This window comes from Bos indicus x Bos taurus, chromosome 27 (assembly GCF_003369695.1).
Source record: "Bos indicus x Bos taurus breed Angus x Brahman F1 hybrid chromosome 27, Bos_hybrid_MaternalHap_v2.0, whole genome shotgun sequence".
Lineage (NCBI taxonomy): Eukaryota > Metazoa > Chordata > Mammalia > Artiodactyla > Bovidae > Bos > Bos indicus x Bos taurus.
Window position 1 is genome coordinate 34,958,552 of NC_040102.1, and position 72,089 is coordinate 35,030,640.

The following is a 72,089-nucleotide window of genomic DNA, read 5'->3' on the forward strand; positions in this document are numbered from 1 at the left end:
CGTGAAAGCCGAGACTCGTCCTGCTGACATGGGACCTCCCAGAGTCCATTCTTAGCCAGCTGTTGTTGGGGGACCGGCATCTGCTGAATAGTTATCCCTAATCAGAGGTATGTGATAGAAAAATGAAACCTAGCCTTGGCGAGCCTCCACTTCTTGCACTGGGAGAGCCGGGAGGGACTTGGAGATTATTCGGTCTGACACATTCATTTCAGAGACAAGTAAATAGAGGTTCCAAGACTGACAGCTGGCTAACGGGAGAGCCAGGCTGGACTGCACGTTTTCTGGCTACACTGTCTCAGGACCTCACTGTGTTTGATCCTGTGGCAGCTGCCAAAGTAAACCTACTATAAAGAAACAGAGTCTGTTTCTATTTTGTCTTGTTTGGGGCAGGGGCAGTGGCAGTGTGGTAGTGGCATTTGGGGCCAGTCTTAGGGGGTGGGGGGCACAGGGATTAAGCTCTTAACTACTAGAGTGTTCCTAAGGCATCAAATCCTAAGCTCTGATAAGTGAATAGTGTAGCAAAACTGCAGAATCCCCCATCCCTGGCCCAGCTGTGATTTCCCCAAGTTCTAGAAAAGATGTTGTCAAAATATGGATCAATATAATGATCCTACCACATGAGACCTCTTCTGTTTGGTGTGGAAAGTCAAGACAGGCATCAGGAAAAAAAAGATACACTGGAAAGATATCAAGGGTTGCACTCAATTTGGCCAGCCACAGCTCCTCAAATGGCCTGTAATCTTGTTATGACTGTTGTTTTGAACACATGGGACAAAATAGAAAATGATTTAGAACAGGCTAGGGTTGGGTGGTGTAATGATGCCGAGTAAAACACTGGAAACGCCCTGGGAGTGGGAATTATGGCTGCGTTGCTCACGGTTTTATTTCTGTGTGCAGCACAGCTCCTGGCATATGGTAAGCCCTTATTAAATAACTACTCAATCTAATATACGGTAGCATTAGTGTAAGATATGACATGTATTTTGTACTCTTGAAAAACAAAAACCGTGCCAATTAAACACCATATACCAGTGTTGGAAATGTTAAAATGTAAACAGTAACCCAAAAACACACCTTAGAAATCACTGAAATACAGAATTTCACACTGAATATATATTCAGTATGAATGTATTCTGAATTCAGTATGAACTGTATGTTCAGAGTGAATGAATAAATAAACGAAAAACTCAGGTTAGAATCCTGGGGCAGTTGCTCACTGCATTTGTGAGCTTGAGGAAATCATTTCAAGTGCCATGATCTTGAAATAATAATAAACGCTGCCTCAAAGTTTTCTCATCATGATTAATATACGGAGTTGATGATGAGCACTTGGTAAACTCAGAGTTTTAGTAGCAAATGTTAATGTGTGGTTTCAAAGTTAACACCTAAGCCAGAGTTGCAATACCTTGATAGGAAAAGATAGTGTGAATTACAGCACTGTGAAAGGCTTATTGGAATTCACAGGATGGGCACCGTGTGTTAAAGGATGGAGAAGATTTGGACAAGGAGGGCATTTTTCACAGGCTTTACTTTGTAGGTAAGTGCGAGTCTTTGGTGAAAGCAGACAGAGATCTTAGACCCAGACCCAGAATGAGGGGCAGAAGGAAAGGCTGTTGCCCCAGCTGTTTGTCTATAAAAACAAAAGGGCAAAAGGTAGCCTCACTTTACTCATTTCCAGGCACAACCTCTCACGTAACTGGTCAATGACAAATCACTTCTAAAGCAGCAGAAGGAGACAAATGTGGAACTAACATTTTAAAACACTCCCTTTCAGTGCTGACCTTGCCTGTTGAGTATTTTTTTGTGTCACTCACATGGCAATCGAGGAGAGCCAGAGTTCTAAACAACAACGCAGGCTGTAATAGAGCTTACGAAAATTTAATGATTTTTAAAATTACATGCCTTTTAAGCCATTTATGTGTGTCCCAAGAACTTGTCCACTCCTTGGAAATAATGAAAGCAGAGTGGAGAACAATTATGGAGAAATAGAAAACACTTTACCAAGTTTCCTGGTTTTTCCATGCATATTGATTCTGTTTTAGCAAATGGAAGTAAATTAGTAAGCAGAAGAGTTTCCTTAAAACATTTGAAATCAACAAACGAACCTACCTGCAAAACAGAAAGAGAATCATGTACAGAGAGAACAGACTGCTGTTTGCCAAGGAGGAGGGGCTGGGAGAGGGATGCAGTGGGAAGTTAGGGCCAGCAAATATAAGCTTCTATATGCAGAATGGATAAGAAACAAGGTCCTACTGCAGAGCACAGAGAACTATGCTCAACATCCTATGATAAATCATCATGATGGAAAAGAATATATTAAAAAAAGAATATATACACACATATAACTGAATCATTTTGCTGTACAGCAGCATTTAACACAACACTGTCAATCAAATACACTTCAATGAAAAACTGAGTATCCAATTCTGTTTAATACAGTTGTTAACAGAAATCCCATGTCCTCTCCTCTACTAAATAAACAGTAAAGCAAATTTAAGAAATATGACCTTGAAGACAATTCTCCTGTCTAGGTTTCTTTCCTATGTTTATCTGGCTTTGATGAGACCCAAGCCTTAATCTTTCTGAGGTGCCTGTTTGGAGAAATGTTCCCTCCGGCCGTTCAACAAAGGAAAATGTTGAATAAACACGCCCAAATGTAGATTTCTTCCAAGCCTCTTTTTCTTTCCTGGCAATTATCCCTTCTGGAAGCATTTCAATTTTGCCTGACACAGTGATATATTGGACAGATATTTTGGTAAAAACTGACACCTAATGTTTAATGAATAAGCATTGAGTATATAACTGGATGCTGTGACCCTTCCACTCACCTGCTTTTTAAGATAAAGGTGCAGTCATAGTCCTCTCTAACACATGGTTCCCATTAGAAGGGTCATGGGAGCTTTATATCCCTATGAAACTTCCCTTCCCAAGGAATAAATCCAGGACAGATTCGGTCATTGGATTGGCCACTGAAATTCTCTAAAGCTCTACTTCCTCCACCGCTTCTTTTCTGCCATTTCCTCTGTGTTTGGCTACGTGACTAGTGAGTCCACCTCACTAACAGCATCTCATCTCCTCCCACGGCCCTCAGGAGGCACACCTCCCAATTCACGGGAACTTGACGTTCCCAGTAATTAGAGACCTTTGCTTATATCCTCATGGGCTTTATCTCTCTTTCTTTCTCCATCATACATGTTGCAGGAGACAGTAGTGAGCCAAAACCACGTCCAAACTCTTATGATAGAAGCATGCATATTCCTGTGCATACTACAGACTGGCGTGCTATACTCCATGGGGTTACAAAGAGATGCACATGACTCAGCAACTGACTTGCCTTGTGGCTCAGACGGTAAAGCGTCTGCCTACGCTTTATGCAGGAGACCTGGGTTCGATCCCTGGGTCAGGAAGATCCTCTGGAGAAGGCAATGGCACCCCACTCCAGTACTCTTGCCTGGAAAATCCCATGGATGGAGGAGCCCAGTAGGCTACAGTCCATGGGGTCGCAAAGAGTCAGACACGACTGAGCAACTTCACTTCACTTAGCAGATGAGCAGTAAGAACATGCATAGTTTCCCACAGCTGCTGTGACAAATGACCACAAACTGAGTGGCTTAAAGCAACTGAAATTGATGCTCTCCCAGTTTTGGAGGTGAGAAGTTCACATCCAAAATATTGATGGGGTCATGCTCACTCTGGAGGCTCTAGATGAGAAATCTTGTCTCCTGCATCTTCTGATGCAACAGGTGTTCCTCGGCCTGGGGCTGACTGGCTCCAACTCTGGCTTGTCTTCATGTTGCCTTCTTCCCTGGCCTCTCCTCGGTGTTTCTCTCACAGAGATGCCAGCTGTCAGATAATCCAGGGTGATCCCATCCCAAGATCCTTAGCTCAACTATATGCAAAGACCCCTCTTCCAAAAAGGTCAAATGTACAGATTCCAGGACATGGACTGGGATTAGATCAGATCAGATCAGATCAGTCACTCAGTCGTGTCCGACTCTGTGCGAACCCATGAATCACAGCACGCCAGGCCTCCCTGTCCATCACCAACTCCCAGAGTTCACTCAGACTCACATCCATCGAGTCAGTGATGCCATCCAGCCATCTCATCCTATGTCGTCCCCTTCTCCTCCTGCCCCCAATCCCTCCCAGCATCAGAGTCTTTTCCAATGAGTCAACACTTCGCATGAGGTGGCCAAAGTACTGGAGTTTCAGCTTTAGCATCATTCCTTCCAAAGAAATCCCAGGGCTGATCTCCTTCAGACTGGACTGGTTGGATCTCCTTGCAGTCCAAGGGACTCCCAAGAGTCTTCTCCAACACCACAGTTCAAAAGCATCAATTCTTCAGCGCTCAGCCTTCTTCACAGTCCAACTCTCACATCTATACATGACCACAGGAAAAACAATAGCCTTGACTAGACAAACCTTTGTTGGCAAAGTAATGTCTCTGTTTTTGAATATGCTGTCTAGGTTGGTCATAACTTTCCTTCCAAGGAGTAAGCATCTTTTAATTTCATGGCTGTAGTCACCATCTGCAGTGATTTTGGAGCCCCAAAAATAAAGTCTGACACTGTTTCCACTGTTTCCCCATCTATTTCCCATGAAGTGATGGGACCAGATGCCATGATCTTGTTTTCTGAATGTTCAGCTTTAAGCCAACTTTTTCACTCTCCTCTTTCACCTTCATCAAGAGGCTTTTTAGTTCCTCTTCACTTTCTGCCATAAGGGTGGTGTCATCTGCATATCTGAGGTTATTGGTATTTCTCCCGGGAATCTGGATTCCAGTTTGTGTTTCTTCCAGTCCAGCGTTTCTCATGATGTACTCTGCGTATACGTTAAATAAACAGGGTGACAATATACAGCCTTGATGAACTCCTTTCCTATTTGGAACCAGTCTGTTGTTCCATGTCCAGTTCTAACTGTTGCTTCCTGACCTGCATACAAATTTCTCAAGAGGCAGGTCAGGTGGTCTGGTATTCCCATCTATTCCAGAATTTTCCACAGTTTATTGTGATCCACACAGTCAAAGGCTTTGGCATAGTCAATAAATAGATGCTTTTCTGGAACTCTCATGCTTTTTCCATGATCCAGCGGATGTTGGCAATTTGATCTCTGGTTCCTCTGCCTTTTCTAAAACCAGCTTGAACATCTGGAAGTTCACGATTCACGTATTGCTGAAGCCTGGCTTGGAGAATTTTGAGCATTACTTTACTACCGTGTGAGATGAGTGCAATTGTGTGGTAGTTTGAGCATTCTTTGGCATTGCCTTTCTTTGGGATTGGAATGAAAACTGACCTTTTCCAGTCCTGTGGCCACTGCTGAGTTTTCCAAATTTGCTGGCATATTGAGTGTAGCACTTTCACAGCATCATCTTTCAGGATTTGGAATAGCTCAACTGGAATTTCATCACCTCCACTAGCTTTGTTTGTAGTGATGCTTTCTAAGGCCCACTTGACTTCACATTCCAGGATGTCTGGCTCTAGGTCAGTGATCACACCATTGTGATTATCTGGTTCATGAAGATCTTTTTTGTACAGTTCTTCTGTGTATTCTTGCCATCTCTTCTTAATATCTTCTGCTTCTGTTAGGTCCATACCATTTCTGTCCTTTATCGAGCTCATCTTTGCATGAAATGTTCCTTTGGTATCTCTGATTTTCTTGAAGAGATCCCTAGTCTTTCCCATTCTGTTGTTTTCCTCTATTTCTTTGCATTGATCACTGAAGAAGGCTTTCTTATCTCTTCTTGCTATTCTTTGGAACTCTGCATTCAGATGTTTATATCTTTCCTTTTCTCCTTTGCTTTTCACTTCTCTTCTTTTCACAGCTATTTGTAAGGCCTCCCCAGACAGCCATTTTGCTTTTTTGCATTTCTTTTCCATGGGATGGTCTTGATCCCTGTCTCCTGTACAGTGTCACGAACCTCATTCCATAGTTCATCAGGCACTCTATCAGATCTAGGCCCTTAAATCTATTTCTCACTTCCACTGTATAATCATAAGGGATTTGATTTAGGTCATACCTGAATGGTCTAGTGGTTTTCCCTACTTTCTTCAATTTAAGTCTGAATTTGGCAATAAGGAGTTCATGGTCTGAGCCACAGTCAGCTCCTGGTCTTGTGTTTGCTGACTGTATAGAGCTTCTCCATCTTTGGCTGCAAAGAATATAGTCAATCTGATTTTGGTGTTGACCATCTGATGATGTCCATGTATAGAGTCTTCTCTTGTGTTGTTGGAAGAGGGTTTTTGTTATGACCAGTGCATTTTCTTGGTAAAACTCTATCAGTCTTCGCGCTGCTTCATTCTGTATTCCAAGGCCAAATTTGCCTGTTACTCCAGGTGTTTCTTGAGTTCCTACTTTTACATTCCAGTAAGGACATGGACAAATCTTTTCGTGGGGAGGAACAAGATTCAAGCCACTACAAGGCATCAAAAGGTCTAATTTTCTTAGTTAACGAGCACATGCCCGCTCTAGTGATCTTACTTGACTTGCTTGTCAGTTTCTCACATGTTCTTACCAAGAAAATTCAATTAAGGTACATCAAGTATTGAGTTATAAGATGATACCAAAAAAAAAAATGTGCTTTACCTATTTTTTCCCCCCAAACTTGAGCTTTTTTTCAGGAAGGTACTATATGCAAGTGGGAAAGAATGCTTGTCAGATATCATTTGGTATCTGACCATGATCCGATGGCCAGGGAATATTCACCACAGTGGGTATGTGTACAGTGTACCTGATGCACTTCTTCCTGAGGAGGAGAAGGAAATTTCAGAGTCATCACCACATCCAGTTTGTCTTACCAGGCTGCAGCTCTGTAGCAAGAGCTTGATCTTGATTATCTCAAGGCTAACTGAAAAATCTCTATGCTATCTTCATTATAGCCCAAACTATAATCCCTCAGATCTTTTTTCCCCAAATTTCTCTACATGCATCATCAAATTTACCATCCTTCCCCTCTCTTGATCTAATTTCCTCCTGCTCTCCTGTCTCTAAAACTCATCTCTGCAATCCTCTGGAAGACATACTCCACGACAAGCAGACTAATATATATCCTCAGTTCTGTTCCCACAGCCCCAAGGTCATGGTCCTCAAAGTTGTGGAGCAACAGAAATTCTAAAGAGTATTGAGAAATACATGCTGATTTCCTATTTTAGACCTACCGAATCAGGAAATCCTGAGCCAACAGGACCCCTGTCATTAAAGATTCTCCATAAGTCATCAATGAATTCATCTCTTTATCACGGGCCATAATCAATGTCCTTTACAGGCTCTGACTACAACCAATGGGAAATTTAAAAATTTAGCTGGAATGCCTAAACTTGGACTTGATAGGAGAACTACAATAATACAAAACTTAAACTTCACATTTTTTGATGAAAAGAAACTTCAAGTCATATCTGTTTCATATTCTTGGAAAAATATTCTTCCACACCACAAAAGATTTCTATCCTACCTGCTATTAACTTTTCACATGAAGAGCGTTTCTGTATTTTTAAGAGGAGCTTCACAGCAGGTGGTTCCATAGGAGCCTTATCAAGAGATCTTATTTCCTTTCTCCTGTAAAGATGAGAACAAGAAAAGAAAGGCTTCTGATCAACAATTTACTTGTATCCCATCACCCCTCCTTGCCTACTCGCCATAAACATTGCATGTTTACCTTGATCTGACCCACCTAAGAACTAGTGTTAATCAAGTTCTTACAAGTTGAAGTCTGAAGTCAATTTGGCCACTTGGACTTACAGATCTACTCAATTTCTGACTCAGTTTACTCAGCATTAAGCTCTTTATTTAGAAGATGGTTTCTTCCTTTGTTTTTTTTAAAGTTTTGCAGAAAAGTCTGTTTGAACTCAAGCTCTTCTTTTGCTTTCTCATTGTTGACAAAGTTTCAAATGAGGTGTTTCTTGGATTGTCTTAAAGCTTATATACCAAGTTATTTCACATTTGGGAGAGAAGGCTTGTGGATTAATTTGCCACTTTCTCATGTCTGGAGCTTTCACAATAGAAGTGAGAAGTAGATAATACAGATCTACAGGAAATATTTTATAATTCAATTGTTCTTCTGAAACAGTAAAACTTTACTGTGGGTAAAAAACACAAAAGGACAACTCTGGGGCCATCAGTTGAGCATTCACTTTCTTTTTGTCCTAAATCTTGCCCCCAATATACTACAGATGAAATTCTACCCTTTCTATTTCCTCTGAATATCTCTTACTGAAGGACTTTTGACTCTCAGAATCCATTCTATTCCTGCCCATTACATGAATCATTTGACCAAGTCAGCCCACAGTGACCACTGTATGTCTACCTTGGGTTCCTCATTTATTCACTATTTGTTCATGTTTCCAAAGTTTTTACAGGCTCCTACAAAAAAGCATTGTGTCATGGCAGAGATGGTTACAGCACAGTAGAAAGAACTCAGGATTTGTCATCAAAAGACTTGATAAGGAGACAGAAAATTTGTTGTGAATGTTGTTTTCCATAAAATCCATGATTTTCTTCATCTTTTTTTTTTCTATGCTTATCAGATGCAAGAAACCAAAGAAAATAACGGTTTCCTGAAGGTTTTGAACATGTAAATGAGCCAGTAAATATTTAAACGATGATTAGAGAAAACCTTATCATCTAGCCGGCTCTATCATTAATGAGTTGAATAAATCTTAACACATGCTTACTTCACGTTTGCCTGAGAAACCTGGCTTTTAGCTTCTTGAAAGTTATATTTGACAGAGACGGCCAGCTAGTTTACATTCTGCTGCTGCTAAGTCGCTTCAGTTGTGTCCGACTCTGTGTGACCCCATAGACAGCAACCCACCAGGCCCGCCCGTCCCTGGGATTCTCTAGGCAAGAACACTGGAGTGGGTTGCCATTTCCTTTTCCAATGCATGAAAGTGAAAAGTGAAAGTGAAGTCGCTCAGTCGTGTCCGACTTTTAGCAACCCCATGGACTGCAGCCTACCAGGCTCCTCCGTCCATGGGATTTTCTAGGCAAAAGAACCTTCTATGACTACTTAAATTGTGTTGCCCAAGAACTGCCCTTATGAGTTGTTTGGGTCTAAACATGCATGTCTTGACATCTTAGGATTCATCCTGAGATTTCTTTCCTCTTCCCTCCTTCTTTCCTTCCCCCTCCCTCCATCCCCTCCTCCCTTCTTTCTTTCTTCCTCCCTCTGTCCCTCCCTCTCTCTCCCCTTCTTTTCATTCCTTCTTTCTTTCTCTCTCTTTCTTGTTTTTCTTCCTAACTCTCTATTTTGGCTTGGTTTTTCTTGTTCTGGCTCTTTGGTGCGTTCATCTTTAGTTCTCATTTGCATGTCCCATGCAAATGAGACATCCACTGGTAGCAACCATGATTGGTGGGTTGGTTTTATGGTCTGACCATTAGATAATCTCCAGATAGAGAGGGATCTAGTCTAACTGGAGGAGAAATACTAGTTTTTGGTTGTTTTTTGTTTTTTTTTAATTTCTTGTATGTGTGTGTGTTTGGGCAAGAACACGTTGTGATTCCATTGGAAAGGAGAAGAGATCTTTGAGGTCAGGATTAGTGCATTTTTATTTTCCATGCCATTCTGTCCCATGATGTAGTAGTAAAGCATAAGCTGAAAACTCCTCGTGCCTGCAATTGAGAAATTGCACTTCTCATTGTGTGATGTGTGTGTGTGTGTGTGTATGATCCATATACATACATGTATGCTGCTAAGTCACTTCAGTCGTATCCAACTCTGTGTGACCCCATAGATGGCAGCCCACCGGGCCCCCCTATCCCTGGGATTCTCCAGGCAAGAACACTGGAGTGGGTTGCCATTTCCTTCTCCAAGGCGTGAAAATGAAAAGTGAAAGTGAAGTCGTTCAGTCATGTCCGACTCCTAGCGACCCCATGGACTGCAGCCTACCAGGCTCCTCCATCCATGCCATTTTCCAGGCAAGAGTACTGGAGTGAGGTGCCTTTGCCTTCTCCAGAGACATACATGTATATGTGTGTGTATATACACACACACAAGAGTGTGTCCCTGCACATAAGTGCATTATGTGTATTAATATACAGGATTTGATAATAAATTTAATCACAAAGTCCCTTAAAGTAAATGTGCTCTGTTCTCTTTGATTTATGAACATTAATAAACTTATCTCTCCAAAATTCTATAAAGCAATTTTCCTTCAATTAAAAAATAAACAAATTAAATAAACTTATCTAAATATCATAGTCTCACAGTTACTAGAAACTTTAAAAAGAACTGAACTTCTAATGTTTTAAACATGCTAACATTTAAAGAAAAGAAAATGTCTCATAGAAACTGCTAAATCAGAAGCTAAGCTCAGATGATAAAAATGAATCCTCGAGCAAATCAGATTGGTACAATAAATTTGCTTTAAAAACACCTATATTTATTTCCCTGACTTTACCAGTATGAAGTATATACAAATGCACACTGTTTCTATAAGGAAGATGTAGGTGTTTTTTTTTTTTTTTTCCCCTTTCTTTTTACTTTCTTGATGAATGTGATCTTCCTAAACGTCTTATACTGATTTACTAAATACAGAAATTTAAAGTACTCTCACAAATGCTTCAGATTCTGAACAATATAAAAGTATGTGTTAAAACTGAATTGTAACTCTGACAAATTATATTATGAATATAATACTATTCATATTAATAGTAATTATGTCAATTTAGACGTAATTACCAAATCTCATAGGTGACTTTAAGGTCTTAAACCAACATTCATTGAATTGGTCAATGTACACAATCTTTGACTATTTGACTAATTTCTAAGATAATACTATCAAGAAAAAAATACTTATATATATGAGTGTATGTGTATATATATATATATATAATATTTACTTTGTAGCTTCTTTATTTTATGCAGTTTGGAGTGTATATATCCCTAAGTAATGTTAACAAAAGTGTTCATTTTTGCTGCTTTAAAAGGTTAAAAAGGTGTAAGCAGGATATGTGTGGCTGCAAGAGTTACGCTATAAATGTAAAATGAGCTTGCAATTTTGTTAAAATGATTATATTTGACATGTCACCTACCTCCCAATTCTTTCTGTGAAACAGATGTTACATAGTTTGGTAAAAAGTTTTATTTACCATACATGAATGCTCTCAGTTCAGTTCAGTTGCTCAGTCATGTCCGACTCTGTGACTCCATGGACTGAAACAAGCCAGGCTTCCCTATCCATCACCAACTCCTGGAACCTGCTCAAACTCATGCCCATTGAGTCTGTGATACCATCCAGCCATCTCATCTTCCATTGTCCCCTTCTCGTCCTGCCTTCAATCTTTCCCAGCATCAGTATCTTTTCAAACGAATCAATTCTTTCCATCAGATGGCCAAAGTATGGGAGTTTCAGCCTCAGCATCAGTCCTTCCAATGAATATTCAGGACTGATTTCCTTTAGGATTGACTGGTGACATCTCCTTGCAGTCCAACGAACTCTCAAGAGTCTTCTCCACCACAGTTTAAAAGCATAAATTCTTCGGTGCTCAGTTTTCTTTATAGTCCAACTCTCACATCCATACATGACTACTGGAAAAACCGTACCTTTGACTACATGGACCTTTGTTGGCAGAGTAATGTCTCTGCTTTTTAATATGCTGTCTAGGTTGGTCATAGCTTTTCTTCCAAAGAGCAAGTGTCTTTTAATTTCATGGCTGCAGTCATCAGCTGCAGTGATTTCAGAGCCCAAGAAAATAAAGCCTCTCACTGTTTCCACTGTTTCCCCATCTATTTTCCATGAAATGATGGGACCGAATGCCATGGTCTTAGTTTTCTGAATGTTGAGCTTTAAGCCAACTTTTTCCACTCTCCTCTTTCACTTTCATCAAGAGGCTCTTTAGTTCTTCTTCTCTTTCTGCCATAGGGTGGTGTTATCTGCATATCTGAGGTTATTGATATTTTTCCCAGCAATCTTGATTCCAGCTTGGGCTTCATCCAGCCAGGATTTCTCATGATATACTCTGCATAGAAGTTAAATAAGCAGGGTGACAATATACAGCCTTGACATACTCTTTTCCTAATTTGGAACCAGTTTGTTGTTCCATGTCCATTCTAATTGTTGCTTTTTGGCCTGCATACAGATTTCTCAGGAGGCAGGTCAGGTGGTCTGCTTTCCCCATTTCCTGAGGAGTTTTCCACAGTTTGTTGTGATCTACAGTCAAAGGCTTTGATGTAGTCAATGAAGCAGAAGTAGATGTTTTTTCTGGAACTCTCTTGCTTTTTTGATGATCCAACTGATGTTGGCAATTTGATCTCTCATGCATGCTCTACTAGGAGGAATAATAGCATATAGGTACAACTTAGTATGCAAGGTCATTAGATGTTCTTGTTTGCTTAGGTGAAAAAGTATGATAGTTTTGTTTAAAATTAAATGACTGGCCCTTCTAAAATGTTAAATATATATATATACAGTGATGAGAAAAACCTGAATTTCGTTTGCAGAAGGTGATTTTATTTTCCTTGGATTATGATACGTGCAAATAATGAGTCTGAAAAGAAGCAACAAAATATGCTAACATTTTGCCAAAAGTGGCTCATTTTGATGAACTTATTCAAAAGATTCTTTTAAAAGAGCTTTGATCCCTTTAGCAGCAAATACTATATTGATGCATAACTAGAATTAGGTTTACTCTCTGTTAAAATGTTAAATTTATCTTTGAATATTGGTCTACTCTCCTCTACTTCCTAAGATATTTAGGCTAGTACCTGGTCTATGACTGAAAGCAATGGTTAGCAAACCATGGCCACCCATCCAATTCAGCCCAGCAACTGTTTTTGTAAATAAAGTTTTATCAGAACACAAACACATCCATTGTTGATGGGTCTACAATAGTAGAGTGAGTCATTGAAACAGAGGTGTTACAGCCTCAAAGTCTACAGTATTTACAATCTGGTCCATTACACAAAGTTTACTGACCCCTTGGCTTAAAGCTTCCAATCCTTAGAGGTAGTAAGGAAGGCTACTTCTTGGCTGGCCATGAACCTTAGTCAGAGGAGAGAGAATTTCACCAGTATTTATAGACATTGGGTTTGATTCCATGGCCTTAAACTAAAAGAAACAGTGAGAGCAATGAAAAATAATAGAAACTATTCCATTTCTTCAGACAGAAGTTAAGTTCCTGGCCTTACAAACTCTAGATTTGCTGACAGTGCTAAAATGTGGCTTATATGCATAAATTAGCAATTTTTACTGAAACTATGTAAATGAATTAGGGTCACACACAATGAGGCCAGCTTTTTGTGATCAAAAATAATCTTTGGAGATTATTTATGATCAAAGGAAAGACTGCTAAGAAAAATACCCACAGTGCTGAGAAAAAATAGACCAGAGGGATTACTCAATGTTCTTTCAACGTATCTGAGTGTTTTCTGGCAGGGTCCCCTGGGGATTACCTGATTCTCCAGGTGATTCAGTTTAGTCACTCAGTCATGTTCAACTCTTTGCCACCCCGTAGACTGCAGCACGCCATGCTTCCCTGTCCATCACCAACTCCTGGAGCCTATTCAAACACATGTCTACCAAATTGGTGATCCATCCAACCATCTCGTCCTCTGTCATCCCCTTCTCCTCCTGCCTTCTATCTTTTCCACCATCAGGGTCTTTTCAAATGAGTCAGCCCTTCACATCAGGTAGCCAAAGTACTAGAGCTTCAGCTTCAGCATCAGTCCTTCCAATGAATACTCAGGACTGATTTCCTTCAGGATATATTGGTTGGATCTCCTTGCAGTCCAAGGGACTCTCACGAGTCTTCTCCAGCATCACAAGTCAAAAGCATCCATTCTTTAGCACTCCCATTTCTTTATAGTCCAACTCTCACATCCATACATGACTACTGGAAAAACCATAGCTTTGACTAGGTGGACCTTTTCTGGCAAAGTAATGTCTCTGTTTTTTTTATCATGCTGTCTAGGTCAGGCTTCCCTGGTGGCTCAGAGGTTAAAGCCTCTGCCTCCAATGCGGGAGACCTGGGTTTGATCCCTGGGTCAGGAAGATCCCCTGGAGAAGGAAATGGTAACCCACTCTAGTATTCTTGCCTGGAGAATCCCATGGACAAAGAAGCCGGGTGGGCTACAGTCCACGGGGTCACAAAGAGTCGGACAGGACTGAGTGACTTCACTTTCACTTTCAGGTTGGTCATAGCTTTTCTTCCAAGGAGCAAGCATCTTTTAATTTCAGGGACTATCTGATTCTCCAGGTCAGGGGTTGGCAAACTATGCCTGCAGGTCAGACACTAAAACCATCTTTTGGAAATAATGTTGAATGGGAACAGCCACACTTACTTATTTACATATTGTCAATGACTGCTTTCACAGATAGAAAAGATGAGATACCCCAGAGACTAGATTACCCACAAAACATAAAGCACTATCTATCTGATTCTCCATGGAAAAATTGTGCCAGCTTCTCTACTTGGAATGTTTTTCTTCATTTGATTTATTATTTACTGTTGATTAGGATAGTTTGCAAGTCTACAAGTATAGATAAAAACTTACTAAAAATGTATAGCAAAGTAAATGACTATTGTCTGATATGAATGCAAACTTTTTTTTCCAGTTTGGTAGAGATGCAAAAGGTTTACATATATAGAAATGATAAACCTCCAAACTGAAGTTTTATTACACTGTAGGATTTTAACTAGTTTTGTATGGAAATTAGCCACCTCATTCAAAGCATCAGCCACTATAAATTCTCCACTATCTTCAGTTCTCTTTAAACAACCTCACCACTTGGTTGGTCTTCTCATTAATTGATATCTCAGATGTTCACTTTAAAATAAAAGATGTGTAAGATATATATATATATATATATATATATATATAAAATATATATATATTTTACCTTCAGAGAAAACATGGATGAAATCCTTTTGATTTCACTGTGATTTCAACAATATTACCATCAGAAAAAATATAAGCTGAAACCACATAAATGATACAAATTTAAAAACATCATTACTGGCAAACAATAAGATCTGATAATACCAAATTTTAGACAAATCATTTAAAAACTTTACTTATCCATGATTTATGGAAGTGTAGATTAGCAAAACCACTTTACAGAACAATTTGTAGTTTTTTTAGTAAATATGTACCTGTAGATGAAGAAAGATTCTTCTTGATGATATAAGCCCTAAAGAAACCTATACAGATTCACAAGGACACTTAGAGAAGGTTCATAACAGAGTAATTTGCAATAGCAAACAAATCTAGAGATAAAACTCTAAGAGCAGCAGAAAAAATCATAGTATGTGCATGGAAAATAAAAAATAAATTCATCATAATTGCATGCAACCATATGGAAGAATTCCAGAATACACATCTTCCTAGATTTACAAAGGGTTTGTGTGTGTGTGTGCTAAGTCACTTCAGTCGAGTTGGACTCTTTGTGACCCCATAGACTGTACCCCGCCAGGCTCCTCTGTCCATGAGATTCTCTGGGCAAGAATGCTGGAGTGAGTTGCCATGCCCTCCTTCAAGGGATCGTCTGGATTCAGGGATTGAACTTGCATCTCTTAGTCTCCTGCATTGGCAGGTGGGTTATTTATCACTAGTGCCACCTGGGTAGCCCCAAAAGGGGTTACTTTCTCATAAACCCATCTTGAGATGTAAATAATATAAGTAAAAAATGCATTTAGTATACTTAACCTATTGAACATGTAGCCTATTTAAGCGTGCATTAACTTACAGTTAGGTAAAATCATCTAACCCAAAGTCAATTTTATAATAAAGTATTGAACATCTCACGTGATTTATCAAAAGTGAGAATGAATGATGGTAAGTGTATCAGGTGTTTACCTTCTTGATTGCACGGTTGATTAGGAGCTATGGTTCTTTGCTGCTGCTCCGCATCTAAAAGGGATCATACTGCATATCACTAGCCCAAACAAAGATCAAAATCTGAAGTACAGTTTCTACTGAATGCATAGTGCTTTCAAATCATCTTATATTTGAAAAATCCTAAGTCATACCATAGTAAGTCAGGGATCACCTCTACAGAGTTGAATTTAAAAAGCAAGTCAAGGAAGAATACAGACACCATGAGTGCATTTATATAAAGCTAAAAATCATGCAAAGCCACTATGTTATTTAGAGATACAAACATAATACATTCATCAGAATTCAGCATAGTTGGTACTTCTGAAGCTGTAGAAGAGGATGTAGAATCTAGGAGAGGCGACAAAGAACTCGAAAAAGTCATGTTTTCTTTCTTAAACTGGGTGGCAAAAATGGGAGTTTGATTGATAGCTATTTTAAAGTTGTTCTTTTTTTTATATCTTCAACATTTAAAACACATAAATTTTAGAAAACACTTTAGAGTGACAACCAAAATGGATTGCAAAAACAAGGAACTCAAGGTAGACAGATCTTCATATATCAGTCAAGATTCTTTTTTTAAAAAATTGAAATATATTTGAAATGTAACTCTATTTAAGGTGTAGGATGAGTTGATGTGATACTTTTATATATTGCAAAATGGTTGCCATTTTAGTGTTACTAACACCTCTATCATGTCACATAATTATCAATTCTGTCTTAGAGTGGGAATAGTCAAGACCTAGTCTCTTAGCAAGTTTGAAATTTAGTATCTGGTATTGTTGCGTGTAGTCAATATACTATGCCTTACATCATGAAGACTTATCTGCTAGTGGCAAATTTGTACCCTTAAATCAGTCAAGATTCTTCAATTTGTAAATGAACAATAACAACCGAACAAGCAACAATTGGTTTATGCAAAAAGGGAACATGTTGGCTGACATAAATGAAAAGTCTAGGATCTTAGCCATTGCTTGATGGGAGGGAAGAGTGTGATCAAACTGTCTCCAGGTCCTGATTTCTCCGAGCTCTGCTTCCTCTGTGTTGTGTCTGTCATGAGATAGCTTCCCCTTTGGGTTGGCCAGGTGGCTGTAACAGCCCTATTACCACATTTTCTAGGTTCAAGGCTTCAAGTACAGTGGAAAAGAAAATATGCCTCTTATCTAGTAGTCCTACCAAAAGTTTTTATCATGTCACATTGGCTCAATTTGAGTCACGCTACCATCCTGGATCAGCCATTGGCCAGTGGGTATACAACGCTTTGATTAGCTAGAAACAAACCACACATGTACTCCTTAAGTTGGACTGGGAATGAACACTGAGTCTGCATAATCAGGGGTGGTAAAGGGATAACTGATCAAAAAAAATCAAGTTTTGTTTCTCCAAAAGAGAAAGTCAAGTCTAGGTGGCCAAAATCAAAATGAAAAATCAGATCAATCCTAGAATCTAACTTACTCTCAGCCTGACCAGAAATCCTGGTCTAGGTTAACTGGAAGCAGGAGAATTGGCCCAGAAGGTAAGCATCTGTCTAAGCCCAGGTTATTCAGTCTCAGTTCCCCAGGAAGAGACTAAGGCAGAGTCTTTCAACTTTCCATTCACCAGGGAACTTCCTAGAGCAGGAGATAGGAGCAAGGAGAATGAAACAAGACTGGGAGACACCATCCAAAAGACACTGATGAAACAGCCATCCATTAAACGTAACTTGTCCTGAGGGCCATCCACCAAGAAGGGCTGTGTTAGTCACTCAGTCGTGTCCAACTCTTCATGTCTCTATGGACACTAGCCCACCAGGCTCCTTTGTCCATGGAATTCTCCAGGCAAGAATATTGGAGTAGGTTGCCATTCCCTTCTCCAGGGGATCTTCCCAACAGAGGGATTGAACCTGGGTCTCCTGCACTGCAGGCAGATTCCCTACCAACTGAGCCACCAGAGAAGCCCAAAAGGGCTGTAAATCGCCCCCATCGCCCCCTAATCAAAGGTTTTTACTCTGCAGGTCACAGATGCAATGGACTGAGATGGGAGATGCCCTGAAATGGGAAGCAAGGGATGATGTGAGATGCTGCCAAACGGTACCTGTGGGAGGTGTCTGTGATCCACACAGAGCCAGCTGCTGCCATACCAGCTGGGACAAGAAACAGGTGAGAGAACAGATCAGATACTGTGCCTTGGGTAGGGAGACTCATGGGGGTAGATTTCATGACTGAGCCTTGAGTCCAATTGCTTCAGTGACACAACAGGACCCCTCCAATAGCATTTTTCTTGCTTCTGTCCTAGAGGCTTCAGGGCTCCATTATTTCAGTTGTCTTCTCTCAAAACCTGCTTGGTACCCCCAGGACTAGGTGGGAGGGGGTGCTCTCTCTGGTACATCACTTCCTTGCCTGATGTTCTGCTAAACTGACTGCCTAACTCCTGGGGCAAATTTCAGCAAATAATCACTACCCAAGCTGGGTTTCTGTGGGGCCCTTCCCACTTTGCCTGAAGCCCAGCAACCATGTGCCCAAGTGGAAAACTAGGGTGAAGTCAGGACAGCACAGTGAGGATGAGAAAAGGATTGAAAGCTTGGGGGTAATTTAACTGAAGGGGAGCGGAGAGAGTGTCCAGAATATGTGGCTTGCAGATAGTCGGGAGAATGGTGTTCCCATAAAGAGACTGTTTTCTTGTTGCGTGAACTGTTTTAGCTCCTTGAAGGTTAACTTTTCATGTAGCATTCTGTGCTGCTCTGGTGTGTAATTGGTTTCTGGGAGGTCAGCAGTGCCTCACGAAAAAGCCCATTTGGAAAAAAAAAAATCAATCTGCAACATTACAGTGGAAATAATTCCATGCTTAGCTACAGAAACTCCAGAAACATATTTCATTGATGAAAAGCTTTTAAAAATAATATAGACCTTTCTTTCCTCATCCATAAAATGATGGGGTTGGATTAGGTGATCTTGAGGTCACTTGTTTGCCTTCGTCTTGGTTGCTAGGAAGCATAAAGCTCCAGTTGCTGCCAATTTTAAAAAGGAGTTTGGGGTTTGGGTTTGTTTCTCTCTCTCTCTCTCTGTGTGTCTTGCTCTGTCCCTTTTACCTTCTCACTCTGTGTTAACAGCTTCAGTGTATATGGGTCTCTCTGTTTATGGTGAGACATTGTAAATCCCTTGGGTAACATACAACCAAGATTCCTTTCATTTCTAAGACTATGATTCTAATAATGCCGATACTTGCTTTTCCCATCTGAAAAAATATAAGCAGCAATTCCTGCAGCTCTCTTTGCCCAGATGCTGAATCTTGGGGACACTGAAGCATCGGATGTTAATCACAGTTAAGAAAGGCATCAAGGTGCCCTGTGCTGTCAGAGCTCTGACCTTGACCACTGACAAGCCTGGGGTGCCCCAAAGGATTCTTCGCTGTACTGGCTTTCATCATCACCAGACTCCCTCCTCAAGCACGATGCTCCAGCTCTGCCATCTGCTTTGAGGTTTAGTCTCGGAATTTATCTTGCATCCTTCTTACACTCAACCTACATCAGCTGCACAAAGATACCTGGGACCCCCCCGAGGCGTTGTCTGCGCAGGCGCGTGGCGGACCCTCAGGGAAGCCCGACAGACTTGTGATGGCCAGGCCCTTCCTAGGTGGTCTCTCTCCATTTTTGAGCCCTTCATATCAGAAGCTGGAAGAGGACACAGAGTCACCTGACCCACCTCCTTCCCGTCATTCCACTCCTGCCACTGTGCCGATTTCTCTGCCTCCACGGACCCGAACTCCTTCTGTTTCAGTTGCCTTCCGCACCCTGAGTTTCCCTTTGTTTTCGCTGCTGTTTGATTCTTTTTCTTCCCTCATCAAATGCCTCTTCCCTCAGGAATAGCTTAAATGCTGTTTGATATTCGACAGCTTCAACCCCATATTTTTAAACAAAGGGAAGTGACTTTTATCCGATCTCTTTTGAGCTCATGGCGGTGGCCTGGAAGGAATGAGGCAAACCTGTGACTCAACCACACATAACCATCCTGGGCTTGGAACTTTTGCGGGTGTAGGGGGAGGGCGGGGGTTATTGGTCTTTGTATAAGTAGAAAGTTCCACGTTCACGCACCTTTTCTTCTTGCCACCTCAGGCGGAAAATCCATTCCCGACTGCAAGAGTGAGCTGGATAGGTGAACTCAGCAAGCTCCTGCAGGCCAGTCCTTGTCAGCCTGGATAAACTGGGGATGATGACAGGGAAACCCCTTGCTACACAGGCGCCAGATAAGTGAGCGCGATCCGTGGACCCCCAGAGGAAGGCAAACCAGTGTCCTCAGGCCTCTGATACCTGCCAGATGTTTTCCTAGGTTCATGGATTGTCACTTAATTCTAATAACAGCCGATTAAGAGATGATCCTTGAGCCATTATGCAGAGGCATAAACTGAGGTCTGTTTTTTTTTAATTAATTAATTTATTTTAATTGGAGGCTAATTACTTTACAATATTGTAGTGGTTTTTGCCATACACTGCACAAATCAGCCATGGGTGTACATGTGTTCCCCATCCTGAACCCCTCTCCCACCTCCCTTCCCACTCCATCCCTCAGGGTTTTAAGATGTTAGGTCTTTTCCAAGAGCCAGATGCACCACCAGTAGGTGGCAGAGCGGAGGTTACAGTGGAGGTTTGTCTGATTGCGAGCCCAAGCCCTTTTTACCAGGCCCCATACAAAGTCTTTTATTAAAATTGGAGGATAATTGCTTTACAATACTTTGTTAGTTTCTGCTGTCCAGTAAAGTGAATCAGCTATAGTAATGTAGTAGTTAATTGCTCAGTCGTGTCCCACTCTGCAACCCCACGAGCTATAGTCCACCAGGTTCCTTCTGTCCATGGGTTCTCTAGGCAAGAATACTGGGGTGGGTTGCCATTCCCTTCTCCAGGAGATATTCCTGACCCAGAGATTGAACCCAGGCCTCCTGCATTGCAGGCGGATTCTTTACCATCTGAGCTATAGGGAAGTCCCACATCCTTTCCCTCTTGGACCTCCCTTCTATCCCCTCATTCCTTTATAGGTACTTTCTCAACTCATCACAGGAACAGCCCTCCAAGGTGAGTAGTAGCATCCTCAATTTACAAATGCGGAAACTGAGATGCAGAAAAATCCATTCACTTGTCCCAATCTGTGTGACAAGGGCATTCCCACGCAGGCTTGGTCCAGAGGCCATACGTGTGTCATACCCCGATTAAACAGCCAGAGCACTTGCTGCTCAAGGAGGATGGCACGGGATGCTGAGACCTCAGGTCCGAGTGGGCGGATCTGGTCTGCAGCAGGCCAGAGTTCTCAGACGTTCTGTTGGGCTTCCATCAGCGCGTACTTAAGCCCCAGGGAGCCTGGCAAACAAACAGTGTGCAGTCTTTCTGTGCCAGGCCTTTCCCTCTCCCCCGAGAGGGCTGATCTGCTGGGGCAGCTGCACCATTAATGGCCCATATGGAGGATCTGCAGCCCACTTATCTGTAAAGGATGCAACCGGAGAGACTGACAATAGGCAGCAGCTTGGCTGCCCTGGGGAGGATCCCATTTGGAAACCAAAGCAGGGGGCCTGGAGTATTGCAGTCACCCCACCAGTGGCCCAGCCCACCCCTGGCAGTGGGAGCCAGTCACCACGGGGCAAATCTGCTGAGTTTGGTGCAGAGGAATTGCTAATCGGATTTTCAGCCCCACTACCACACACACACACACACACGCGCGCACACGCCACTTCCCCCACCTCAAGCAAAGCAGCACAACCAGCACTCCTGCTCTGAAGTCGGAAAATATCTATGGAGACAGAGCAACAGGAAAAATACAGCAAAAGCAAAACAAACCCAGACTTTCCATAACAAAAAGGCTTCTTCCGTACTGACTGCCGTACTGCCTGTCCTCCCAGTGCACCAGAATGTCTGTTTTAGAAATGAAGCTTTGTGACTTCACCCGTGCTCCAGTGGTTAAGATTCTGTGCTTCCAATGTAGGGGACGCAGGCTCAATCCCTGGATGGGGAACTAAGATCTCACTTGCCAGGTGGTACGGCAAAAAAGAAAATCTTAGAAGTGAACCTTTTTTTCTTCCCTCTTCTGTCACAGCCCTGTGACTGTTGAAACCTGCCTGGCACTGATTTAATGATCATTAAAGAAGCAGATGGGAAAATCATGAAATGCATCACTGGGGAGGGAAGAACACTGGGAAGGCAGAAACGAGCCTGAGAGGGGCTTTGACATGGTGGTCTTTTCAGAGGCTGGAGGGCTAGTGACAGGTATGCCTGTGATAGCGAATGAGCCTTGGGAAGAGGAGCTCAGATACCTCCATGTGGCTCAGAAGGAAGCCTGTGAATCTGGGAGACTGTGACGCACACGTTGAGATTCTCTGAAGATAGCAACATGGTCTGGCTTTGAAGAAAAGTGACCTGTCTCTCTGCACTTGGACTGACTGTTGAGCTCTGCCAGGAAGGGAGTCCCCTGTGCAAGGCGAAAGCAGAAATGCTGTCCCTGTGGGAAGGAAAGAGCAGAGAGAATGCTGAAAGGGATGGACGGGGATGGTAGAAGGCAGGGCCTGGGAGGAAGGATGGCAGGGGGCTGAGCTTGAGAGCCCCAGGGAACCTCAGCTTCAAACTCCAGGGTCAGCTGAGCAAGATCACGGACTCCAAAATGTGGTGTGGTTTGGCACCAAGGTGAAGCCTGCATGTACGGGCAATGTCTTGTTCCCTGGAGCAATATGTTCTTGACTGATAGCAGGAGGGGAGAGAGAGTCTGTCATACAGAGTGAAGTAAATCAGAAAGAGAAAATCAAATAATGTATTTTAACGCATATATGTGGAATCTAGGAAAATGGTACAGATGAACCTATTTGCAGGGAAGGACTAGAGATGCAAATGTAGGAAATGGACATGTGGACATGGAGGGGTGAGGTGAGTTGGGAGATTAGGGTTGACAAAGTGTCAGTCACTCAGTCGTGTCAGACTCTGCAACCGCATGGACTGTAGCCCACCAGGCTCCTCTGTCCATGGAGTTCTCCAGGCAAGAACACTGGAGTGGGTAGCCATTCCCTTCTTCAGGGGATCTTCTCAACCCAGGGATAGAACCTGGGTTTCCTGCATTCAAGTGGACTCTTTACCATCTGAGCCACCAGGGAAGCCCTTGGTTCTATATATTCGTCTTTAGTTTAATTCCTCCATATTTCTCCTATATTTGATTTTGTCACTTAACAAATGATATCCTGTTTATTGATTGTACCTTGAAACTGATTGGTGATGTAGATGTGTTGGCATATTAATTTTATAACTAACCTTCTTATTAAATTTTGTTATCGGTTTTAATATTTTAATAATTATCCTGCATTTCCCATGTGTACAGCCACATTATGTGCAAAAGTAACTTTCTAACATTTGGACTAATTCTTTTCTCTCTTCTCCAAACATTGGATAATTCTTCAGAATATTACTCAATATGTGTTGATAATAGACATCTTTATCTTGTTTCTAACTTTAATAAGAACTCTATTAATGTTTTCACCAAATCTGATGCTGGTTTTATATAACATAAAATCATGTCAAAAGTATGTTTAAATTTTATTAATAACTTTTTCTTAATCCTTTTATTCCTTTTTATTAAGTCTACTTTTTTAATCAGTAAAGGTATTATATTTTATTAAGTATTAATATCTTTAAAGACTTGTTGAAATAATATGTTATTATTTTCTTTTACTTACATAACATAGTTATTTAAATGCTGGGTTTTTTCTTTAATTTATTGAAAATATACTGATATATAGTGTTAGTTTCAGGTGTACAACAAAGTGATTATATATATATACACACATATACATATATTCTTTTATTAGATTTTTAATTCTTTTTAAGTTTTAGATTCTTTTAAGGTTCTGTTACATTATAGGTTATTCAGTTCAGTTCAGTTGCTCAGTCATGTCTGACTCTTTGCGACCCCATGAATCGCAGCACGCCAGGCCTCCCTGTCCATCACCAACTCCCGGAGTTCACTCAGACTCACGTCCATCGAGTCGGTGATGCCATCCAGACATCTCATCCTCTGTCGGTCCCTTCTCCTCCTGCCCCCAATCCCTCCCAGCATCAGAGTCTTTTCCAATGAGTCAACTCTTCGCATGAGGTGGCCAAAGTACTGGAGTTTCAGCTTTAGCATCATTCCTTCCAAAGAAATCCCAGGGCTGATCTCCTTCAGAATGGACTGGTTGGATCTCCTTGCAGTCCAGGGGACTCTCAAGAGTCTTCTCCAACACCACAGTTCAAAAGCATCAATTCTTTGGCACTCAGCCTTCTTCACAGTCCAACTCTCACATCCATACGTGACCACAGGAAAAACCATAGCCTTGACTAGATGGGCCTTTGTTGGCAAAGTAATGTCTCTGCTTTTGACTATGCTGTCTAGGTTGGTCATAACTTTCCTTCCAAGGAGTAAGTGTCTTATAATTTCATGACTGCAATCACCATCTGCAGTGATTTTGGAGCCCCCAAAATAAAGTCTGACACTGTTTACACTGTTTCCCCATCTATTTCCCGTGAAGTGATATTAAGTATAGTTCCCTGTGCTATACAGTAGGTCCTTGTTGTTTATTTTATATATGCTAATGTATATCTGTTAATTCAGAACTCCTAATTTATTCCCACCCTTTCCCTTTGGTAACCATAAGTTTGTGTTCTATGTCTATGAATTTTGTTTCTATTTTGTAAGTAAATTCAGTTGTATCCTATTTTAGATTCCACATATAAGCAATATCATGTATTTGTCTTTCTCCATCTGACTTGCTTCATTGAGTGTGATCATCTCTCTAGATCTATCCATGTTGCTGCAAATGGCTAAATGCTGTCCTGACCCAGTCATAAGGATCTGCTAAGCCTGGTCAGTTCTCCGTGAGCAGCTAAGTCCACAATCCCACCAATCTCTTCTGGAGGCATCTACACTGCGGGCCATCCTATTCCAGCCTTGATGGCCCCAGGGCCATCAAGGGCCATGTTCCATTCACCCGGGCACTGTCTATATCTGGGCGAACTAAGATCGTGCAAAGCCACTAGTTCTCTGCCTGCTTGCCCTGCCTCACTCATTCCTTCCTGCAGACACCATAAGAAGGACGTTTATTCTTTCCCTGGACCTCCTGCCCCACCTCTGCCACCCCCAAGGGGCCCAGGAGCCTGCAGAACTCTCAAAGGGTCCTGTAAGGAGCAAAACACAAACTCTTTCTGGTCTCTCTCTCTCTCTTGACCTTCATCTGGCCTCACCACACCTCACCCAAGGTATTAGTGTGAGCATAACATGTTGACCTGCTGAACAACATTGATGTGTTTTACAACATTCAACCCTTAACATTCCTTTTTTGCTTTTAACTTTGGTAAGCCTGTCTCTCTTCGTATTAGAGTATAATTGCCTTATAATGCTGTGCTCACCTCTGCGGTACAGTGAAGTGACTGCTATGTGTGTGCATATGGCCCCTCCCTCTTGGACCTCACCCGCCCAACCCACCCCTCTAGGTCATCACAGAGCGCTGAACCAAGTTCCTTGTGCCATATAGCAGGTTCCCACTAGCTATCTGTTTTCCACATGGTGGTGTATACATGTCAATCCTAATATCCCAGTTCACCCCACTCTCCCCTTCCCCCCGTATCCACATGTCCATTCCCTATGTCTGTGTCCCTATTCCTGTGTTGCCAATGTGTTCACGTGAACCACGTTTCTAGACTCCACATATATGTGTTAATACACAATACTTGTTTTCTCTTTCTGACTTACTTCACTCTGTATGACGGACTCTAGCTCCATCCACATCTCTGCAAATGATCCATTCTTTGATGAAGTATATTTATCTTCTAATATGCTACTTGATCATATGCATAGGTGTTTTACTTTGGAATTTGGGATTTTTATACTAAATACATAGTCATAAGTTCGTTGAATGTGTACATATGTATTTTAGCAATGCTTTGTCAGGTTCTCTTATCAATATTATCCTGGTTTTAGAAAATCACTTTGGAGTATGTCTTCTTTTTCCATGTGTACTGAAATGGTTTATATCATCTAAGAATTCCCTGTTCCTCAAAGGTGTGAAAGAATTGGCCTGTGGAATAGTCTGCACCCGAGAGGGGCTGGGGAAGCAGGATTGGGTAGCTTTGGAAATTATTTTTCTTCTACAGCAATTGTTATGTGTGGGGTTTTTTTTAAAGGTTTTTCTGGAATAAATTGTTTTCTCATTTCTGACAAGTGCAAACTGGGCATCTGGAGGGAAAAACTCTCAGATAACCTGGCGCCAGATTCCCCCACTCAGCTCCAGTCCGGGGCACCCTGCAGCTCTGAGCCACCCACCGACCGCCAGGAGGCTTTTCCTGGACCCAGGGAGCACATTAAATGCCCCAGCTGCTCGTTCGGACGCTGAATCAGCACTCTCTGATGGGACTCAAAAGGGTTTGGGAGTATTTGTTCATTTGACAATTTGAGAGCACTCACTTGGAAAACAAATGAAATGGTTTTCCAGTTTTTCATGAGTCTGTGCTGGTGAGGTCAGAGCAGAACTCACAACTCAGGGCCACAGGTAGGACAAGGAAGGCTTCTGAAGTGAGATAATATCCTTCCTTTCTAGGGTCCAAGAGCCTGTGTCTAGACTTGTGTGGATACACCTGCAGCAAGAAGGGCCTGGAGGGGAGGGACCCTGGATGCAGCCACCCTGGGATGTTTAGTGCAAGAGCATAGCAAGAGGGCTCTGGGTGCCTGGCGTTCCCAGCAAAGGCGGCAGCTTGGTTGCACCAACGCCAGAATAAAAATGACCCACGGAAGATGCGGAGAAGAGATATAACGCCCATCACAGGCTTTGGAAAAGGTGGTGAACGCTGGTTCTCCCAGGGCACAAAAGCTCAGCTTTGAGCAGAACACAGCTAGTGGGATCCGTTCACTTGCAATTTGTTTTTAATTAGCTAACCCATTACTGGAAACAAGGGTGGAATGTATCTTACAGTTCATTATTCAGATGCAAAAGTAGACCAAAGACTTGGGTCCTCAGTCTTCTTTATAAGTTAGCTCCACGCCCACTCCCCAGGAGCCCAGATCCTATTCCATACCCTGACTCCAACAGCATCGTCGCACCCATCAGTCACCACGAATTTCCAAAAGTTTTTGGTGAAGAACTAAGTAAAAAGAGAAGGGGAGTGATGAGTCTTGCAAGGCCTCTGCTCTGATCAGGCTAGTCTGGGAGTCACACAGAAGACAATCCATTCCAAGGGGTGGGTGCTGTGAAGGAAAAATGTTGCCTGCCATGTCAGTAAACAGAGGACGTTGCCATAACATTACAGCTGCCCGGAAGGTAAGCCCAGAGGGAACTCAGGATGGAGACAAAGAATGCCTGCCATTTAGCAGTCAGCAATCCCCCACTCCCCACCGGGTTGCGGGGCACCCTGAAGAGACTCAGGATGAGAAAGCACAGAATTCTAGCCCCAGATAGCTGAGGGACAGGACAAAGGAATGATTTCAGTGAGCCCAGACTCTTGCATCGTCCTGGGGCTTCCCAGATGGCACTAGGGGTAAGGAACCTGCCTGCCAGTGCAGGAGACATAAGAGACTCGGGTTCGATCCCTGGGTTGGGAAGATCCCCTGGAGGAGGAAATGGCAACCCACTCCAGTATTCTTGCCTGGAGAATCCCATGGACAGAGGAGCCTGGAGGGCTACAGTCCATGGGGTCACAAAGAGTCAGACACGACTGAAGCGACTTAGCACACGCACAGAAAAGCATTAAATTCACTAACCTGAGATGTCCAGTTTTCTTTAATTAATAGTAATCTTTTGATGTTTCGACTACCTGTTTTTTTGTTGTTGTTGTTGCAAAAGCTCCTATATATCCTATCTTACTGCACCCCGCCCCAACCCCATTGCCTCTTCAGAACAGTCTCTCAGCGTTATCTGAGATGCTGTGTCCAAGACTTGAAGTCCCCAGATTGTCTGCCAATTAAAACGTGATTCTCAACTTTTTGATTGTGCTTTTTTTTTCCTTTTTCAGTTGACAGGGCTGAATGTGGACAGGGGTAGGAAAAGGGTTTCTCCATGAAAGTTTCTCCCAGAGATAAAGGGTTACCGGTGTTTCCACAAGGTAGCCAAAGGGAGTTGTTTTCCACGGTTGCTTTGTAATAAGGAAAACAAATGACAATCTGAAATTATCCCCATAAACTTACTCCTGTTTCAGGCTGTGTTGATGATGGCATCTTAAAAATGCTAATTGTCAGCAGTCTCATAAAATAAAGGTTCACGGCACCATCATTTGCAATGGCCAGGACATGGAAGCACCCTAAAGTACCCATCAACAAATGAATGGATAAAGAAGATGTGATATGACATCTATTTTGTAGTAAGTTTAAGTGTAATGTAATATATAAAAATATTAAATTGCTATGTTTTACACCTGAAGCTATCTTAATGCTGTAAATCAACTATACATTAATAAAAATACAATAAATACACTCAAAAATATATAAAATACATATCATTCTGCCATCAGGGGACAATTTGGAATAGATGAAGGACTATGTGAAGGGTCTTTGTTACCCCTCATCCAGTACCCTCTGGTTTAGGAGAACCCACAAAGGGTTCACACATCCTGGAAAAGTCATTAAAAAGTATCAAAAACAAGGGTTTGGTTCATCCTTGAGCTCCACTTGTGATCTTAGTGACAGAAATACCCTCAGTTTTTCCTGAGCAATTGGTTTCCAGGATCCACCTGAGGTCCTCCCATACCTTCTTTGAACAAGTAGCACATGAAAATGGGAAAATTAGAGTCAAACCACAGGTCAGAAGAACTGGCTTGTGACTCTGCCTCCAGAAAGACTAGCTGAGTGACCTTGGACTTGTCATTTCTCTTCTGTGGGTCTATGTTTGCTCACTTAATCCATGAAAATTCGTTCCATTAATTCAAGCTTAAAACATCTTCTGGGTGTCTTGTATGCTGCGCCAAACACAATAAAAGACACTGGGGAAATGAAGGTGAAGGTTGGGTCCTTATTGCTGCTTAGCTTATGGTGTGTTTTTGTTTGTTTGCTTGTTTGGCTGTATAGCATGTGGATCTTAGTTGCTGGACCACAGACCACACCTGTGCCTCCAATACTGGAAGCACAGTCTTAACCCTGAACCACTAAGGAAGTCCTTGTTTTTCTACAGAATGATATGTGTTATCATTAAGATCAGTGTAATGATGTTCTTTTGGATGGGCATTCAAGACTTTAAACTAGATAATCCCCAAAGTCCTTTTATTTAGGTGTCATTTTCAAAACATTTGACAAAGGTTAAGAGAGCTCACTGCCTTTTTGATCACAGCCAACAGTGTTGTTTGTTTCTATGTCCTCTTTGCCAACAATGTCCGGTTTTGTTCGGGTGGCCATGTGTCAGGTCTCAGAAGGTGAACTGTGATGGAGCCTCATCAAGCATCAGACCCCTTGCCCTCTGTCCGTGATTGATCTGGGGTCATGTTAGCTCAGTTCATACTAGCGAGCTGTAGGGTGACATCCATTGGGGAGTTTCTGGAAAAGATTTTTGTCTCTGCTGTAAGAGAAAGTCACAAGAAGAACTCTGTCTCACTTGCTCTCTTACTCACTGCTGACTCTCTCTCTCTTACTGTGGTAGCCTCTTGCCTAATTCCTACTTTAGGGGGCACAATCACACGAAGAGCTAACAACTGAGAATGAGCTGGCCATTTGGCACCATTACAGGGAAAGACTCTCGAGAGCCCCTTGGACTGCAAGGAGATCAAACCAGTCAACCCTAAAAACCAACCCTGGATATTCATTGGAAGGACTGATGCTGAAACTGAAGCTCCAATACTTTGGCCACCTGATGCAAAGAGCCAACTCTTTGGAAAAGATACTGATGCTGGGAAATTTGAGGGCAGAAGGAGAAGGGGGCAACAGAGGATGAGATGGTTGGATGGCATCACTGACTCAGTGGACGTGAGTTTGAGCAAATTCCGGGAGATGGTGAAGGGCCAGGAAGCCTGGTGTGCTGCAGTCCATGGGGTCACAAAGAGTCGGACATGACTTAGCAACTGAACAACGACATGGGAACACTAAGAAATCTCACACGTCTCTACAGGTTCTAGGGTGGAGCCACTGTGCCAATCTAGAAGCCAGCCAGCTCTAGACTTATTATTATAATAAGTGCAAAATATGTATGTCATATGTTTTCACTACTCTTACTCAGATGTTCTGTTTTTGCTGCATTCCTTATTCATGCGTTGATATGATATTTTCTGCTGCTTAACTGCTTGTTTATGTGCAGTGCAGAATCTTATACCAAGGGAAGGTTGTAACTTCACCTTTCAGCTCAGAGAATCCCCTGGACTGGAATACTTAGAAATTTTAGCACCTTTAAAGAAATTAGTACAGAGAAGCCCCCTTTCCCCTCCCAGGAAGCAGATCTCCCTGCCCAATCCTCCAACCCAGCACTGCTCTGGAGTCCTGGTTCCTTATGTCCTATGAAAACGCAGTGTCGAAGCATCTCTGTCCTTGTTTGCAAGTGGAATTTCTAGGCTTAGCCAGAGACAAAGGTGGTTGAGCTGGACCCAGTTCTTTGTCCCTTCCAGCCTCTACATTTCTTTCCCATTCTGAACTGGTGGAGAAGAGATCACAAACATTTTTAAAAGTTACGTTGTTGAGAGATGGTAAGTGAAGCGTGAAGTGGAGTTGCACAGTCGTGTCCAACTCTTTGAGACCCAATGGACTGTAGCCTACCAGGTTTCTCTCTCCGTGGGATTTTCCAGGCAAGAATACTGGAGTGGGTTGCCATTTCCTTCTCCGAGATGAGAGATGGTAAATTGTCTGCAAAGAGTTTTTTTTTTTTTTTTAAGTTTGTGTTGCTTCAGAAAAGACCCATAAGTGATTTAAATCTGAAAGGACACCAACCCACATCAGATCCAAACTCGTTTTCTTCAGAATGTTGGGTTGACAGACATAGGATCACCTGTGCAAACTGTGCTTGAATTACTGGAAACGTGACGCTGATGATTTTGGAAACTGTAGTTGGAGGGGCAGAGGAGTGGTTGGCTGGTGGCTCAGATGGTAAAGAAGGGAATGGCAACCCACTCTAGTACTCCTGCCTGGAGAAGTCCATGGACAGAGGAGCCTGTCGGGCTACAGTCTACGGGGGTGCAAAAGAGTCAGACCTGACGGAGTGGCTAACACCAGCGGGGTGGGTCAGGGGAGGAACAGTTGGCCCCAGGGGATAAGGAATCAGAATTATTGTTTAAACATTATGAGAAACTATTGAAGGTACAAAAGGTCACTAAGGTTAGGAAAGGCAGGAGATTAGGGAGAGTCTAAAGGTGGTTCACGGTGTAAAATCATGAAATGTAAGTGGCTGCTTGCTCTGGAGCATTTTTTCTTTGGCAGATTAGAAACTGCTAAGGAAGCATGTGCTAAATTATTGACCACCTGGCAGAAAAAGGACGTGCAGTTTTTTGATAAGGTTAGAAATATTTTTATATATGACATTGAAGAGAGGAAGGATTCATGAGATGAGACAAATTCCATGTGAATTTAGCAAGTCCTGGTGAAAACTCCATTAAGTCCCAGCTCTCCTATCAGCCGTGGGTACTGTGAGAGGTGCAAAAGGATCCGCTCTGTTATTTCAGTTGACTCAGGCAGAGGAGGAGACGGTCCCAGCGTCAGGGGAACAAACCGCACAGGGTCCTGGATGGAGGGGGGAAGCAGGAGAAATGGTAAAGCAGCAAATTTATAAGTTTCTCCTTTCATAATAAGAGTGAACACCTCGACATATTCAGGGAATCTCTTCTGAGATATTCAGGGGAGGCCCCATCTTCTACTTCTAATGCATTAGCAAACCCTGCTGGCATCGTGGAAACATTTGGAAGTTCAAGTGCAGTCAGAAAAAGGTCCTGGGGGCACATGTAAGAAGCCTACAGCCTTGAGAAGCTCTGGGTTCTGTCCCGTGTTTCTGCCCTCAACCCATTCCTTCAGAAGGGATTTCGGTCTCTTTTGTATGAGGTTGGTTGTGCCACATGTGAACCCAGGGAGAGGGGACCCAGCAGGACTATACAACAAGGATCAGGTATTTACAAACATTGATCATCTATGAATAACCTTGGTCCATGTTCAGCTTCCACATTCAATAGGGTCTCTGTGGCCTGAGCTTAGAAAACTGCATTATCTGTTTGCCTCCCTCCAGACGCTTTCATACAATTATTTCTCCTAATAAAATCCTTGTATGCTTAGCCTGTCTTGGCATCTGCTTTTCAGAAGATCCCGACTAATATCTTTCCTAACTAGTACAGTAAGTCTCTTAGATACAAATGGGTTCCTTTCCAAGAGCATGTTCATATGGCCAATTTGTAAGTCCAACACAGTTAGCCTGGATGCCCAACTATAGTAATCAGCTTGTACAGTCCTGTACTGTAAAGGGTTTATAATAATTTTCACGTGAATAATACATGAAAAACAAACATATAAAAAATACAACATTTTTAATTTTACAGTGTAGTGCCTAGAGGAGAGTGAAAAAACTGGCTTAAAACTCAACATTCAAAAAACAAAGATCATGGCATCCAGTCCCATCACTTCATAGGAAAGAGATGGGGAAACAGTGGAAACAGTGACAGACTTTATTTTTGCGGGCTCAAAAATCACTGCAGATGGTGACTACAGCCATGAAATTAAAAGACGCTTGCTCCTTGGAAAAAAAGCTATGACCAACCTAGACAGCATATTAAAAAGCAGAGACATTACTTTGCCAACAAAGGTCTGTATAGTCAAAGCTATGGTTTTTCCAGTAGTCATGTATAGATGTGAGAGTTGGACCATAAAGAAAGCTGAGCACTGAAGAATTGATGCTTTTGACCTGTGGTGCTGGAGAAGACTCTTGAGAGTCCCTTGGACTGCAAGGAGATCAAACCAGTTAATCCTAAAGGAAATCAGTCCTGAATATTCACTGGAAAGACTGATGCTGAAGCGGAAGCTCCAATACTTTGGCCACCTGATGCGAAGAACTGACTCATTGGAAAAGACCCTGATGCTGGGAAAGATTGAAGGAAGGAGGAGAAGGGGACGACACAGGATGAGATGGTTGGATGGCATCACCAGCTCGATGGACATGAGTTTGAGCAAACTCTCTGAGATGGTGATGGACAGAGAAGCTTAGCGTGGTGCAGTCCATGGGGTCGCAAAGAGTCAGACACGACTGAGCGGCTGAACAACAACAACAATCGTACCTTGAAAAGTATAGCAGTACAGTACAATAGCTGGCATCCAGGGGCTGACATCAAGTGAACAGGCAAGAAGAGTTACTGACTGGAGAAGGGAGGGGAGGTGGGAGACAGTAGAGCTGAGGGATTGTCAGCAGTAGGAGACAGAAGACAAGTTGCAGTGTTGCTCACACCTGATTTGATGGCACAGGTTCTGGTCCCTTGATGGAACTGGATACACGTCCGCACCTTTGAAAGTTCACAACTTGAAGGTTTGTATGTCGGGGACTTACTGTACAGGAATCTTCTAGACCATGCATTCTCAATGTGGGTGATGTCATCCCAAAGGAGGTAAAAATTGGATCTGGGTGCACAAGAAAACCTTGATCTTAAAAGTGTTTGTGGCCCACAAATTATGAGATAGATTGTTTCTGTGATAACAAAATTACATAGAAGAGAGGAGATTAGGAAAAAAAAGAATCTGAAAAAACTCCTTATGGGAACAATAATGTTCCAAAGATTGACTAATTGTTCTAGATGAGTCATTCTGCCAGAAAGCAATGATTTCAGAGCTCATGTCAAAGACCTCTCTGGATTGCATTATAGTCAAGCCTTACCTTCAGTTTGCCTCTCTGATTTTGATGTGTGAATTAATCAATATGGAACGGATGAACTCAGACTGAGTCATACACCTTTCTCCAAGTTCAGGAGGTTTTAGATACTCAGTAAGAAGCCAATGGTTCTCAAAGTTAGACCTAAGAAGTTAGAACTTCCTAACACAGGTATTTCTGCCATCATGCTCAGACATATCCAACTATAGCTCTCTGGAGAGCTCATCCTTGATGGAGGAGACCAGCACAATCCCTAGTCTGCGACCATCATTATCTAGTTGGCTAGCAGGGTCCTGAAAAAATGTTGGAAGGCAATTCTCTCTGGGTGTCTTACATGTCAGCACATCTTGTGATAAGGCTTCAACAGCTTATTTCCAGGCTATCTTAAAAGGATGGCTGCATAGCAAATCGCCTTTGAAGATAGAAACAGTATCTCCTTCTAAATAGGAAGGAATATTTGTTTCATGACCAGGGCAATGAAGATAATCTCTCCTCCAGGAAAAGTTTGGGCACATTGGCTAGAAGCCTTATTATAGATTGGGGGTTTACTAAGCTTGGGATTCCCCAGCTGAGATAAGCCCATTACATGGGTAACATCCTCCTGGACCCATCACCAATCACCCCCGTGGGGCTTTGGGGGCAAGTGGAGCCAGTGTGAACATGAAGCTCATGCTGTCTGCTGTGCCCTAATTAATGAGGTCTTCTGTCTTTGACCCTAGGGCTCCCCTCATGGCTCAACTGGTGAAGAATCCACCTGCAATGCAGGAGACCTGGGTTCGATCTCTGGGTTTTGAAGATCCCCTGGAGAAGGGAAAGGCTACCCACTCCAGTATTCTGGCCTGGAGAATTCCATGGACTGTATAATCCATGGGGTCCAGAAAGAGTCAGACACAACTGAGCAACTTTGACTTTTGTCTTTGACCCAGGAATTGTGTGTCTCCTTCCCCTGCCTATGAAATGGTAGAAGGCTAACTTGCTGGCTTGCAAGCAAGAAGAAATCTCAGAACCTTCATGGGCCTTAGCAGTAAGGGGACAAATTGCCTTCTTTCCTCAGTGAGGAAACAGTAAATTGGGCAAGAAGACGGAGAGAACCAGCAACGCCCAGGATCAGGGAGAAAATGGCGCTCCTTCTTCAAGGGAGGCTGGTTCTCTTCCTCCTGCAGCACAGAGGCAGGATTTTCCCACCACCAGAGCCCAGGAGTCTCAGAATCCAAGCCTGCACACCCCACACCCTGAGTGCAGAAGGAGAACATGGTCAAGGTGATAGAGCCTTGTCTTTGCTGCACTTCCCCTGTGGCTACATCCTGCTTGACATTTTAAGGTGCATTGATGCAAAAACTCCTTCCACTCAGCTCTGTGTAATAACTGGGAGACAGAGTGGGTCTCCACGGTTGTAAAGCTCAGAAAATTATACTAGTGGATAGAGTGAAAAGGTCACCCTTCCTGCCCTTCAATGTATTACCTCCTTATTTGAGGCAAACAATTTCTTTTAATTTAATATCATTTTAAAGTCATTCCAAGAGAAAATCAATGAAAGAGACTCCTGTTTATCTTGTCAATGCTCCAAGGTGAAAAATGTATGCTAATGTTAGGGCCCGAGAGTTGGTGGCTACGGCAGAATAAAGCTGAGATGATGAAAGGAGAAGTGTGAAGGAGAAGAAGGGGAAGGGGTTGACCAATGAACAAGGGACCCACAGGCACCTTGGGTGTCCATTCAAGGTTTGTTCTTGAATGGACGTGGACATGTCAGAGATCCAGAGAGAAATATAAAGAAATGACAAAGGAACTCATGCTGGACTTTGAGAGTATCCATAATAAGCTATTGATACTATATTATATTATTATTTCTATGTAATTCATATTATATACATCTATTATATTATTATTACCATAACTAAAATTTATTAAGAATCCACTATATTCTAGGCACTGTTATAAGTGCCTCCAATATATATTAACTCAGTTAATCTCAATAAGAGTTTGAAGTAGGACCATTTTTCTTCTTTTATAGGTGAGAAAATGGAGTCACTAAAATGATAAATAACATGCCAAAAGTTACAGAATTAATAAACTCAGTCTAGACAACCTGTTCCAGAGGCCCCATCCTGGACCACGTACAATTTCTCTCACAGTCTATGGCTCTCTTTCTCTCATATACCCCTAAGTTTCTTGTATCCTGTGCTCCCAAATAGTACTGTCAAGAGGCAAATTCTAGAAACTTCTACTACTTCCAAACTAGAATACTGAATCTCTTTAAACTTCTCTTGATTATGTAATGATCACGGTGAACCCCCAATACCCTGATATCATTCAGTGAAACTTCACAGAGAATTCAATTGACAATTCATTTGTGCCTGCCATTCTGTGACTATCTGGAAGTTTCCCTTGTTTTCTTCTACGTTTTTTTTTTATGTCAGTCATACATTTTCTTTTCTTTTTTATTTATTTATTTTTGGCTATGCCACAAGGCATGTGGGATCTTAGTTCCCCGACCAGGGATCAAACTTACCCCCACTACAGTGGAAGTGTGGAGTCCTAATCACTGGACCATCAGGGAAATCCCTTCTGGTCGTCTTAATTAAGCTGACCAGTGTCATTGTTCTTTTGTCTTGCTTTTTTTTTTTTTTAATAAATCTAACACAGTTATACAACATGTTAACTTTTAGGGAAGTTGAGTGAAGTTTTATGAGATGTTTCTGTACTATCTGTATTGCTCTTCTGTAAAACTGTACATATTTTCAAAATCAAAAGTTAAAGAAAAAGCAGAGGCCAGGTATGACTATGACTAGGATTCTTGGCTCCTTTAATCACACTTGGGTTCCAACACTAACTATTCTACAACATTGCTTTTCACGTTAGAGCCTGAGTTTCCTCATCTTTAATAGGCTTGCAGGATAATGATAATTATAGGTGGTTCTCTCAGGAGGATTAGATGAAACAAAACACTGAATAGCTTTAGCACACAGCTCACCAAGTAAATGCTCAAAAATTGTAGCTCTAATTATCCTTTGTATGACCATAAAGAGAGGTCCCTAATCTGAGTCCACAGAAGACTTCAGAAAAATCTGCAAAGTCCCTAAAGCTTTCCATGAAATTGCTGCAAAAACTCATGTTTTCTTGGGTAAAACATTCAGAGATTTCACTGCATTCTCCAACAGGGCTCAGTTGCTCAGTCGTGTCTGACTTTGTGACCCTATGGACTGTAGGCAGCCAGGCTCCTCTGTTCATGAGATTCTCCAGGCAAGAATATAGGAGAGAGTTGCCATTTCCCCTTCCAGGGTATCTTCCTGACGCAGGGATTGAATCCGTGTCTCCTGCATCTCCTGCCTTGACAGGTGAATTGTTTACCACTTTACCACTAGCACCACCTGGGAAGCTGGATTCTCCAAGAGGACCCTCCCCAAATGATTTTAACTTCAAGCCTAAAATAAAGGCTTTGAAGATTCTGAGGAAGAGAACAAGGGGGCTTAGCTTGAAAGCACATTCTATATTTTTATTGTACTTTTTCAGAGCTGGGCTGCTCAAGTTTTTTCCATATGTAGAAATTTTTTATCCCTTAGATTGTGTGCTTCACCTGAAGAAGTGAGAGAGAACATTGGATTCATGAAATTGCAGGGACGGCATCAGAGGGTCATTTCTCAGCTTCCATCACTCCCCATCCTCTTGTTTTACTCTAAATGTACCACTATCTGACCTCACATCCACCAATGGACTTGCTGATGGTCTGTCTCCCCACTGGACTGCAAGCCTCAGGAGAGCAGGGGTGTCTTTGTTCACCACTGCATCCCAGCTCCTGGAATATGGCCTGGCCTGTGATTGGCACTTGGGAAACATGAACAGAGTGGATGAAGCCGGCAAAGTGCAGGCTGAGAGGAAGGCAAGCTTTAAGAAAAGCTGAGTGGGGTGGGATGAATTGGGAGACTGGGATTGACATATACGCACTATTGGTGCTGGGTATAAAATAGATCACTATTGAGAACCTACTGTACAGCAGAGGGAACTCGACTCAGTGCTCTGTGGTGACCTAAATGGGAAGGAAAACCAAAAATAAGCGGATATATGTAAATGTATGGCTGATTCACTTGGCTGTACAGTAGAAACTAATACAACATTGCAAAGCAACTGTACTCCAATAAAAATTCAGGAAAAGGAAAGTTGGGCTGGAAGCTCCAGAACCAAACCCGACCACAAGGATTTTCAGCATGAAGCTGAATCTGTCCATCTCTCCACTCAGACAGCCCTGGGTCCCTTCTCAGCTTTCCAGGTGACCATTCCCCCCAGAATCTGCAGAGATCACCAAGAGGTCTGCCCTTTCATAGCAACATTTGTGAAAAGGTTTGGTTTTCATGGAGCTAAGACCACAGACGGCTGCTATTATGGACTAAATATTGTCCCCAAAGTCATATGTTGAAGTCTTCTCTCTGAGAATACCAGAATGTAACTGTAGAGACAGTTTGGAGACTGGTCTTCAAAGAAGTAGTTTAGTGAAAACGAGGTCATTAACAAGTGGTGCCCTTACAAGATAGAGAAGACAATGGCACCCCACTCCAGTACTCTTACCTGGAAAATCCCATGGATGGAGGAGCCTGGTGGGCTGCGGTCTATGGGGTCGCAAACAGTCGGACACGACTGAGCGACTTCACTTTCACTTTTCACTTTCATGCATTGGAGAAGGAAATGGCAACCCACTCCAGTGTTCTTACCTAAAGAATCCCATGGACAGTGGAGCCTGGTGGGCTGCCATCTAGAGGTCGCACAGAGTCGGACACAACTGAAGCGACTTAGCAACAGCAGCAGCAGCAGCCCTTATAGGAAGAGACACAAACAGAGGAAAGACCATGTGAAGACACAAGGAAAGACAGTCATCTACTGTAAAAGGCAAGGAAAGAGACCTCAGAGGAAACCAATCCTGCCCACATCTTGATCTCAGAGTTCCCATCTTCAGAACTGTGAGACAATCAATTTCTGTTGTTAAAGCCCCCCAGTCTGGGCTACTTTGTTATAGTGGCCTGAGTAAACTAATACACATGGATACCAGAATTCAGGGTCTAACCTCAGGGTTCTGTTGAGGGTTAAGACCTGCAGACAAGAAGATGAAAGTTCTATTCTCCCCTAAAGTGGTATAGTCAGCAGTTCTCAAAGTGTGGTCCTCAGATCAGCAGGATGGGCATCGACTGTGAGTTTGCAAGAAACGCAAATTTATGAGACCTACTTCAGATTTGCTGAACCAGACTCCCTGGGAATGGAACCCACGGGACTGTTTTAAAGAGACCCCCTGTGACTCTCAGTCACGTGAATATTTGAGGGTCTCTGGGGAAGAAGCTGCAGGGTGTGGGTTTCATCCCTATAAACTGGGCTCAGGCATTCACCCCATCTTGAAGTTGCCACACTTCCTTTCAAGCACTGCAATGGTAAAACAATGAGAAGGGTGTCATTACTGGTGACTTCATTAAAGATTAAGAAATGCAAGATTATCTGGTATTGAGGCAGACAATAAACTCAACTGAAAGTTCAATGCTTTTAAATGTACTTGGAAGCAAAAGGCTTGAGAAAACATACTGCTGGCAATTCAGTCAAGAGAATAAAAAATAATTAGCTGTTTTCCTAAAGGAGATCAATAAAAAATTGAATTCTATTGCAACAGAGTATTCTAAAAATCTCTAGTGCTTCAAGCCTTGTCTAATTGCAGGACTCTCACTGGGTCCCTTTGCCCAAAGAGCACTTTGCTTTCCATCACCAGGGAACAGAAAGTCACATCTGAGGCTTCTCAGGGGTTTTCCTCTTTCTGGATGGGCAATTTTAATGAGTGATTTTGCTGATAAAATGTGTAATTTCTGGAAAGGTGAAAAGCCACTGAGTCTTTTTGGTGAACCCGCAAAGAGTGAAGTTTGAAAATGAAAACTTAGAGCCCAAAGACTACAAATTCACTCCACTCCCCAAACCTATAATTCATGTAAGTTCCCCCAGGATCCCTGCCCGAGGGGACCTTGTCTCCATCTTCGTGACATCATGGACTAATGCACGTGGACAGATGGCTTCAACTCCAAATGCGTTTGACCGTCTTGCTTCTGCTTCTCGGTGATGACAGAAAAGCCTATGTCATTACCAGACCAACGGACAAGAGAAGTCAGTACCTTCTCCCTCTCTGGTCTCCTGGACACACTCGACTACTCATCTCCATGGTTTCAATCAACACCCGCATTGAATACCAAACCCCATATTTCAGCCCCGACCTTCCTGATCCATTTTGCTAACCACTTCTGGTGATCTCAACCTGAATATCGTGTAAGCACCTCAAATTCAATACATCTGGAGCTTCAACACTATTAATAATTAAACTTCCATCATATGAGTGCCAAGCAGCATATTTCAGGTCACAACTTCTTGTGTGCTTACTCCTTGCAAGCCACTAGTCTCTCTTTTCATACCTACACTTATACCTTCCCCAACCCAGCTTAGAATAATCACTCCCTTCCTTGACCCTCAACTATCTTGACCCTTCTTCCCTTTGTTGCATCACAATCACTTTGCATCAAATCCCATCTTTTGCTCAACTAGACTCTCTATTCAGCACCTGCATCAAGCAGATGAACCTGGCTAAAACAAAAACTGAAAATTTGGAAAATTCTGAAAGAGATGGGAATACCAGACCACCTGACCTGCCTCTTGAGAAATTTGTATGCAGGTCATGAAGCAACAGTTAGAACTGGACATGGAACAACAGACTGGTTCCAAATAGGAAAAGGAGTACGTCAAGGCTGTATATTGTCACCCTGCTTATTTAACTTATATGCAGAGTACATCATGAGAAATGCTGGGCTGGAAGAAGCACAAGCTGGAATCAAGATTGCTGGAAGAAATATCAATAACCTCAGATATGCAGATGACACCACCCTTATGGCAGAAAGTGAAGAGGAACTCAAAAGCCTCTTGATGAAGGTGAAAGAGGAGAGTGAAAAAGTTGGCTTAAAGCTCAACATTCAGAAAACGAAGACCATGGCATCTTGTCCCATCACTTCATGGGAAATAGATGAGGAAATAGATGGGGAAACAGTGGAAACAGTGTCAGACTTTATTTTTGGGGGCTCCAAAATCACTGCAGATGGTGACTGCAGCCATGAAATTAAAAGACGCTTACTCCTTGGAAGACAAGTTATGACCAACCTAGATAGCATATTCAAAAGCAGAGACATTACTTTGCCAAAAAAGGTCCGTCTAGTCAAGGCTATGGTTTTTCCAGTGGTCATGTATGGATGTGAAATTTGGACTGTGAAGAAAGCTGAGCACCAAAGAATTGATGCTTTTGAACTGTGGTGTTGGAGAAGACTCTTGAGGGTCCCTTGGACTGCAAGGAGATCCAACCAGTCCATTCTGAAGGAGATCAGCCCTGGGATTTCTTTGGAAAGAATGATGTTAAAGCTGAAACTCCAGTACTTTGGCCACCTCACGCGAAGAGATGACTTATTGGAAAAGACTCTGATGCTAGGAGGGATTGGGGGCAGGAGGAGAAGGGGACGACAGAGAATGAGATGGCTGGATGGCATCACTGACTCGATGGATGTGAGTCTGAGTGAACTCCGGGAGTTGGTGATGGACAGGGAGGCCTGGCGTGCTGCGATTCATGGGGTCGCAAAGAGTCGGACATGACTGAGCGACTGAACTGAACTGAACTGAAAACAAAAACAAAACCCCCTGAAACATGCTGACTGATCTCACTTTCAATTTATGTGCACAGATCCCATTGTGACCCTTCATGCTATCTAGGAGTCATGCTACTTTTTATTCCCCAGCTCTCCAAGATGACTATTTCATTCCTTCTCTTTCCTCAAGCCTCCAAACCTCCTCCATCTTTCTCTTGCCCAGCTGATGATAGTTTCTCATTTCACTGAAGAAATAGAAGCAGTCAGAGAGAACGTCCCTCATCTCCCTCCCCACCACTACTCACAACCTCTGTATCCCTGTACCAAGACCTCTTTCCTATGAATGAGGGTGAACTGCGCCTGTTCCTTACTGAGCCTGACCCCCAGGAGTGGACCAGTAATTTCACTGGTTGAGATAATGCCCAGTAATTAAGTGGTAAAAACCCTGCTCATGTCATTTCCCCCGGTGATGCTCTATGAGATGGGGGTGGGTAACCTCGAGCTTGAGGTAGAATATCCCTGGAACCCAGCTATAGGATTTTATGGTTGGAACGAACAGTTCCCTATTTAATACCACCAAGCAGTGCAGAACAAATGGAGAGACTGGAAACAGAGCCAGATTCCCCAGTTCAGTGTATCAAAGGAGGATTCTCATCACTGATCAGTGGAACAGCCAGAATCAGAGAACAAAGCCAGCAGATGGGACAAAGGACCACCATGTCAGGAAAGAAAGGGTAAGAAAATCATGGACAACCAGGGGGCTAGGATGTTGTTGCTGACTGTGTGTGGTTGTCTAGTCACTCAGTCATGTCAGACTCTTGGTGACCTCATGGACTACATGACCACGTCCAGGTATTATTTGTAGCTCAGTCCACTGATTTTTAAAGGCCTGGGTGAGAAGAGACTGAAGACACAAAGATGGGCACAAAAGGGCTGCTTCCTGCCTTTTCCATGTATCCCTTCATTTTTTTTTAATTCCTCTTCACATTGAACATGGGACTTCCTGTACCGACAAATCAAGTGAGGAAGGTACATGGGAGGGGAAAGCTCTATGAGTCATGCCGTGAAGGTTGATGCCCCCACTGTGATGCCAGGAGCTGCCCACACCCAGCAGTGAGTAGCTCAAGGTTTCTCAGAGCCACTGGTAACTGACTGAACCACAGGTCTCCCCAGCAGACAAACTAAGAGAGCAATAACTCATCTTGATTCCGGCAGCTCTCACTCAGTGATTTTGTGTCTAACAGGGAAATAATTTGATCTGAACGAGTAAAGAGATGGCTCCAGAAGTCATCAGGCATTATGGAGGGAACACGGTCTCCCAAATCTATCAGTGACTGAATGAAGGGAATCCCATTTAACAACAGAAGATCAATTCTTCATGTGCCTTCTCTTCTGGCTGCAATAAAAAGGAAGAAAAAATCCCTATCAGTATAAAATGGGCCTATGATACTTGACATTATTGACCAATGACTATGTGAAATGGTGACCAGGCAGTCATTGGGTCCTCAACAGCTACTGCGTTCCACCCCAGAACCTTAAATTCAAAGCCAAGGACTCATATTCTTTCACCAAAGAGTGAAAGGAGTGGCTTTCACGCCAATCCACTTCCTTATTATCATTTCTGAAGATGTACTAAAGGCCTCACTCTGAGAGTTAGCGCATGTTTTATTGGGGTTACTCATCACTGCCTGGTGTTAGGTGACCTGAACAGAGGTAGGAAAAGATCTTCTAATAGCAGGGATACCTTTTCCTTTCCTTCCAGTCTACGAACCCTATGTAGTGATAGGGTTTCCAGTAAAATACAAAATGATCAAATTAACTTTGGTCATTATCTGCAATAGAACGTGAAGACTTCATCTGATGATCCCGTGTCCCTCAAATCTGAACACTGATTGTCTCTGGAAGTCGGGAATATGAGTGATTTGCATTATTTCTTTATCTTTTCTCTGGGGAGTCTCAAGTTGCCCACTAAGAAGTATATATAATTTTTATAATTTTTTTAAAAACTGCTAATTTTTCAAGGAAGGATAGGGAGGTAAAAGAAGAAATGAGGACTTTCTTCTCGATGAAGAGAGGGAAGTTGACATCACCAGAGTTCTTGGCAGAAAGCCCAAACACCTAGAAGCGGCAGAGCAGGTCGAATGCCACGTCTCACCCACATCTATGATCCTGTTATTCATCCCTACATTTCTGTGCAGCTTTTTGAAGCCCAATAGCTCCAGCTTGCTTTATTCGTTTTATCAAGGGGAGACAGAAAGCAGAAGGGGATTGACAGCAAACAGAGAGTGGATTCTGCAGCTTCTGTCCATCCCTGAGCCCACTTCACAGCAGACAGGCATCCACATGGATTCCTGTCATAGGAAAGCGCAGGTGCTCATGAAAGAAAGCTCGGCCAGTGACACTGCTCTGAGGTCTTCATTATCCCTCTTTGACTGTCTACTGTGACATTGAGTGCAGAACCCTCTAGACCTGCAGGTTTGATATCTATTTAAACAAGCTGATGTTTCTTGGTTGAAATTTAGTTCCCTTATCCATCAAACCTCTCCCCAGCCTCCAAAGCTTTCTCCAGATGCAAACTGCCCCAGCATCACCCGTAAGACCTTGAACCTGTGGAAGGAGAGCTCCCCTTCTTCCACACTGACTACAAAAACCTGGGCTTCCCCAGTGTCTCAATGGTATAGAACCCCTCTGCAATGCAGAATTTGCAGGTGACATGGGTTCGATTCCTGGATTGGGAAAATCCCCTGGAGAAGGGCATGGCAACTTACTCTGGTATTCTTGCTTGGAGAATCCCATGGACAGAGAGCCTGGTGGGCTACATGACTGAGAGACTGAGCACACACACACACACACACACAGACAAAATCCCAAAGCCATCGGCATGGTTTATATGGCTCTTCACTCGCCATTCTTAATTTATAATTTCAATGTTCCCACCACCCCAACTCATGTGACAGTTCAATTTTACCAGACTAATAACTGCCTGACCTCACCATGTGTTTATGTTCCTTCGTCTTTGTCTTTTTTTTCCTTGCCAAAAATATAGTCCCTTTGTGCTGTTATTCACTTGGAACATTTCTGCCCATCCTTCTCTACCTAATATCCTCAGCGGTCTCCCAGATCCAAAGGGCAGCCCCGCCCCCTTAGGCTCTCACAACATCTGCACCCACCTATGTATGATCACACTTCCATCTAACTGGTGGTTTATTTGCTCTCTTATCTGTCGTGACCTTGTGACTCACACGGGAGAACTATTCATTATTCTCTGTGTTCCCAACAGGCAATTGCCTAGTAGTTGTTCTCTAAGTGTTTGATGAATGAAGAAGTGATTTCTTCTGCCAGGTTTTCAAATGCTGTGAGATTATGTCTCTCAATCTAATCACAAGTGTTGGGGGTTCTTTTTGTTTTGTTTTGTTTAAATATCTTCCATTGTGACTGGATTATTTTGGTTTTGTGCTTTATTTAAGGGAGCAGATATCTGTAGATTTAAGTGAATTAGCACCTGCAGTTAAGTATATGCCATTCCATCAACAAACAAGTAGGCACTGAAACCTTATTTTAGGCTAGCTCCGTGCTGGGTCATGGGGAGATGCTATCTTGTTAGGTCAGAAAGAGAAGGTACATATGGTCTAAGTGGAGAGATAAAGCTGAAAAAAATTTAGACACATATGTTCAGTTTAGTTCAGTTCAGTCACTCAGTTGTGTCCGACTCTTTGCGACCCCATGAATTGCAGTACGCCAGGCCTCCCTGTCCATCACCAACTCCCGGAGTTCACTCAAACTCAGGTCCATTGAGTTGGTGATGCCATCCAGCCATCTCATCCTCTGTCGTCCCCTTCTCCTCTTGCCCCCAATCCCTCCCAGCATCAGTCTTCTCCAATGAGTCAACTCTTTGCATGAGGTGAAAAGTATGGGAGTTTCAGCTTTAGCATCAATCCTTCCAATGTACACCCAGGACTGATCTTCAGAATGGACTGGTTAGATCTCCTTGCAGTCCAAGGGACTCTCAAGAGTATGTATCTTGGTTAATTAAGATTAATAATGTAGGTTTGATTTACATCGTTACATTACAGATCTTCCTAAGTTTACAATGGGTTTATATCCCAATCAACTCATTGTAAGTTGAAAACGTAAGTTGAAAATTTTAAATGCTTTAAAATGGATTTGAAACATCTCACCTACTTACACAGCTTTGCCTGGTCTATTTAAAGGTGCTCAGAACACTTATATTAGCCTACAGTTGGGCGAAAGTCATCTAACACAGAGCCTATTTTATAATAAAATGTTGACTCTTTCATATAATTTATTGACTACTGTTTTCAGTGGGAAACAGCATGCTTGTCCGGGTACAGAAGAGTAACAAGCATATGGATTGTTTACCTCGTGGTGAGGTGGGAGCCGCAGCACCCTGGGCTGTTCCCAGATGCCAGAGAGGGTCTTACTACAGATCGCTAGCCTGGGAAAAGATCACAGTTCTAAGTTTTCTACTGACTGTTGTTGCTCTCACACCGTGGGAAAGGTGAGAAATCATAACGCGAGGACCTTCTGTAGTGTCTGTCGCTAAGCGTGCTGGCTCCGGGGTAGGAGTGATCAACATGCTCGGGAACAGCGGAGGAAGCCAGGGGAGGAAGCTGGGCTTTCGCCGCTGCTTGAAGGATCTGCACATATGTATAACTGCAGACCCTGGAGCATGCCCACACTTCAGGAGAGGAAGCCGTCTTTTCTCTAGTAGATGCTGCTCTTAACATATCCGGGATGTCTTAAGCTCAACAAATGGATTCCCGACAGCACGGTTTCTCAACCTCAGCACCATTACTATTTTGCCCAGGATACTTCTTTGTCACAGAAACTGTCCTGTGCATTTAGAATGTCTAGCATATCTCTCAATGTCATAGCAACCCACCTCTTGCCCAATCGTAATGAACAAAAGTATTTCCAAACATTGCCAGTTATACTCAGTCAGGTATAAAGTCTTAAAGTCTCTAAGGGTCCAGCCACTATAAATGGGCTTTCCAGACTTGCTTTATTGAAGCATTGTTATGGATTCTTTAAGAGAGAGAAAGAGAAGTTGTATGGATTACCAGGAAGACAGCTCCTAAAAATTCACTATTTTTGTTTTCTTTTGTAATTTGCTAGTACTGGGAAAATGAGAAACACACACACTCTTCACTGTCTATTTCCTAGTGTTTATTACTCATCCAAGATGAACTGATAATACGCCAGCAATATGAAAATGGTGCCCAAAGCCATTGAATATGACTCTGAATTAAGCTTTGAAAATATTCTGAGCAACACGTTTAATTAACTAGGATACTTGGTTTCTATTAAATCCACATCAACTAATATTAAAAACATATATATTGAGGCTTAACAGCTTCAGAAGGGCTCAGGATGTAACTGGGATGTGATTCATTTTCCATGTATGAGTTCATTGAGTCTCCAAATGGAGCACTGGGGACGGGTACATTACCACTGATTTGGAAAGAAGCGAGGAAAATTAAGTCATGTGTAACAATGTTTATATTTCTTTCTTTTTAAAATTTGTATTGGAGCATAGTTGATTTACAATATTGTGTTCATTTTAGGTGTACAGCAAAGTGAATCACTTACACATTTACATATATCCACCCTTTTACAGATTCTTTTCCCGTATTGGTCATTACAGAGTACTGCTACACAGTAGGTCCTCATTAGCTGTCTGTTTTATTTACAGTAGTACGTGAATGTCAGTCCCCATCTTTCAACTTATCTGCCCACCTTCGTGTCTATATTTCTAAGCAGTGTTTATAATGAGCTATAAAGAGATTGGGGGACCTTGCTTCACTGATGGCAGTATTCTTCCTTCTACCTCGAAATGTTTGGGTTTCACTTCCTTAAGCAAATGCAGAACAACCAGAGTGATTGAAATGACTGATTGATCATCCCTTCCCCAACACCCTCTGGCAAAGTTTAGTTGAATATTCGGGATCATCACTAAAGGCTGCCCTAGGTTTGACCAGAGCTTGGAGGAAGCAAAATGGGACAGGATCTAGAAGCAATGGATCCCTGCCCCCACTGAGATGAGGGAGACAAAGGATCATGGGATTTGAGGGATTACCAGGACTGGGAAGTTGGTGGTGGACGCAGAGAATAGGCCTAAGAAGTTTCTGCAGTGCTTGCACCTGGATAAACATCTCTTCCAGCAACAAAATACAAAGAAACTATATGGGACTAAAAATAACTGCATGCATGTGCAGTTGGGGAAAATTATGGACAAAAGATACAAAAAGACCCAAAAATCCAACTGCCACTTCTAAAGAGCTGGGAGGAAAAACAGGGTGTCCAGAGCAAAAGTAGGGTATGGTACATGGGCCCGCCTTTACCCTATACAAGCAACCAGATTGTCCTCCTTCAGGGAGCACACGAGGGAACCTGTTACTTGCTTTCGCCTCCTCCCTGATCCCTTTAACAGGGGTCCCAATAAAGCCTTGTCTGGGTTTTTTTGTCTGGCCTGTGACCAATTTCTATTGATTGGGAAGGCCAGGGACCCTGACTGGTATCAGTTCAATAGATCTCAGACTATGTAATCTGATTCATAAGATTCCAATTTTACAGGAGAAACCCTCTTAACCACAGAATTCTTTAATATTTTGCTTAACTGTATAACTTTCAGAATCTTACTCATCATATTCACATGTTGCCATCAAGTGCTCATAAATGGTTTCCTGTGTGTTGATTTTTCTGTCCCCCCTCCCCCCAAATATTGTAAGATTCTAAAAGACTGAATTAGAGAAGGGAGCAGAGCCTGTGAAGAAGGGACCTTCAGCCCCCACTGCCTCCCTTGTCAGGAATCCCTTGACTCTGTCCTAAAAATATTTGCGGACTTCTTACTCACCAAGGTGAAGACCACAGTGGATGCTGGGACCTCATTTCTGAGCCCACGCTGATCACTAAGGCCCCATTTTTTGACCAGTGCCCAAATCCTTGAACACAAGCTAAGAATGTCAAAACACAGTGAATTAACAAAGCCTAACACTATTCTCCGGAGAAGGCAGTGGAACCTTACTCCAGTACTCTTGCCTGGAAAATCCCATGGACAGAGGAGCCTGGTAGGCTGCAGTCCATGGGGTCGCAAAGAGTCAGACACGGCTGAGCGACTTCACTTTCATGCATTGGAGAAGGAAATGGCAACCCACTCCAGTACTCTTGCCTGGAAAATCCCATGGACGGAGGAACCTGGTGGGCTGCAGTCCATGGGGTCGCTGGGAGTCGGACACGACTGTGCGACTTCGCTTTCACTTTTCACTTCCATGCACTGGAGAAGGAAATGGCAACCCACTCCAGTGTTCTTGCCTGGAGAATCCCAGGGACGGGGGAGCCTGGTGGGCTGCCGTCTATGGGGTCGCACAGAGTCGGACACGACTGAAGCGACTTAGCAGCAGCAGCAGCAGCAACGCTATTCTCCACATTCACCCCTCCAGCAGCCCTCTCCCACTCTCCCAGTGGGTGCCTGCCAGGACACCTCTCTATACCCCAGACCATTCTTTTTTTTTTTTTTGCTGAAGTATAGTTGATTTACAACGTTGTGTTAATTTCTGCTCTACAACAAAGTGATTCGATTGTACATATTTTGTTGTTCAGTTGCTCAGTCGTGTCTGACTCTTTGTGACTCAATGGACTGGAGCATGCCAGGCTTCCCTGTCCTTCACTATCTCTGGGAGTTTGCTCAAACTCACGTCCATGGAATCAGTGATGCCATCCAATTATTTCATCCTCTGTTGTCCCCTTCTCCTGCCCTCAATCTTTCCCAGCATCAGGGTCTTTACCAAAGAGTCGGCTCTTTGAATCAGGTGGCCAAAATGTTGGAGCTTCAGCATCAATCCTTCCAATGAATAATCAGGATTGATTTCCTTTATAACTGACTGGTTGGATATCCTTGCAGTCCAAGGGACTGTCAAGAGTCTTCTCCAGCACCACAGTTTGAAAGCATCAATTCTTCAGCGCTCAGCCTTCTTTATGGTTCCACTCTCATATCCATGGATGACTACTGGAAAACCATAGCTTTGACTATCCTATTGAAGACTTTATTTTTAAACAGGAAAAAAAATACCAAATAGCTTGAGATACTCAGAGTCAATCTGTCATTTTGTGATTGCTATTGTTCTGGATCGATTAAACATTTGATACTAAAATGAAAATATCCTGATTAAGGCGATTTGGGGGACATTTCACAAGAAATCCTAAAAACTCCATTTGGAAAAGACAATTCTGACTTTCAAGGTCCATGAAATAGGAAATATATATCGTGGCCCAAACATTGTGGATTTCACAATTTTGTGTGTCAATGGAGAGGTGAAAAGACATTCGGAAGGAAAGATTAAAAAAGAAAAGACCAACTACGAATTGCAACGTTTAGAACAGTGTATGCAATCAAATTTGCTCTAAATTCTGTAGCTCATTGACATTTAACTTCTGAGCAGTAAGTGGAGGAAGGAAGGGCAGGAAGTTGATGGTAAAAATCCTCTGTGTGATTATTAGCCCTATTAGAACTTAGTAGCCTGGACTTCATGGTGTCATCGCATTTAATTCTCACCACAACCTTCTTGGTTGTGTCATTTATTGTTTTGCAGATGAAAGAAGTAACAGATATAAAGATATAAAACAGTTAAATAGCTTACCCAGTGTCAGTCAGTTTATAAATGACCATCAATCTCGAAATAAGCTGCAATCACAGATAGTTCGCCTTCATTTTACATGCAACTTGGAACAGATGGAAAATGTAAATTTCTTCTGAGGAGTTCCACTTAAGGTTTTTATAAAGGAAACACTGTGTCACAGATTGGGTGACCAGTCTCATTATTAGTGGGCAAACATCAGCAGTATCTCCATCTTGACTAATGAATGTGGGTGAGGAATGAGGAACTGTCAGCTTCTCAACATCATTCCTAGCAGAATTCTTCACCAACCTGTCAATAAACTCAGTACTAAAGATCTTTGTTGTTTTAGAAATAAAGCTAATGGTATGACTTCTTCCTCCAGGACATGGTGGCCCTTTGCATTCCTGGAGGCTGGATTCTGAATTTTGAGATCTCCTTCTAGCCAATTGTTCTATATTTTTACTTCTTATAAAACATAACTTCAATAATTTATTGAGTAATTGAAAGTTGCAATCAATTGTATTCTCAAACATTTGTTTCAGAAATTATCTCCATGTGCTGTGCTGTGCTGTGCTGTGCTAAGTCGCTTCAGTCGTTTCCAACTCTTTTCGACCCCATGGACTGTAGCCCACGAGGCTCCTCTATCCATGGGATTCTCCAGGCAAGAATACTGGAGTGGGTTGCCATGCCCTCCTCCAGGGGATCTTCCTGACCCAGGGATTGAACCTGTGTCTTCTATAACTCCTGCATTGCAGGCAGATTCTTTACTGCTGAGCCACCAGGAAAATACGACTTCCCAGTGTTTTTGGTGATAATGTTAGTGATTTGATTTTGTCAAGCTGGGAATGTTTCCAAAAAGCCAGTGGTGCTTTAAAAATCTGTAGAGATGTGGAAGGATCTAGAATCTGTCATACAGAGTGAAGCAAGTCAGAAAGTAAAACAAATATAGTAAATTAATCCATATTTGTGGAACCTAGAAAAAAAATGGTACAGATGAACCTATTTGAACGGCAGGACTAGAAACACAGATGTAGAGAACAGATGTGGGGACACAAGGAGCAGGGAAAGGGTTGTGTGTGGTGAATGGGAGATTAGGATTGACATATGCACTCAGTTCAGTTCAGTTCAGTCGCTCAGTTGTGTCCGACTCTTTGCAACCCCATGAATCACAGCACGCCAGGCCTGTCCATCACCAACTCCTGGAGTTCACTCAGACTCACGTCCATCAGGTCAGTGATGCCATCCAGCCATCTCATCCTCTGTTGTCCCCTTCTCCTCCTGCCCCCAATCCCTCCTAGCATCAGAGTCTTTGCCAATGAGTCAACTCTTAGCATGAGGTGGCCAAAGTATTGGAGTTTCAGCTTTAGCATCATTCCTTCCAAAGAAATCCCAGGGCTGATCTCCTTCAGAATGGACTGGTTGGATCTCCTTGCAGTCCAAGGGACCCTCAAGAGTCTTCTCCAACATCACAGTTCAAAAGCACCAATTCTTTGGCACTCAGCTTTCTTCACAGTCCAACTCTCACATCCATACATGACCACTGGAAAAACCATAGCCTTGACTAGACGGGCCTTTGTTGGCAAAGTAATGTCTGCTTTTGATCTAGGTTGGTCATAACTTGTCTTCCAAGGAGTAAGTGTCTTTTAATTTCATGGCTGCAGTCACCATCTGCAGTGATTTTGGAGCCCCCCAAAATAAATTCTGTTTCCACTGTTTCCCCATCTATTTCCCTTGAAGTGATGGGACCAGATGCCATGATCTTTATTTTCTGAATGTTGAGCTTTAAGCCAACTTTTTCACTCTCCTCTTTCACCTTCATCAAGAGGCTTTTGAGTTCCTCTTCACTTTCTGCCATAAGGGTGGTATCATCTGCATATCTGAGGCTATTGATATTTCTCCCAGCAATCTTGATTCCAGCTTGTGCTTCTTCCAGCCCAGCGTTTCTCATGATGTACTCACCATATAAGTTAAATAAACAGGGTGACAATATACAGCCTTGATGTACTCCTTTTCCTATTTGGAACCAGTCTGTTGTTCCATATCCAGTTCTAACTGTTGTTTCCTGACCTGCATACAGGTTTCTCAAGAGGCAGGTCAGGTGGTCTGGTATTCCCATCTATTCCAGAATTTTCCACAGTTTATTGTGATCCACACAGTCAAAGGCTTTAACATAGTCAATAAAGCAAAAACAGATGTTTTTCTGGAACTCTCTTGCTTTTTCGATGATCCAGCAGATGTTGGCAATTTGATCTCTGGTTCCTCTGCCTTTTCTAAAACCAGCTTGAACATCTGGAAGTTCACGGTTCATGTATTGCTGAAGCCTGTCTTGGAGAAGTTTGAGCATTACTTTACTAGCATGTGAGATGAGTGCAATTGTGCAGTAGTTTGAGCATTCTTTGACATTGCCTTTCTTTGGGATCGGAATGTAAACTGACCTTTTCCAGTCCTGTGCCCACTGCTGAGTTTTCCAAATTTGCTGGCATATTGAATGCAGCACTTTCACAGCATCATCTTTTAAGATTTGAAATAGCTCAACTGATATTCCATCACCTCCACTAGCTTTGTTTGTAGTGATGCTTTCTAAGGCCCACTTGACTTCACATTCCAGGATGTCTGACTCTAGGTGAGTGATCACACCATTGTGATTATCTTGATCTTGAAGATCTTTTTTGTACAGTTCTTCTGTGTATTCTTGCCACCTCTTCTTAATATCTTCTGCTTCTGTTAGGTCCATATCATTCTGTCCTTTATCGAGCCCATCTTTGAATGAAATGTTCCTTTGGTATCTCTGATTTTCTTGAAGAGATCTCTAGTCTTTCCCATTCTGTTGTTTTCCTCTATTTCTTTGCACTGATCGCTGAAGAAGGCTTTCTTATCTGTTCTTGCTATTCTTTGGAACTCTGCATTCAGATGTTTATATCTTTCCTTTTCTTCTTTACTTTTCACTTCTCTTCTTTTCACAGCTATTTGTAAGGCCTCCCCAGACAGCCATTTTGCTTTTTTGCATTTCTTTTCCATGGGGATGGTCTTGATCCCTGTCTCCTGTACAATGTCACGAACCTCATTCCATAGTTCATCAGGCACTCTATCTATCAGATCTTGTCCCTTAAATCTATTTCTCACTTCCACTGTATAATCATATATGCACTACCATGTGTAAAATAGATAGCTAATGGGAGCCTGCTGCATAGCACAGGGAGCTCAGCTTGTGCTCTGTGATGACCTAGGGGGTGGATGGGTGGGGTGGAAGGGAGGTCCAAGAAGGAAGGGACATACGTATACACGTAGCTATCTGATTCACTTCATTGTACAGTAGAAGCTAACACAACATTGTAAAGCAAATATATACCAGCAAAATTTTTAAATGCCCCTTTCCTGGTGCTTATAGAGTTTACCAAGATTTTCTCATGTATTAACTCATTTAATCTTTGTGACAGCCCTAAGGCACACAGGAACCATTTCATTTTTCAGATTTGTGAATGGAGATTCAAAGGATTTTAGTAATTTGCAGAATCATATGAATAGTAAAAACACAGAACTTGAACTCATTTCTTTTGACTTTTGTTGTTGGGTTCCGCCCTGTATTTATCCATCCAATGCCTTGGGTCCCCAAATACTTTAGGGAGATTGGAATCCAGACACAGTGCTTTGCCCAGTACCTTATATACACCTTTCAAGAAGACCTGATGTGGGCACACGTGTGATGGCGCCAAGTTTAGTGGCAGACCCTGCAATCTAGCCCTTCCCTCACCATGCTTGAGCCTTCCTCTACTCAGAGTCAAATTAAATAACTAAAACTATCTGATACTGCTTTATCTAGTTTGTCAACAGAAATCCATCCCAGCTGAGAAACACAAATTCAAGTATTTCCTTTTGACTTTTCATCAGAAGGGGTTGGCTACCCTGGGGATACAGAATTCTGTCTTCTACTCCTCAAATCTGCCTGTCTATATACCTATGTATTGTTATACTTTAAACAAATCTGCTCCTAAGGACTTTCCTGGAAATCCAGTGGCTAAGACTTTAGCTTCCAATATAGAGGTTACAGGTTTGACCCCTGATCCAGGAGCTAAAATCCCACATGTCTCATGGCCAAAAAAACCAAAACATAAAACAGAAGTGATATTGTAACAAATTCAATAAAGACTTTAACAATGGTCTGCATCAAGAACAATATTTTGAAAAAATTGCTCCTTGATAGGTCTCTCTCTGCTAAGCCTGTTATATCAAGAATGTATGAGAATTCCTAGAGAATAAGCCAAGGACTTTGTGTTCAACCTCTGCATTGAAAAGTAGCCTCCCCATTAAATAGCAGATCCTTCATCTCAGAGATTGAATAGTCCAGCTCTTCAAAAAGACTTCCAGCTGGTTACCTGTAAGGGGCTGGAATAAAGGCTGGTCCCAGAATATCTACTGGCTTGAGGCCACGATATATTTTTGTTTGATATTGAATGGGAAGCTTTTCACGTGTTCTCTATTCCTCCCCCGGGGACCTTCAGTCCTGTGGACACAGGCATGTGAGCCTGGGAGCCTCTGGCCAAAGTACCCTGCGTAGTGACCCCACTGAAATTCTATCTTCTCATCATCAGTTCTGGGAGGGGGGCGGGATTCCTGCTTGGAATCCTTTGTCCAAAGAGAAAAACACACAAGACCAAAGGCTGTCTTCTTACGTTGCTTTGCCATTGCAAACTCTTCTGAAAAAGGGCAGCAAGAATGGGAAAGAGCCATGCCTTCCGGGCAGGGAAGTGGGTTTGCCTGTCTCGCCACCATCTTTGTACGACTGTCCCCTCTGACCCCAAACAGCTGCACGCCTGTCATCTCTCTTCATCCTTCTTCCACGGCTAATTCTCCTCTTCTCCCTCCTGTGTCCCTAACGTTAGACTCTCTCACCATTCAGGCTTTTAATCTCTGCTCAGTTTTAACTCTCTTTTAACTCAGAAAAGTATTGAGGTAGAAATAGTGCTCTGTCCTTTCCCAAGTATAGCAACTTTTCACCAGTGTCTTATTTCTAAAAAGATAATAAGAATTGGGATGATTCGTGATGCAGAATTTTGCTTTTAGTGCTTGCTGCTCACTTGTCCGTGTCTACTTGGCATTTACTTTGTGCTGTGCTTAGCTGCATCCGTATGCGACCCCATGGACCGTACCCCATGGACCGTACCTGGCCAGGCTCCTTTGTCCATGGGGATTCCCCAGGCAAGAATACTGGAGTGGGGGATTTTCTCCCCAAGAATACTGGGATTTCCCACCCCCTAAGAGTCCTGGGATTTTCCCAGCCCAACCCAGGGCTCGAATCCAGGTCTCCCGCATTGCAGGCAAATTCTTTTCCAACCTAGCCACCGAAGTACAGTAGCACTGTTTGAATAAATAGCATGTGCAACTTTTTAAATGTTTATTTGGCTGCATTGGGGTCTTCACCATCTTCTTTACCATCTGAGCCACAGGAACCATAATGAAGGGCTTTCCCGGTGGTGCTAGTGGTAAAGAACCCACCGGCCAGTGCAGGCGATGTAAGAGATGTGGGTTCAATCCCTGGGTTGGGCAGTTCCTCAGGAGTAGGATATGGCTACCCACTCCAGGATTCTTGCCTGAAGAAATCCCATGAACACCGGAGCCTAACAGACTACAGTCCATGAGGTCGCCAAGAGTCGGACATGACTGAAGCGATTTAGCAGGCAACCATAATGATGTGTTTGTCTATGGAGATAACACCAAACTGTGTATGTCTAAACCCTGATCTCCTATGTCAGCTCCAATGTCTTAGGCTGACTACCTCCCTGACTTTTTTTTTTTTTTTGGATGTGTTGGGTCTTTGTTGGGGCTTTCAGTTTCTTCACTGTGGCATGGGATTCTCCGTGTGTAGCCTTCTCTAATGTGGGTGAGTGGAGCTTAGTTGCTACTGCTGTATGTGGGATCTTAGTTTTCCCACTAGGGATTGAACCTGCTCCCCCTACATTGGAAGGCAGGTTCTTAACCACTGGGCCACCACGGAAGCCCCTCCCTGACATTTTGATTGTATACTACTCTTTCATCATTAATTGTCACTAAGGGAATAGCCATAATCCCTCATCTCACAGATGTTCCAAGGGACCAAGTAGTGGGTTTGTTCTGATACCAAAGACTGGTAGAGCCAGTGAAGAAAGAAGAGTTAATCACCTCTGGAGAAAGAGAAGGACCAAGAGCCAAGCTCAAATCCATCCCAAACTGGCTTCTATCATTAAGGGACCTGATTCAGTTGGGACCAGAGGGTTGAGTGGCAGCAGTTCTTAGCATCAGAAAGATGATATTATTATTAAATCAGGGTGGTAAATCCAGGGGAGGCAGAATGAGCCAGAAGCAAGATGTAGCTCTGTGATAAAAGGATAAAAGATAGCAGGGACATGGCAAAGGGTCATTGAAGTGAATGATCTCAGAAATGAGACCTCGTAGAGACAATGCAGACCTGGAATAGAAACATCAAATTCTGCTTCTAGATCACCCGACCACTCCGGTGACTATGAGACATGGAGAATGTAGGTCAGGGCCATGAGACCAGAAGACAAGGGCAACGTCTCCCCACTGGAGAGAGGGGGCTTGTGTGCAGCTTGAGTTTCTGGGTTCTCAGTGGTGCTGAGTCTGCAAGAGAAAGCCTCCATGCCTTTGGCCACAGAGGGTGAGAGCGGGTGAGCAGTGCCCAATGGATGCGCCACCTGCTTGAACTGAGTTTCCCAGCTTCCCATGGTGACGTCACATTCTCGACATCTCGTCTGAAGGTTTCTGCTAGGTCTGGCTTTGCACCCCTGCTTCCTCATAGGTAAGCCGTCGTTAAGTCCTAACGGCCACACCTCCAGCCTATGCTAGTACGCTTGCTACCCTCTCCAAGCCTAAACTATGCTAGCTAATCTCCTGCTGTTTCACTTCATCCATCATCCTCTTAACAGTTTCCCTCCAGGCTCTCTTCCATCAATCTATCCTTTTTCCATCTAAAATTCTATATATTTTAATCATAACACTCCCCTCTATGACTCAGCATTAGTTCCTGGGTAAAGTTCACATCCTTTCAACTCAGCTTTCAAACCATTCCACAAGCTGCTCCCCAGGCAGTGCTCTCACTTAATCTCTTGCTCAGTCTTAACAAAATTGTGGCCATCAAGTTCCTCCACCCACAGGCAGAACTCCTGGTAATTTTCACCCTACAACTTCTGCACATGCTGTACCCGTGACTCAGACACTGCTTCCCAACTGTACTTTCCTGTATTATTGCTCTCACCTCACTACTAAGATCCTGGTCACCTCTTCTCAGAACGTCCATTAACCTCCCAGTTTGCAAAGAGCTTACCTAGCATTTACCATCTCTTCCGCCATTCTGCTACTTTTGATATCTACTTATCTAGCTAATTGTCCATGTTTCTCAGACTGCATCCTGGTAGTTAAGCATTCCTGGGGATCCCAGCGTGTGTTTGTCCATTTCTACTAGAGGACCTATCTCCACAGCAGATAAACAAGAGATATTTCCTTAATAAATACCCTCCTTTTTCATACTGGTGTCTGCAAATGGATATGGCTGTTCTATTGGATATAGGCAATCCTGTGATCATTTCTATTTTTACTATACACAGGACAGCACTCTGAACTGCTTTCCTTCCAGTGGGAATGGACTTCTATGGATCCATTTACACAGGAGGTGTCCCCAGTGATGAATAAAATGGATCTGTGAGATGGTCTCCCAAGGCTACCATGTCTCAAAAGAGGTTTTTGCCTTTATAGAACTAATAAGGCAGAGTGGACTTTGAACCCACTTTAACAGAAGGCATTAACCATCAGAGGCATATGGGCTCTGATCTACTTCAGTTTGGTGCAGTTATTTTTAATAATGAGAACAACTTATAGATATGAGCCCATGATTGTGGACATACACCCCCATCTCCCCTTCTAGCCTATTCTTATTTTATTATATCCCACTTAACATAGAAGTGGCCAGAACACTCCAATAGACCTTTGAGGTAGGTTGTTTTAGGGTGAAGGCTAAACCACCAAGTAATTGAAGGAGGAAAATAACACATTTTTTTTTCTCTCTGTCTTAATTTTAAACAAATTAAGCCGTTAAAGACAGACAGCTGCCAAATTTCACCTTTTTACCGATATATGTAGGGGCATTTTGTCTTCCTAATATTTTAGCCACAATCAGGCCAACTCCTACACCTGGGATGGCCTTGCTGAACCAGGACAGCCCTCGGTACCTGGGGCCACCTGGGAACCTAGCTGCCTTTCCAGGGAAGAGACCATCACGGTAAAAAGTAAACATTCATAGTGGAATATGGAGGAGATGAAATAAACAGATAACTTATTCTACTCAAAGTTCCCGATCAGATGTGCCACTCTCCCTCCCCAAGGCAGTGTAAGCCAAGGAGTAGGACGGAGCCAGGAATGCTATACCCCCTAAGCTTTCCCTTGTGGAAGGAAACAGCAGGTGTGGAAATGAAACACCGCACTCCGAGGATATGCTTGTGCCAGCGCCGGACTCCAAGTTTCCACCCAGCCGGTCCCCAGCGAGGTTCAGAATACTTCTAAGTTACTACTTCCTCATCTCTCTAATTTGTTACTCACCTAAGCAAGGTCGGAAAGCAATAGTCAATCTAGGACCAGCAGTTTCAAGAGAAAAGCCAGGCTAGCTTCCAAACATGGGGACTAGATAAAAGCATAAATGAGCCAATTGCTCTATTCTAAATTCCGGAGAAGAGCTTATGCCAACATATGGAACTAGCTCAACACGACCACCTGGATTTTGAACCCTATCGCAGGACTGTGCATATGCGCACAAAGCAGCAGGGGTTTGACAAACACTCGTCTCAAAGGACCCTCTGTGTCAGCCCCAGGCTGCGACTTGATGCCAAGCAAGGATTCTAAGTCTATCTAAAGGCTAAAGCTTCTTGCATTCATTTGCAGAACTAGGAAATCCCAGCATGGATAACACACTTTAATTCATTTCTTACCCAATCTCTGCTTGTTTGTTTTTAATTGTCTGTGTGTCTCTAGATCCTGGAATGAATGGGGTCCTTCCTATTGTTAGAGATCAAGCCCATCTTAAGTACCAACTGTTGTACTGAGGATTTATTGATACTATATCATCTCATCTAATCTTCGCAAGAAAACTCATGAAAAATGGACAATTCCTGACTGCTGCTGCTGCTAAGTCACTTCAGTCGTGTCCGACTCTGCGCGACCCCATAGATGGCAGCCCACCAGGCTCCCCCGTCCCTGGGATTCTCCAGGCAAGAACACTGGAGTGGGTTGCCATTTCCTTCTCCAATGTATGAAAGTGAAAAGTGAAAGGGAAGTCGCTCAGTCGTGTCCGACTCTTAGCTACCCCATGGACTGCAGCCTTCCAGGCTCCTCCGTCCATGGGATTTTCCAGGCACAGAGCATCACAAAAGAATTTCCCCATAGTCACAGAGCTACTATGGGCTGAAGTTAGGATTTGACTCAAGGTTTTGGTGGTTCCAAAACTAGGTTTTCTCACCATGCTTGGCTCCAATCCCTAGATCATAGGAGAAAGGGCTGGTTGTTCAGTCCCACCCTGCTATTAATCTAATGAATGGGACTTCCCTGGTGGTCCAGTGGTTAAGAATCTGGCTTGCAGGGCAGGGAACTTGGATTCTATTCCTGGTTGGGGAACTAAGATCTCTCATGCCGCAGGACAACTAAGCCTGAGTGCCACAGCTGGAGAGTCCATGCACCACAGTGAAAAGTCCCACGTGATACAGTGAAGATCCCACGTGCCACAACTAAGACCCAATGTAGTCAAGTAAATACATATTTAAATGTATATATTTTTAAAAATCTAATGAATGATCCAGAGCTGGGCACTTCTTGCTAAACTCCTATTTGTTTAGCAGAGAGGTCACTGTGAATCCCACCCATGACCTGCCAACAGTGTTGATCCAACTGGAGCTGATTATTTTCTCAGCACTTACCCAGGACTTCTTTCCACTCTTCCCAGGCCCCTTCTCCCCTAGCAGGGCCTCAGAAGGCATATCCCCTCCCTGCCTTTTCTCCTGGGCCATAGCAACTCTTTTCTCAGCATGTCTCTTGCTAAATATGCCTCTTTTGTATAAATAAAATATAATTTGAAGTTGTTCTCCCTCTCAAAAAAAGAAAAATTGTTTATCTATAAAGTGCCTGCCTCACTGGGCTATTGTGAGGAATAAAAGCGATTATTTATGTGAAGCTGTTATGCAAATTGCTTTTTAAAAAAGCACAGGAGTAGAAAGGATTCTAAGTATTTCCTTCCTGATCTGAACCTCAGGGGAGAGGGTCAGAGTGACACACTCATCAGAGCCTGAACTTTATTCCCCTTGACCTCATCACCTGCTCCTGTTTGTCCCAGTTTCTGCCAACTCCCTGTGCCCCAGGATTCTCTTCTTCTGTTTCTTCTCTCCAGTTGGCAAAACAGGGGTGGGGGAAGGCTTAGCATTTGACAAATGTTTGACAGGTGGAGGGAGTAAGGGAAGGCAAAGATTGCGAATGAACAAATGATTTTCACTTTTCAGTAGAAAGCTGGCAATGTGGGCAGAGGGATGTCAGACTGGAAAATAACTCAGGGAGATACGACTCCCCGGGTAGTGAATTCATCGACCTCGTGTGGATAAATCAAATACGAAATCACTCCTGACGTGGGTGTTGGTCAGATTCCTCCTACGCATGCCTTTCTCTTGGCTTCTGGGTGCATTTCCTTGGATGAATTCCTTTTCCAGTTGGGCCTTAAATAACATGTGTCTGAGCAGGAACGCCCAGGAGAGAAATAATTCACTTCAACAGGGGAAAAAAATCATGCGTGATAATTAATATTAAAATGCCAGGAAATTCAACAACAAATCCCCACTGAGTTTCATCAGGGGAGAAATGTCATCTGGGAAACTGGAAACTCTCTCAAAAGGAGGTCAGGGAGTGAAAGTAAGTGAAGGGGCTGTGAGGTGGGTGGCAGTGGGACTTCCTAGCAGGATGACCCCACTGCAAAGAAGGGACTGGAGGGTGGACACTGTCGACTACACACTGGCCCTTGCCATGGGCACTTGCCACCTACCTTGGTCGTGTTGCCCGCTCCATAGCTTGGTCATGTCTGACCCTTTGAAACCCCTATGGACTGTAGCCCACCAGGCAACAATTTCCCAGACAAGAGCATTGGCGTGGGTTGCTATTTCCTACACCAAGGGATCTTCTCCACCTAAGGATTGAACCTGAGTCTCCTGTGTCTCCTGCATTGGCAGGCAGATTCTTTACCACTGAGCCACCAAGGAAGCCGGCCATCTACCTCTATAAGGGTTAAATCTAACTCTACAAGGATTAAATCAGGGAACCCTGCAGCAGCTGACTTGCAACACCCCCTGAAAAGAGTTCAGGATGGAGATCAGAAATGAGGCACTCTGTGCTGGGGGAAAACTGGCAGAACCGGTCTGAAAATAGATATTTTCAGGAGCTGATTTTATAAGTCCAGTTCTTACATCTCCTTATATCTAGAAAAATCACTAAGCTCCTTCACGGTGAGATCTGCTCCTCATGGCTAACAGTAGCTCTTACAAGACTAGCAGAAACAATCTGCAAAAAAAACCAAAAAAACAAAATATATATATATAGGGAAGGCGCCAAGATGGCGGAGGAGTAGGACGGGGAAAACACTTTCTCGCCCACAACTTCATCAAAAGAGCATTTAAACGTCGAGTAAATTCCACAAAACAACTTCTGAATGCCGGCAGAGGACATCAGGCACCCAGAAAAGCAACCCAACTCCTCGAAAGGAGGTAGGAAAAAATATTAAAGACAATAAAAGAGACAAAAGAGGGAGGGACGGAGTTCCGTCCCAGGAAGGGAGTCTTAAAAAGAGAGAAGTTTCCAAACACCAGGAAACCTTCTCACTGCCGAATCCGTGCCGAGCTTTGGAAGCACAGAGGGCAACATAACAGGGAGAAAAAATAAACAATTAAAACTCGCAGATTTCGAGCCCTACGGTAACTCCCCCAGCGGAGAAGCAGCGCAGACGCCTGCATCCGCCATTAGCAAGCGGGGGCTGGGCAGGGAGGCGCGGCGTGGGCTGCATCGCTGAGAGTAAGAATCTGGCCTGAATACCCTGAGCACTATCTGAGCGAAATAATTTGGGCTAGCAAACCAGACTGTGGGATATCTACCACGCGAAAAGCCAGCCCTAACCTAAGACACCGCCAGCCCGCGCACGGAACAAAGGACTGAACAGAGATAGCCGGCTGCAGACCTTCCCCCTCCGGTGACAGGCAGCCAGAGCTGGAAGGGGGCAATCGCAGCCCCAGAGAGACATTATCTATAAAACTGGCTTCTTTGCTAACTAAAACTTATTGGGGGTCTGGACGGTCAACATCTGCCTGAGAAGGTGCGCCAGTTTTACACCCAGATAAGCAAGTGGCGGGGAGGCGATAAGTCGCAGCATTGGCGCTCGCCAAACACCTCATCACCTGAGCTGCTCGGACCTGGGAAGAGCACAAAACGCAGCCCCAACTGAGTCTGTGCCTTTGAGGACTACCTGAGTGCCTGAACCTGAGCAGCTTGGACCTGGGAGGTGCATGCAACCCAGGGCCAGCCTCGGATTGTTCCCGACGGAACAACCTAGAGCCTGAGCAGTGTGGGCAGGGAGGCTACATGCGCCGTGAGCGGGGGCAGACCCAGTGTGGCTGAGGCACTGCGAGTGCACGCCAGTGTCATTTGTTTGCAGCATCCCTCCCTCCCTCCCCATAGCGCGACTGAACAAAGAGAAGAAATACAGCTCCACCCACCAGAACACCGACACAAGCTTCCCTAACCAGGAAACCTTGACAAGCCACCTCTACATACCCACACACAGCGAGGAAACGCCACAATAAAGAGAACTCCACAAACTGCCAGAATACAGAAAGGACTCCCAAACTCAGCAATTTAAACAAGATGAAGAGACAGAGGAATACCCAGCAGATAAAGGAACAGGATAAATGCCCACCAAACCAAACAAAAGAGGAAGAGATAGGGAATCTACCTGATAAAGAATTCCAAATAATGATAGTGAAATTGATCCAAAATCTTGAAATTAAAATGGAATCACAGATAAATAGCCTGGAGACAAGGATTGAGAAGATGCAAGAAAGGTTTAACAAGGATCTAGAAGAAATAAAAAAGAGTCAATATATAATGAATAATGCAATAAATGAAATTAAAAACACTCTGGAGGCAACAAATAGTAGAATAACAGAGGCAGAAGATAGGATTAGTGAATTAGAAGATAGAATGGTAGAAATAAATGAATCAGAGAGGATAAAAGAAAAACGAATTAAAAGAAATGAGGACAATCTCAGAGACCTCCAGGACAATATTAAACGCTACAACATTCGAATCATAGGGGTTCCAGAAGAAGAAGACAAAAAGAAAGACCATGAGAAAATACTTGAGGAGATAATAGTTGAAAACTTCCCTAAAATGGGGAAGGAAATAATCACCCAAGTCCAAGAAACCCAGAGAGTCCTAAACAGGATAAACCCAAGGAGAAACACCCCAAGACACATATTAATCAAATTAACAAAGATCAAACACAAAGAACAAATATTAAAAGCAGCAAGGGAAAAACAACAAATAACACACAAGGGAATTCCCATAAGGATAACAGCTGATCTTTCAATAGAAACTCTTCAAGCCAGGAGGGAATGGCAAGACATACTTAAAATGATGAAAGAAAATAACCTACAGCCCAGATTATTGTATCCAGCAAGGATCTCATTCAAGTATGAAGGAGAAATCAAAAGCTTTTCAGACAAGCAAAAGCTGAGAGAATTCTGCACCACCAAACCAGCTCTCCAACAAATACTAAAGGATATTCTCTAGACAGGAAACACAAAAATGGTGTATAAACTCGAACCCAAAACAATAAAGTAAATGACAACGGGATCATACTTATTAGTAATTACCTTAAACGTAAATGGGTTGAATGCCCCAACCAAAAGACAAAGACTGGCTGAATGGATACAAAAACAAGACCCCTACATATGTTGTCTACAAGAGACCCACCTCAAAACAGGGGACACATACAGACTGAAAGTGAAGGGCTGGAAAAAAGATTTTCCATGCAAATTGGGACCAAAAGAAAGCAGGAGTCACAATACTCGTATCAGATAAATTAGACTTTAAAACAAAGGCTGCGAAAAGAGACAAAGAAGGTCACTACATAATGATCAAAGGATCAATCCAAGAAGAAGATATAACAATTATAAATATATATCCACCCAACATGGGAGCACCGCAGTATGTAAGAAATATCCTAACAAGTATGAAAGGAGAAATTAACAATAACACAATAATAGTGGGAGACTTTAATACCCTACTCACAGTTATGGATAGATCAACTAAACAGAAAATTAACAAGGAAAAAAAAAAAAAACATGTATCTATAAAGTTCACTAAAGCAAAGCACAGTAAAATGAGGTATGGCAATAAAAGGCGTTAAATTTATCAAATAAAAAAAAATAAATAAAGTGCTGAAAAATTAAAGCTGTCAAAAAATAAATAAAATAAATTCAAAAGGATCCCCAAAGCCCAAAGAGATCAAGACTGGCCCTAAACCTAAATGCAGGGGAAATAAAGTTTTAATCTTTGTGCATTATTTCACCCAATGGATGTACTCTGCCAACTCATCCTTATTCTTTCTACCCATTTGTCAAAGTCTGCTCTTCTAAATCCCACGTACTGTACATTTTTAATAGCTGTTACATTATTTAAAAGTTAAATTTATTTTAGCTGATCTCAAAGGTATAATAAGGGGAGATGTGTATCTTATCTTAGAAATCTGGGGATTTGCTTCTGAAATTGCATTGAATGAGACTGGTTCTGAGGAAAATAAAAGAAAAAGAAAATGCCACCCAAAACTTTAAAGCCCCCAATCTGCTTCTGATAGATTAATTTTTTCAATAATAATAAAACTATTAAACAACTCACATATATAAAGCTCTTATTGTATGTTGAGGATCGTAGTAAGTATCTCCCATGTATTTTTGCATTTTCCCCTTGAAACAATTCTGTGAGGTGGGTAGATCCTTCACTTAGCTCCATTTTGCTTCTGAGAAGTCAAATAACTTTTCTAAACACTTTTGAACTCCTAGTTAGTTAATGGCAGGGACAAGAATTGAACTTGACTCCCAATACAGGAGCACTTAGCCACTGAGTTAGTTGAACTTCCTTTTGGCCTGCCCAGGGCATATGCTCATTTACCAACCTTTGTAAAGAACTGCATTAAAGGGCTTTGTTCTGTGTTTGGAAGATTTTCAATTCTACTAATCTAATAACTTGTTCATTAAAGTGGCCAAAAGTTATTTTCCAGGCTGTGTGAAGAAGACAAGAAGAGCAAGTTTCCTTGAATGGGTAGCTGTTCACAAAGTTTATGTTATATATTTGTGTTATGCTCATTGAACTATGACAATTAAAATGAAATAAAGAAAAAAAAAAATATATATATATATACTTCATTGCATGTAGCCCCCCTTCACAAAAATCACATGTATACTGACCTTTCCCCTACCTCTTTGGAGCAGTTTCTCAGAGCTAACTGAAATGCTGTCTCTCGGGCTATAGTCCTCATTTTGCCCCGATAAAATGTAACTTAAAACTCTCACATTGCACATTATTTCAAAGTCAGCAAAACCTTGAAACAGGAGAGCCCCTAAATACCTGAACTTGAATTTCCTGCTTGCTGGGTGGGATGAAAGCTGTGAGTCTAAATTAAACTGATTTTTTAATTAAAAACAACAACAACAACAATATTCTTTGCACACCTGTCTTTGAGAACTGCGATTCATACTCATTACACAATCACACAGGAAATCAGAAAGGTCTCACCACGATTTTAAAAGAGAAATGAACCTATATGAGCATAGTCATGTTTTCCAATATGAAAAGGAAATCTGTTTTTATATAAATGAAGGATAGGATAGAGAAAGGGAGCTTTAAGATTGAAAATTCTCAAATATGACTCATAAACAAGACAAGGACCAAGGGCAGCTGCTCTGGGCTTTTTTCCCAGATTCTCAGATTTCTTCATTTGGTTAGCATGATCCAATTGTGTGCATTTATTGCGTTTATCCGGGGTTTTCTCACTCGGGGTCTGGCAGCGTAATGGAGTGGAAAGACCTCTGGGGGGCAGCAGAGAGACCCGGGTTCTATGAGACGCACCAGCTCAGGGGCCATTGGCAAGATATCGGGTTCTTCAGATCCCTCCTCAGTAAATAAAAGGATGGGGTTCATTTACTCTACTCGCAAGCAACTACTCCTTATGGGGGCTGGGCGAGCAGCCACCCAGCTGGGAGAATATTTCTTCACTGGCATTGTTTAGAATTATTGGTGCCTGGCTAATAAAAAGCAGACTGACTATTATTCTTTTTATTTTTATTTTTTGAAGTTCTTTCCAAAAAATGCACCCTCCCTTACTGGCCTACTCCATCAGTAGGAGGCTCAGACCCCTCCCTCTGTTCCTTCTTGGTACCCTCTGCTTGGAAGTCTTTTTCAGTCCCTGAAATCTAAGACTTTATTTTATTTTTTTCCTGATCAACATGTAAAGGTATCTTCTGCTTCTCCCCATTATTTTCCAGCTGGGCTGGGAGAGATAACAAACCAGGACTGTGTTGGGTTACCAGCAAAGACACAAGATCGAAAACTGGCAGGGAAAATGGCATGCATTAGCCTGCCAAATGGTGAGTGTTATTGAAAGATGTAAAATACCCCATGACTTTCATAATGTGGAGAAATGGCTTGACACAAACTCTAACTGCCAGCCAAAGAGAGGCAGTGACAGCTGATCCATTAGGCCTTCTTAGTTTCCAGGCATGAAGGTTCTTGTTGGCCCCCTGTGGCTTATTCAAAATCTGGCCTGAAGTATTAATTTGCAACCTGCTAAGAGCACTGTGAACTTGGATAAATACAGATAAATACAAGACAACTCATTTTAAAATACTCTTTTCCTTGTTCTGCTGATTTCCCTCCAGTGGGTATAGTATTTCCAAAGAACTCTGAAGTCACTTCTTCCATTGCATCTGCAGGACTTCACACTAGCCCTACCGGTATGGAAAACCCCTGAGTGCTTGCGGGCAGCACCGCTTGAGCTGCAGACCATGAGGCTGCAGAAAAGGAGGAGGGAAATGGTTCAAGGACAGGAAACCTCGGAAGTGAGCATCTCACGTCAGTGATGACCCCTTCCTCCTTTTCTCTGGCCCACTCCACCTTTGAAAGTGAAAGCATTAGTCACTCAGTCCCACCCGACTCTTGAGACCCCAGGGACAATAGCCTGTTAGACTCCTCTGTCCATGGAATTCTCCAAGCAAGAATACTGGAGTGGGTTGCCATTCCCTTCTCCAGGAGATCTTCCCCACCCAGGGATCAAACCTGAGTCTCCTGCATTGCAGGCTGATTCTTTACCACTGAGCCACTAGGGAAACCATTCCCAGCCTTTGGAGATTATTTGCTCAAGGTTCATGGTTTACAGATGGAAAAGGGAGAAACGTAGAAGAATGAGTAGGGAAAATAAAAACTAATCTCCATCCTAGCTGTTCTTTTCTCCTCCTCCTTTCAGTTTTGGGTATTTCAGCATCCTGGCTTGGGGGGCTCATTGGTCTCCCAGGTAAATCTTAACTCATCCCTTGTTTGTTTATTCCAAAGTTCTTACAGTTTTCAGTTCAGTTCAGTCACTCAGTCATGTCTGACTCTTTGCCGCCCCATGGACTGCAGCACACCAGGTTTCCCTGCCCATCACCAACTCCTGGAGCTTGCTCAAACTCAGGTCCATCGAATCGGTGATGCCATCCAACCATCTCATCCTCTGTCGTCCCCTTCTCCTCCTGCCTTCAATCTTTCCCAGCATAATTTGGTGTGTCCCCTCCACTCTGCTCCACAAGGAGAACACTGATCTAATCCAGTTTCTCATTTTATAGACAGTCAAGGATCAGACAGAATAAGTAGACTATGATGCTCTTTATTTAGTAATCAGGCAGGAACTTGAACACCAGCTCACTATATTTTATTGTTTTTTCTGTTCTTTGGGCTCTCAAGGCAGCACCAGCTCTGGGGGCTTCCACCCCTGGCCCCTGCCAGGTTTAATTACCAGCTGGTGTTTCTAGTGACAGCAGCCAACAAGGGTGTTTCAGTTGTAGGGGGCCGCCTGGGCCTGGGGCCAGCAAGGCAAAGCTCCTCAAATCCTGGGCAGCTTTTGTTCAGGAAGCAGAGGTGTTTGCAGCTGGAGTTGAACAGAAAGCCCCCTCTTCTGTCTTGGGAGACCCTCAGTGCCGGAAACTTTGGACCCCGAATCCTGACAGGTTGAACAGGTTAGAAAGGCACAGCTCCAGGCCTTTGAGAAAGAGTGGAGGAACAGGAATTTGGAGATGAGGTGGTAAATTTTCTGAAATGAGATGTCTTTATTTTTTACCTGTTTTCCTTTCATCTGTTTCATGCGGAAATACCTGAGAAAGCAGAGGGCCTAGGCAAGAGAAATTTGGCCCCCGCTCTAATGATTTTCAACTCAGTAGACCAATCCAAAAATGAGTTGCATTTTAAAGGAGAAGAGATTTACCCAAACGAAGAGGCGATCTTAGATCTGACTGAGCAATGTACTCAAAGTAGACAGATTTCCTGCTAATCCTCTGGATCCTCCCCACCCTGAGAGACAGGGAAGGCAGCTTTCTGAGTGAATCATTGTCATTGTGGAGGTTCCCATAGCCTGAAAGGCAGTGTGAGTCCTTGGAAAACCAAGATTTTGGAGGAAAGCCTGAGATGAGAGCAGGGTGTGAACATGAGCGTCAGGGGGAGGGTGATGAGGTGTAGCAGGGCTGGAAACTCACTCTTGTGTACTTTGCATCCTTTGCCTGTGGCTCCAATAGACTGAATTATCTCAGAAGTCCTCTGGTCTGCAATTTAATGGGGGAGGTCAGCAAACAATGATGCACAGCCCACGTGGGGGCCCCCAAATTTTTCATACAACCTGCAAGCTAAGAAAAGTTTCTATAAATTTATAGGGTTAAAAAAATATCAGTAGAAGAATAGTGTTTTGTGAAAGTTATATGAAATCCAAATCTCTGTCTTCATTGACAAAGTGCAATTGAGCACAGGCACACTCATTAATATATGTACTGAATAAGGGCTATTTCCAGGCTTCCTAGGTAGCGCTAGTGGTGAAGAATCTGCCTGCCAATGTGAGACTTGGGTTTGATCCATGCATCGGGAAGATCCTCTGGAGGAGGGCCTGGCAACCCACTGCATACTTCTGGCCTGGAGAATCCCAGGGACAGAGGAGCCCCATGGGCAGGCTGTAGCCCATAGGTTTGCAAAAATGGACACAACTGAAGCAACTTAACACACACAGGGCTATTTCCATGCTACAAAAGTGGGACCCTCTGACCTGCAAAGCCCAGGATACTTACTATCTGGCCCTTTAGAGAAAAAAAAAATTGTTTTCTGGCCTCTGATACAGGGGCCGAAATAAAGACAGCAGTCATGGGGATTCCCTGGTGGTCCAGTGGTTAAGAATCCCATCTTGCAATGCAGGGGATGCAGGTTCGATCCCTGGCTGGGTAACCAAGATCCCACATGCCTCAGGGCAACTCAGCCTGTAGCTGTGACTAGCCAGTTCACGCACCACAAGGAAAGATCTTACATGATGAAATGAAGATCCGGTGTGCCGCCAGGAAGACCCTATGCAGCCAAATAAATAAGTAGAGTAACAAAGGGATTTGTAAAGTCACAGTGGAGAAAGATTTGTCTCCGTTCCTCTGAGATGAGTTGGAGGAGGGCATTTGCCTCCCTGGTAAAAACCTCCCAACCAGTTCTGTGTGTGTTCTTTCTTGTCACCAAGGTCAACCTCTGTTCGGCACATCCCTTCCACCTGACACAGGATGAAGCCAGTTTTTACAACAGAAACAAGTGAAGACTTTTCTTGAGCAGGTAGACTGGGCACTCAGTCTCAGTGTCAGGAAACAGCCCAACCTTCATAGATCCTTAGCAGGCAGGCAGCGACTTGGGGTATTGCTTCAGGCACGATCATGTTTTATTGTGGGAGGGAATTGGGTATTTAACTTTCAATACATATTTGTTGAACTGTTGCTGGCCCTAATGAACTGTCAGTTTTGAATCTGGAGAACAACCTCTGGATTCCAACACTTGTTTGCCCTTCCAAACTTTCCACTGGCACAACCTTTGAAATACAGAAGCCAAGTAGAGTCGCAACCTCTCTAGAGACATGGAAGTTGGTGGATGGTCTCGCTTTGAGCAACAGAAATATCTGAGGTACAACATCTTGGCTGTGCAGACACCAAGGAGGCTTTCATTTTCCCCCCGTGTCCCTTCCTGAGCCATGTGGGCTTTTGTCAACCACAAGCGGAGGCCACCCCTCGTAGCTGCTGGATCTGCGGTGGCCCCGCCCTTCGGTTTTCCTGTTCTCCCACCCACACTTGCATCCCTCAGCCAGACTCTCTTCCTGGGAATTAGTCTCTTTCTCAGCACACTCTCTCTGAGACTTAAACCCCCGGCAGAGGCCAACAAAAGAAGGAAACAAACGGGCATGTCTTACACTTTGGAAGACTGTAATAACCTGAAGGAGGTGGAACCAACAATGGGAGGAATATCCATGGGGGACTAGTCTTTATTTTCTGTTTCTTGCAAAGAAAAAGAACTGGAATATTTTAGTTTTACACAAATAAATTCACCTTCCCACCATCAGATAACTGTAACATATAAGCAGATGAATCTCACTTTCCACAAAGACGGAAACTTCCCATGTCTGCACTCAGAGGCCACTGAACACTTGAAATGTGTCTAGTACAAATGGCGAACCACATTTTAAGTTTATTTTGTTTTAGTTACTTTGTAGCTGCATGTGGCTAGAGGCTACTGTATTGAACAGTACAAGTCTAAGGGGTACCCATTAGACAAATAAATGCCAGCCACCAGAAATTTGACTAAGGCTTCTAAACTTCAATATATCCTTATGCTTGAAATCTAACATGCAAATTCAAACAAGTAAAAGCAGGGGAGCCAGGAAATTCCATTCTTTTTGAGGGCAAGCAATAGACCCTACTAGCTCTTGTCCCAATTAAGGATGAGTAGCAATAAAAAGAAAATAAACATTGGACCCAAAAATATATTTTGAGACATCAAAGAGCAAACACATATTTTTCATCTTCTAATGCAGGAAACAAAAAAAATCTCTTTTGAAATCTATTGCTTAATGTTGCTTAAATTCTCCATAATACCCAAGAATAGGAACACTCTATAAAAGGAAAATTGAAAGATTAGCTGTTGAGACAACAAACTGAGATGGAAAAATAGGTAGTTGAAAATCAGAAAGAGATTAAAAAAAAAAGTTGTTAGATGAAAGAAGGAAAGATTATAGACAATTGAAATGCAATCATAGAATTGCCATCTGCATCAGAAGTCCCAAAAGACAGAATCAATACTGTAAAAATCAAAAGAGCAATCTGGAAGATGCATTTCCAAAGCTCCACTTGCCTGTGGATTTTAAAAATGCAAAGAAATGCAAACCACTAAAGTTAAGAGGAACAAATGGAACAGAAGCAATAAGCAAACATATAATGAGAGAAAAACATTCATAAACATACAGACAGACACAAGGCACAGATTGACAGAGGTCATTAAGTGAAAGCTGGCAAAATAAGTGCAAACAAGCCAAAAGGCAGAAAGAGTTAGTCAAAAATTCTAAGACTTTTCAGACAAAGCTATTGGCATCGAGTCCAACCTCTTTCTGCTTGCCACGTGACAGGCCAATAGTCAGGAGAAGAGGTCTTGAGGCAAGGAAGAGTGACTTTATTCAGAGAGCTGGGCATCCCAGAAGCTGGTATGAGGTATCCAGACAAGGAACAGTGACTTTATTCAGAGAGTTGGGCGTCCTGGAATCTGGTGGACTAGAGTCCTAGAGTACCATCTTTTCAGAGTCTGGGTGCTAGTTTCTTTAATAGAACAGAGAGGAGGAGGAGGTGAAGATGTAAAGTAGAAAGACTATAAGTCTTGAAAAAATATCTCTTGGCTTGGCCAGCCTTGGGGAAAAGTTGTATTAATTTCTTTTATCTTTCAACCATTCACAGGTGCTCAGGGTCAGAATGTCTCCCTGTGAACTGAACAATGGCAATTTAGTTTAACATTCAGGCAGAGGGGCAGGGTTTCTCCCAGGCAGGCCATTATGTAGGCTTAAAGGTAAAAACAGCATCACTGTAGTAATTA